We start from the raw sequence: 70,265 nt of genomic DNA, 5'->3' as shown, positions 1-70,265 counted from the left end.
AAACGAATCAACCGGCTGCTCCGCGGCAGTCTATAAACCCATCGAATGTATTCCCACCGATCGGTACCTTCAGTCTCGAATCAACCACGATGGCCGCCCCCACTCAGGGCGTTTTCGGTGGCAATGACGCCATGGGTGTGCTGGGTACCTCTGGTACTACTGGCTCGATCGGGGTGTTCAATGCCAACGCCATCATGAACGTTCCAAATAACATGGGTAACGCGAACAATTCTTACTCCAATGCCCAAAACAGCAACGGCGTTGATACAAGCCAGGGAACGCGCGAGACCGGTATTATTGAAAAATTGCTGGTACGTATTGGTGGTCGCAATCGATTGATTCCAACGCCGATTAGCACAATTTTCACAAGGAATATTTCATTTTTTTCAGCATTCGTACGGGTTTATCCAATGCTGCGAACGACAGGCTCGACTCTTCTTCCACTTTTCGCAATTTGGAGGCAACATCGAACATCTGAAGATTGGCGATCCGGTTGAGTTTGAGATGACGTACGACAGGCGAACCGGAAAACCAATCGCCAGCCAGGTCACGAAAATCGCTCCGGAGGTGGTACTGTCGGAGGAACGCGTGACCGGCACCGTTACGACTGAGTTGAAGAGTGACTCGGCTACACCCGGGAACACTAGCTCTTCCACTTCGAGCGACACAACGACCGGGCGTATTAGCTACGAAAATCGTGGCGAGTGCTTCTTCCTACCCTATACCAAAGATGACGTCGAAGGAAACGTGTCCCTGCGTTCGGGTGATAAAGTTAGCTTTCAGATAGCGACGAATCAAAGGTATGCCATTGTACAGTTGACAAAAGTATGAACGCAACAATGAAATGGGTGCGTTTTTTTCTATTTTATTCACACAGAGGTAACTTGGGAGCATGTCACATTCGCTTGGAAAATCCGGCTCACCCAGTCAAATACCGTGGTGTAGTTTGTTCGATGAAGGACACGTTTGGATTCATCGAACGGGCGGATGTGGTAAAGGAGATCTTCTTCCATTTTTCCGAGGCGGATAACACTATCGAACTTCGTCCTGGTGATGATGTGGAATTTATCATCCAAACCAGAAATGTAAGGCGCTCTCAATACCTCATGCAAAAGTAACATACGTCTACTAATTACGCATTGTCATATTTGCTTTTCAGGGCAAAGAGGTAGCTTGCAATATTGCTCGCTTGCCCCCCGGATCGGTAATATTTGAGGATGTTGACACCACCATCTACAAAGGGCAGGTACTGAAACCATTAGATCGTAATAATCCGACACGTCAGCAAACGAACGATCCGCTGCCAGGACGCATTCGATATCGTGCTGCCGATCATTCGGAGGTAGAAGTGCCATTTGGAGACAAGGACCAGAAAGGCGATTACACGCTTCGCCACGGTGATTGGGTACAGTTTCTGCTAGCTACCGATCGTCGTGATCAGTTGCAACGGGCCACATCGATTTCCCTGCTGGATGAAACATTCCAAGTGAGCGGCGAGAAACGCGAGCAAGGCGTTGTGGCGTCGCTAAAGGAAGGTTTTGGATTTTTACGCTGCGTCGAACGCAATGTTCGGTTGTTTTTCCACTTTACTGAGGTGCTAGACACGGTACGTGCCATTTTCCATGATGTTTTACATCGATCGACTGTTGTAGAAGCTAGATGGATATTTTTATACATCGTTCCTTTTTTAGAGCCGCGAAATTAGCATTGACGACGAGGTAGAATTTACTGTCATACAAGACCCTGGTTCAAGTTTCGCCAACAATCGCCAGAGCGCAATACGAATTAAGCACTTACCCGTTGGGACGGTAAAGTTCGAGACGTTGATTGAGAACAATGTCGAAGGCATTGTGTCAAGAGAGGCACCCAAAAGTCCCATCAAATCACAGGAACGCACCGAGGGTGGAGTTATTACCTACGTTCAAGGGTCTATTAAAAAGACTATTATGTATTTCTTGAAAGATTGTGATAAGCCACCGCGCGTGGGTGATAAAGTCAGATTCAATATTTGTCAGGTAAGCCGTGTCGAGTACCCAATTCACGTAAGCATTTAATATACCCATTTTGGGCTGTTTCTAAACACAGGTGAAACGTAACAAAGAATTGATCGCGACAAACATTGTGGAGATCAGTTCTAATACGCATCAGGCTCAGCAATTGCAACAACTACAACAACAACAACCATTGCAGCAACAACTGCAACAATCTTCTATTTCAATTGATACGCAGCTTTCTTCGATTGCTTCCGTTCAATCTATGCAATCGCCTACAGCAGGACTTAGCAATGGCACCAGAACGAACGGCAATTCCGTTTTGAAATCTAACTACACCAATGGAAATATAAAACCGGGAAAAATTCATCATGGATTCATCGCAGTATTGAAGGTAATATTTATTGGAAAAAGCTTATTTTCTGCTCTCTTTTGATAAACTAACGTCGCAAAAAATATTTCAGGAAAATTTTGGTTTCATCGAAACTGTTGAGCATGATCAGGAAGTGTTTTTCCACTTCAGCAATTTTGTTGGCAATAGCAACTCGCTGGAATTGGGTCAGGAAGTGGAATATACGCTCTCCACTCGTAATGCCATTAATGCGGGCAATTGCATTCCGGCGGAGAATGTAAAAGTGCTACCGAAGGGAACTATTCAGCAGCCGAAAGTTCTTCCGGCAAGCTTCAATGGGTCTGTGTTGCGTCCGTTGCGCTGTATTAATCCAGACCAAGTTGAGTATAGTGGTTTGGTGCAGGTGAAGAACGATAATGGAGACACACTTTCGACCCATGAGTTTGGTATTACTAGTTTGAAAAATCATCGTGATCTTTTGCAAAAAGACGATGTGGTGACATTCAAAATCGACGAACTAAATCGTGCAATGGAGGTATGTTAGCAACATGAAGCACCAAGTACATCAGGTTAATTTGGATGGTGTTGTGTTTCTTTCACAGATTGCTCCCGTTCGAACCAAAAAGCAAGCTAAGGTAGATTCCATCAAGGGGCAGTTTGGATTCTTAGACTTCGAGGTAGATGAAGGGAAAAAACTGTTTTTCCATATGTCTGATGTTCAAGGCAACGCCAATCTCTATCTCGGCGATACGGTAGAGTTTTCAATCGTTACTAACCAGGCAAGTGTATAGTACTCGTACCAGGGGTAGAAAGATTTATCGCTCTTGTTGTTTGTAGATGCACTGGTGATATGTTTATAAATCTTATTATAACATGTGTAAATATTTTTTTGTTTGTTTTTGAACAGCGAAATGGGAAAACTTCTGCGTGCAACGTTGTTAAACTAAATGATGCCAATGGACCACGTCCAGAGCGATTGATTTCTCGTATCAAGTTAAACTCCGTTGACGAAAGCGGACCACGTCTGACTGTCATTCGTGCGCCTAAAGGACCTGATGGTACTAAAGGCTTCCAAGCATCTGCCAGATCTCCTCGTTTGGTTGGTAAGTAGTGCTGCAGAGATATGTTGCAGGCACGAACTCATTCATTAGTTGAATTTTATATCTGAATTACAGGTAAATGTCTGGTGAATGAGTAATAAGTAAAATGAAAAATACAAAATTTGATATTTCTAATACATACTACAGCAATTGCTTCTATTTTATCATTTTATTGAAATTTAAGTCCCATAACAGCTGGAAGCAAATAGAAGCAACATTGTATTGTATTTTTTTAGGTAAAAAATCGAGCCCAAGCGTTTTTTAACTAAACTAATAATTTGATTGAGCGGTTTAAATGAAAACAATATCATCAATTGAAATATTATGGCATGTGATGATGGATCCAAAATCTTGTTTTCTGGTTATTGCTAGCGAAACGAAGCAAAATACTACGCTTATTGTTGCGTTAATCCTTTCGCACTGCCAAAAATGTGTGAATTAAAAACGAGAAAATTAAACATCCAATTGAAATGAATTGTAGAAAAATGTAGATTCAATTTAAGTTACAGCGAAGACTAATTTTAACATTCATACAAAAATACAACAGGATACCTTATTTGAAAACGAATGTGCCCGAAGATTATAATGTATTTACTATATCCTTATCGTCATTGAACTACTGATTAGTTGTTACTTAGCTCCACTGAGCTGAGGAGTACGCGCGTGTTTTGTGTCCGAATTTTATTTCTCATACTATCAGTATGTTACAATATATGAAAAAATTGCATATTGTTTTGTTTTAGAATATCTTGCTCTCACCCGTTCGATGTTGCATAAATTAATCAAATGGCATTAGAAATCTATACTGGCTGTTGCAAAAGTAATTGACCTGAAAAAAATGATGTTTTTACATCAAAAATCTTTCGTTTGTTGGTTTTCAACATGAAATGCATATGATTGAAATTAATTATAATGTATCAAACCGTGTGTCCTATTATATGTTTTTAACACATTTGTAAACTCTTTGTTGTCACGATATCCAATGTTTTCTTTTGTTTCCTATGTCGTAATGTTGTAACAAAAGTTTTTAACACAATTGTAAATCCTTTGTTGTCACGATGGTTAGATTTCGGTTATCAAAAGTTATTGATTGGTTTATGCACTGGTAATACGAGGGGAGTGTAGATATACCAGAACATACGATGAATTGCGTAAAAATCACCAAGCGATGTAAAGCTGTTCGCGCGCATTATTTGACGAACGGTGTATTTAGTGTTGAAATTGTAAGGATAAGCAGCTATTTGAATTCTGATGAGAGACTTGTCACACTAGGAGTCTATTTGATGATTAAGATACAATAATACTACGCAGAAACATCAGTGCATATAGACTTTGTTAGGAATGTACGAAATAGCAAGTATGAATATGATTCATATGATCTAGCTGTTTATCGATAAATTGAGTCTATTCTTTCGTTTCATCGTGTTACTCTATTTACTACTAATACCAAATTATGCGCTCATTATTTGTGTAAGTTTGCTCTCGGTAAACATTCGATGGCGAACGACCCGTTTGCCATTGAGTAAGCAGAGAGTTTGAAACAAGTCGTTTTGTCTCTTCTTATTGAAGATTCCACTATACATCGGTGGAGAACACTACGAAACCTTAAGAATGCTAGAATATTTCATTTGAGTTAATACGAAAATGATTCAATGTTCATGCGAAATGAAAAGGCAACCTCGCTGTTAATTGAGAATTTCCATGTATCATCCAAACGTCTGGGCGAAGGGGGAACACAGGGTATCTAAAAGCAGCAAACGAGATATTGAGTGAACAATTGGAAAAGGCTTTCACAGAATTGTAAAAAAACTTGTATACATGAAACGGAACGAATCGTACTATTCAAATACTTCTTGATTATGTTTAGTAAAATGTGAGTAAAAAGAATCATTCAGTTGAACAATGGCTCGCTTGATTATGTTAACTAGAACAAACGCAAGGAAATCAGCTAAACGAACTGTGCTATGCTCTAAGCCTGATTATGTTTATGTTAGTGAAAGCATTGTAACAAGAAATCGCGTGTAACTGAACAAAACTAACAGAATCGGAAAACATAACTATGTCATGCTTAAGCAGAACAAAAAGGCTTTTGAATGAAACACGTATCCCAACGCATATTTCCTCTGATAAACATGATCTAGTCTTCGCAACAAATTGAAACAATGCAAAAAAAAGTTATTGGCGCGCAAGTGGTCGTAAGAGGTCGTAAAGGTGAACACGTAGAGAAGATAAAACATTAAATGTTGCAGAAATGTTGAAATGGTTTTCATCTGACAAAGAAACATGATATGCTCAGCAATGTAAAAAATGTAACCGTAACCGTTTAAGAAAACAGGAAATTTTGAGCGTCTACACGGAGCGCTTGTGTAAGATGGACCACGACACTACCATTGCCACACTGCGAACGAACAGTAACAAACGATGGCCAGCAGCAATTCGAAAATAAAACTATACAGACACACATACACACACACACACACACACAAAACGATTCATACACAGACATATTCAACTATGCATACACAAATAAAAACATTGGATACCAGCTAAGGTAAACGCTCGTATAGGCTTATATATATTAATTTTTACAAGTCAATAAATGACGCATGCATAGACATAAAGACGTGTGTCAAGCACAGGAAGCATGCAATCTGCATTTCACACGCTGGTCGACAACAAAGACCCAAATAGTAATTGGAAAGAAAATGCCAACAGAAGAACATGCAAAGAATTTAAGTCGTAATCTGTTGTCAGCAACAACGAACAGAACACGGGCGTTCAAAGCTAGAAGCGAAGGTGGGCGCTTGGAAGAAAACGGAACGATCGGGATTCTTGTTGAGAATAGACAAGTATGGGATTATTAAATAAATACGGAAACAAAACAACTATCATTCAATAAATGAAGACGTATTATAAAGGTGGCTTTAAAGTAAAACTTTAAGCTAAACACACACACACAAAACAAGCATAAACTATTATAACAGTTATGAACATTTCGGGATCAAATGAAACGCAGTTGAAGCAGAAGTCAACTTAAACAAACAAAAATGCTTAGTAATGCAATCATGCTGCCATAGCAGAGCAGTGCCCTCATATTACATTTTGTTGGTTTTGTGTTTTCTTTTCCGTTTGGATTATCGCAACGAATCATCTAACTGAGGAGAACATCTAGAACCTATTATATCGTGTATTGCATTGTAACGGCGCGTATTGGGTAGTGTATAATTCGCTTTAGCTCCTGGTGGTCTAAATTGTACCGCAGACCGAGGAGAGTAAATGAAGGATGGAATGAACCGTCATAAACATACCTACCGTCACCATGGTGATTGAACTGATAGAAGACAGAAAAATCAATCAGCATCAAGTAACGCCCGATAGAGTATGTTTGAAGTCAACTACAGGCGGATGGTATCATAGCATTACCCTATAGCATTGGAGTGGTCGATGTAGTCGATTACACGACACCTCACATCGAGCATGACTTGAAGTTGATTCATTTTTCGTTCTTTCGTTGACGGCAAACGGATAGATCCTTCGATCGCTCGGTTGATCGTCACCTTTTCAATGCTAAACAGGCAAAATAAGTAAGGTGAAGAAATAGAGAACGTAAAACGAAGGGCAAACATACGAGAAATATGAAAAAATGAAGATAAAGGAAACATAAAAAAACAGTATCCTATGAACGAGCATAGGCATAATTCCACAAGTGAGCTGAAAAACGAACAAAAAAAACATAAAAAAATGAAAAAGATATAAAAAGATATAAAAACAGTGAAATCAATACAACATTGTAACTGAACAAAGTAAAAACACAAAAATCTGATGTAACCAATAAAAACAAGCAAAGCAAACAAAAGAAAACAACAGCAAAGCAAGCATTACACTAAACATAGATGGTTGCAGTTTGGAAATGTTTATTTTTCTCTGAGCACATATAGAAAACGTATTATAGCTTTATTCAAGCGTAAGTATACGTTGTTTATGGACTTGTAACTGTACTGTTACGCTACATGTCGAACCATCTCAACGGTCATGTGGTAAATTATCATTATCAATTGTAAAAAATGTCTAATAACTGGTAGTTTGATTCAAACCTTTAACTATTACCACTGTCTTCGATTGTGAGCGCATTGTTAACAAACAATCACTGAATTTCGCACAGTGCATCTAGTGGCGTAACCATCTTAAACTACACATATCATTTAAGCTTACTGATAAATCCACATTCGATGAACGAGCTTCCCGTTTCAGGTGTCGGTTTTGTACCGGTTTTGGACATTGCCTTGTCCATGAATCTTGTCGCCGATGCCGCCGATGGCTTTTCGAAGCCAACCTTATCTATTTGGTGTGGAGTATTTATAGTCGTTTGGGATATCGTATTAAAGCTAGCCGTAAGTTGTTAGTTGTGGTCAATTTCCTAACAATTGTTTCCTTTTTCGATGTTCGTTGGGTGTTTCATTTTCAGAATGATTGTTCCTAGTGTTTGCAGTTGATGAAGTTTGGCTGTACTTGATTCTCTCCTGTGACAATTGATTTTGACGTGCCGATTCTATGAACAATAGGTTTGCAAGAAAATTATTAACTCATTGATTAACTGCTGGTGTAACTAAAGTAGTAGAGCGCCTTTTATTTCCGCGTTTGATGACATTCAAATAACGACGCATTCGTAGGGAAATTTGCTGCCTGCCTGGATCTGGTCGGGTTTGGGGCATACTGTAAAGCAACAGATGAGGAAGTGAAGGAATTAAATCGTTGATAAGGATTATCATCAACATCCTTTTCTCTTACATCGATGACAGCGGTTGCCCCAGTATCCTGTTCCTTCGCAACGACATTTGTATTGCGGCATGGCCAAGACCTGCGTACATGTTCCTCCATTCATGCACGGCTGCCGGTTACAGATATCGTTGGTGCGGCCCTGCAATGAGCAAACGAAGATAAACTCAAATCATCATCAACACACTCCTCACAGTAGGCGGTTGCTGCACTCAAACCTTTAGCGCATCCTGACACTCTTTCCGTGTGGCGTAGCGAAACTCCGATTTGCAACCGAACGCACAAGTGCACTGACCATTATCTATCCGGCATCCTTGCTGCGTTTGGTCCAGATCACAGCCCTGCGTCGACCTGATAAGCACCACTGTTGTGAGAGCAGTTGTACCCAGAACAGAAACAGGAAACTGGCCGTTAGACTGATAAGCGAGATAATTGTTCACAGCATGCTGCGACGGGAAGGCTTTCAAGCAGGCAGCACAAGTTGAGCGAGTTGTTCTAAGAACGATCCCGTTTTACAAACGAACCGATTAATGAGCCCATATTACGAGAAGCAGCATATGAATCAAGTGAACAAAGCAAATATTAACATTGATGATTATTGTAGGCTTAATATCTAGCGAGGAATCAACCGATGAGGCGGTTCAATTTTTAAATGGCTTGCATTCTTCGAGTTTAATCGCTCGATAGAATCGTAGCAATTGTATTCGTTGGCCAATTCTACATTTGTTTCAGGCATTCCGGTGCACTATCCGTGCCTGACATAACGTTGTACTGTTAGTTGTTGCAACTGTTTTAAATTTGAACCCTTTCACGATTCATCACAAAACCATTGGCACCTCCACAACACACCAAGAGCATTACCTAGTGCAGTCACGCACAGAAGAGCACCGAAACTTGTAAGATGAAGTTTTATCATCGCTCGCCGTGGCCACTGTTGCCGCTGAGACCAACTCCCGTAAATAGATCACTGTCCACTTTTGAATTTTCCAGGCGATGCTTGCTAGAAAACGTGGCAGGAAATATGAGCTTTCTGTTCCTATAGTGCGGTCAATCTATCCAGCACAGGTGCTTCATTCAACACTCTCCGTTTCGAGTCGATAACGTTCCGTGCGAACTGAGCTGCGGTTGTTGAGCGACTGACCAGGGGGTCAGACCAGAGCATTATTACTAGTTCGTGAGGCTGTTAGTGATGCTGTCGTTGGCACTGGACAGAGTGCATTGGGCTCGGTTTGTGGGTGTGTTTTCTCTTTCCATCACGCCTGAACCATGCGCGGTACGCTTATGAGGGAAAAAGCGAGAAGCCTGCAGGAAGAGCGACAATAAGACGAAAATGACGAAATGGACCGATAAGAGCGCTAGAGCCAGATTGATAAGGGTCTGAAACGTAAATACTAGCTAAGGGGGAACTAGATTGTCCTGTCTTTACTTAAGGCGTGGGAAGTGACAGGCGGATCGCTATGGAACCAAACGCCAAGGCACGATCGCTAGACACGCCACATCGTTGCTTCCGGAATGCTGATAAATCGGCATGCTGCATGGTGTATGTGAGTGCAGCATAAAGAATGGTAGTAGTTACACGGTTCAGCAACGATAAACCGGGAGCGGGAGAAAAAAAAGCAAATGAAAAAAAATCCGAGCGGCTACGGTGCTGATAGCATGCTGCTTAATTTATTGTAAAAAGCCTTTATCAACACTTCTCACTCTGGTAGCATTCACTGCACGTACAAGTTCGGAATCCTTTGTGGTAGTTATATCTTTGGTATATGTTTGACTTGCATAAATAGAATAGCGGCGAGTTATTTATGCTATTAAATGCGCTCGAACGGCTTAAGGCACACCCACTGCTCGTCAAAGTGTTTAACGAATTCTTTGATCGTAAACCAATAGGAGAGAGAATAGCAGCATGCTGGATTGAATTGAATTTCGTACAAATTTTAGCATAAAAATGCGTACAAAGTTTGCGTGTGTTTATCACCTTTCTCATACGGTAGCTTATTTTGGTTGTTTCGGAGCTTTCTGTTAGCTCCCCGTTTGATTAACAGTTCAACCAGCTCCAACTGCCCTTCCATGAATGCGTGATGCAACGCAGTGTTACCATCCGTGTCCTGGGCATCTATTTCCGCACCATAGTCAAGCAGCAGCTCGATAGTTGCCAGTGAATGTCCGTACCATTGCGCAGACCGAAAATGGCAGACAATGGCCAGCAAGGCGTTGCGTCCCCATTGATTTTTAATGTTCGGATTTACGCCTTTTTTAAGCAACCGCTCCACAACATCCAGGTTTTCTTCTTCCATGTACGAAAGCAGTCCATTGAGAGGAGTGTAGTCGTCCTGATCGCGCAGGTCGAAATCTATCTCATATCCGTAATCCAAAAACCAACGTGCACAACTATTGATCGCTCGGTGACACACTTTGCGAAAAAACTCTGCTGCTTCGTCTGGGGTGTGCTTGTAGAGGCTGTCGAACAGCGTTTTCCGTAGCTCGGGATACTCCTCCAGGTGATATCCTGTGCTGCACATGAAAAAGTCGCGATTTTGGCCTCCTAACATCCAGGGCAGGTACTTGTGGGCCATTCCTTCGAACCAATCGAAGTGGGCAATTTTGGGAATCAGTGCCCAGGCGGCACACCGTTGCTTATCGTTTAATGTACTGCCCAGAGCGGTCCCATTGATCAGCTCAAGCTTTGCACCGTTCTGAAGTAGAAATTTAACCGTCGAACAGCACGATGCAAGCGATAAAGGAACACTACCATCGTTGGTGGCTTGGTTCACGTCGTAGCCCCAAGACACCAGTTTGGACAGCACTTTTTCGCTATTATAATGTCCAAATTTACAGCTGTGATGCAGCAGGTTGTATCCGTTGGTGTTGGTGTCGGTTGGACCGACGGGCGTTTTTTCGTACAGCATCTCTAACGCTTCCATACTTCGTACGAGAAAAATAGGCAAATTTCCCATCTCATCTTGACAGTTCATCAGATCGCCATCGTAATCCAGCAGTTTTCTTATTAACAGAGGTTCATTCCATTCTACCGCTTGATGGAGAACATTTCTCTGTTGATCGTCTAATATGTCCTGCAGGTGTTTAGCGTCCGCTGTTAACGTCTCTATTGTCCGTTCAAAATTCTTTGTTAAATCGCTGTACACATCTCTGAAAGCTAAGTGGATGAAAATTAGAAATTAGAAAAACAAAAAAGCTTCAAAAGATCTCTCATCATACTTACATTGCATTTTTTGCACTTTGGTCGCTAACGCAATAGTTTCGTTGATTTTGTGTTGCATCTCTGGAAATGATTCCGCGAGCAGTGCAAAAGGTTTCTGGTACGTACATTTCCCAAACCAAGTTGCACCAAGAGCGAATTCTATCAGTTCGTCTGGGCGTGATCGTAAAAACTCGGTATGGTGTTGCAGTATGAAAGTTAATAAGTTCATGTCTTGTTTGTGCAACGCACCCTGAAGGATTTCAAATGCACCCTTGGTTTCGAAAATTTTCCTCACGGCAGGATTTTCCGCATACAGTTCCTCGACGAACGCCAGCAGATCGTTGTCGAGCAAACGATGCAGTACGTTCATTTCGCGATGCGCATCCAGCCTCAAAATGTCGTGATTAGCTCGAATTTCTTCAAAGCAATAATCAAGCGCTATTTTGCGAGACAGCAGATCGAGCACGTGCAAATTGCCGCCCCATTTGTACGTCAAATCGAGCCGGTATTGCACTACATATTCGGTGACCAAATTCTTTACATTCGGTCGCACGAAGCTCCACGTGGGTATGCAATCGAGCTCTTCGTATTCGTAAGGGAATATCCGGTTGAATGCTTGCGATTCTGTTTCAGAAAATTGTGCCATTCGGTATTTTATCAGTGCCTTCAGCACGTAATCAGCTTGCGCAGGATTATTCTTTTGTAAAACGATATGAAACGCATTTCTTCCCTGGCTATCGCAGACGGTGGGATCGTACCGATTGACGTATTTTGTAAGCAGCAGTTTCATGGTGTCCTGTTTCAGTATGTTACACACCGACAGGAGCGGAATGGCACCATTTTCACCCGTGATCGATAGTTGCGCTCCGTGCGATATTAACAGTGCGATCATTTTCTCGTTACCATACATGCAGGCCGTTTGTAGGTAGGTCATGCAATCCTTTCGCAAGTCGCTTTTATCGAGCGAAAGGACTCCGTTGTTCAGAAGCTGCCGAATGCACGCAAACACCGCGGTGCGTTTCGACTCCGAGCAGACGTCAAGCGCAACGAGCCGATTTCCTTCGGATAACGACCGCAGCAGTACGAAAATTTGAATGTTAAACGGAATAGCTGATGGGCAGGAGCTCGCAACCAGCTGCACTTGTGCACATTCAGCCTCGGAGCAGGCGATCAGGATGGGTCGCTTTTTCCAGCAGTTGATTTCGGGTTTCCATAGGAATCGTTTCTCCATGTGCTCGCGTACGATCGCGACGTCGGACGAGTATTGGTCGAGCAGGAGGCTTACCCCGTGCATTGCGTTGTTTGCGATTGCTGCGTGTAACGGCGTAAGTCCATCGTCGTTTGGGCGATACGGATTGGCACCTTTCTGTAGGCATTTTTTGATCTCCTTTGGCCAATCGTTGGCGGCTGTCCAATGCAAAGGATCTTTTTGAAATTTGTTTTTAGCGAATCTTCGCCTATCCATGACTGGAAAAAGCCTTGCACAACACACTGCTAAAGATTAGCTTTGACAACTGTTTGTCGACGTTCCCCTGGGGGGTGGTTTTATATTGAAACCATTGCATCGTATATCGCAATGGACATACAATTGCACCATCTAATGACACTAACGGACACTAACGGTCTTACCGTGATTCCACACGTACCGGTGAAGCTGCTCATACGCATGCACTTCATTAGGCATAGTGAGATGACTCACGTCAAAAAACGATTCATGGTGAAATGAACGTAGTTATGGTGGTAATCTACTATAAAAGAGCAAGCAAAAAATTCTCAATTTATGTATGCAAGAGAGAAGAGATCGCAAGAGATGCATTTGTTCCTAAAACTCCATCGAAATTTGGCTATATATGTTATTGTTTTGAAAGCTCTGACATGATGGTGCATTCGGTTTGACGTTTACAATTTGTTTACGTTTAAATGCAACGCTGTTTCCCGCAGGGCAGTAGTAGTATTGTTTGCGAGCTGTCAGACGACAAAATTTTCGCTCTACTGCAGCGCTCCTGTGTTGGGTGGATAATTGTGTGGTGACTAAATAAAGAACGATGATTACTTACTAGTTTTATTAGTGGCTGTGACCTAGCACCTTAAGCTAACGAATGTGATAATCGTAAGTAATGGCCGCGAGCTGTGAAAATCGCCTCGTTTAGTGACCACCGTGAACAACTTACGATCGTTCTAGGTTTATCGATTAGTCGCGACAAGGATATACCACACGTCCTTCACCAGAAGCATCACCGAAGGGTAGTCGTTCAACCGTCGCATTCGCTATGCCAAGCACGCTCCTATTCGCAAACAGCAATGAAGGGCGCGTCTACGCGCTCTCCACGACGGGTGCTGCATGGCGCGAGTTTCTCTACCTGGGGCTGGAGTTTAAGAAAATCTGCGTCGTGCCGCACTTCATGTGGGCCATCGGTGGTGACCGGCAGGTGTACGTGCACGTCCACGGCCTCGATGTTCCGATACGCATCAAAGAGGAAGCGTATGAGAACGAACGCTGGCTTCCGATCGAGGGATTCTCTAATCGGCTGCTCCCAACGGATCGCTATCACTTCTCCAACGTGGACGGAACCGTAGACAGAAACATTGAAAAAGTACGCCTCCCGTCGATGGCCTGGCAGTGGGAGGGCGAATGGCAGCTTGATCTCACGCTCGACGGACAACCGCTCGATCACGATGGCTGGACGTATGCGGTCGATTTTCCCGCCACGTACCATCCGCAGAAGAACTGGAAGTCGTGTGTTCGGCGCCGCAAGTGGATCCGTTTTAGGCGTTACTGCGCACTCAACTCATGGTGTGCCGTCGCACCCTTGCACAAGGATCCCACGCAAGAACCCTTCATAGACGTGTCGATCGGTGGAGCCAGCGTACCCGGAGCATCTCCCGGGTTGCTGCTCGTGTGGGCCGTAACGGCACACGGACGGGTAATGTTTCGATCTGGTGTTGGCACAACCGCCCCAGAAGGACTTCGTTGGACGGCCGTAACTACACCATCCGGTTGTGAGGTGTCTCAAATCTCTGTCGGCGCAACAGGACTCGTTTGGGCGGTGCTGTACAACGGCAGAGCGATCGTACGCTCCGGTGTCACGCGGGACACACTCACCGGTAGCAGCTGGTTGGAAGTGAAGCCTCCAGGGACGAATTTGAAAATTTCCCAAGTCGCCGTCGGTACCAATTCCGTGTGGTGCGTCACGAACGACAATCACGTGTGGTTCCGGCGGGGCGTGCACGGTGAAGCATCGGGCGTTAGCGAGGATGCCGCGATCGGAAGTGGCTGGGTGGAGATGGTCGGTAACATTTCGTACGTTTCCGTTGCCGCTAATGATCAAGTGTTCGCCGTGGGTTCGGAGGATCGTGCTCTTTACTTTCGATCCGGTGTGTGCGCTTCCGATCTGACCGGAAAAAAGTGGCGCCTAATACAGCTTCCGATGCAGCTCAGCCGCACGTCGAGCAACTTTTCCTTCTCCAGTCGCCAAAGTGGCAACAGCTCGCCGACCACCACGAAGCACCGCAGCCTAAACAGCCTCTACAAGGAGCGGTTGCAGCAGGAGGCCGGTCTCGCCGGTGCCGGACATTCCGGAGGATCGAACAGCACCGCTGGCATCGAGGAAACGTCCCGTTCAGCACCAACCGCCAACGTAAAGAATCGGCCCGAGCTATGGCACAAACCGGAACTGTCGCCTGACGCGCTAGCGAACCAGCTGGAGCAAGGACCGGGAAAACCCCAGCACGTAGGCAGTCTGGTGGAGTGCAAACTCACGCAGAAGGTATCGCTGGAAAGCGTGGCTGGAACGAGCATGCCCGTTAGCAACGACGTGTACGAGATCTCCGGCAAGCAGCTGAAAAACTCTCGTGCCTGGAGTCCGGTCCGTTCGGTTGGATCCGTCGTAGGGACTGAGGCACACCCCGAGACGGATTCGAGTGTATTCGAAGGTGAGACTTCGCGTGATTCCGGCGTATTCGGCGAATGCGAAGATCACGGTGGCTCACAAAACTGGACCGATTGTGAGGTACTGTGGGTGGGCTGTTCCGCCGGTGCCGTCACGGTTGACCCGTGTATGCTTCCCAGCTGGTTCAACGACAGCTTCTCCCAGCACGCTTCGGAAGAGCTGAGCCAATCGTGGCGGTTGAGGCTTCTCGATGACCTCAAAAAGCGTCTGCCAGCGCGCGATTCGGAAGGGGATACGTTCGCGCACTACGAGAAAGCCATCGAGATGAGCTCGTGGGTAAAATCGGGTGAGGCTCGATGCGCCAAATCGGGCCACCCGTTCGAAGACTGCCTGATCGAGCTGGAGTGGGTGAACAACCAGGGTACGGGACCCGACTCCGGTACGCTGACCGTGCTCAACTCGGACGGTATCACGACGAAAATGCAGTTTTCCCTCTCCGAGATTACGTGCATCATGTGCTGCAGCGAGCCCGGTTCTCCACGGCTTGCCATTCATGCCCCGCGCTTACCGACGGGATCATCGCCATTGAAGCTGCAGTTTAGCGGCGATACGGACCTCGAGGACTGGATCTCCCATCTCACGTCCGTGTGCTGCCAGATAAACGAGGTACAAGGACGTCCGTCGGCACGCTCGGTTTGGATCACGTCCGGCATGGGGGACGTGTTTGTGTTTGACCCGATCAACCTGGAGTCGCAGCAGTGGCACGAAGATGCTAAGAGTTTCCGGCAACAGATCGATCTTAAGGCAGCTGAAACGCCCTACTTAACAGCGCTACATAACGGGTAAGACTGGCTGCTACTATTCACCAAGATCGTTTCTGGCTAACCGGTTTTGTTTGTTCGTTTTTTTTTTTTCTAAAGGATGCTAATCGGTTCGCGGTTGGAAATCTCGGGATTCATTTACGACGACGCCGACCAGGTGCGGTTCGATCTGCAGGGTCACCCGACGGTGCGGATGCGGCACAAGATGGAAACGCAGCGCAACATTCCGCTGCACATAAATCCCCGGTTCAACGAAAATTTGACCGTTTTCAACTCGATGGCTGCGTCCGCGTGGAACGAGGACGAAATCCGTGACCGCATGGTGTCGTTTGCACCGGGTGCGGAGTTTAAACTGGAAGTCTACACCGACACCGACGGGTTTCGGGTGAAGGTTAACGGAAAGGAACACCAAAAGTTCCACTATCGCAACGGGCTCGCACCGGACACGGTGTGCAGTCTGTACAGCAGCGGACGGGTCAAGATCCTACAGATCGTGTACGACAGTCCAAAGATTATTATACCCCTGCGGGACGCATACTGGCGGCAGATCGGAGGCCACATGAAGCGAATCGTATCCTGCAAGACGGGTGTCGTGTGGGGCGTGGGCTACGACAATACGGCTTGGGTGTACACTGGAGGGTGGGGTGGTGCATTCTTGAAGGGTCTGGAAACGAGCAGCCAAGGAATCAACGTGATGACGGATACGCAAAATTATTACATCTACGAGAACCAGCGCTGGAACCCACTGTCTGGGTTTTCGTCCACCGGATTGCCCACCGACCGGCACATGTGGAGCGACGTGACGGGCAAGCATAAACGCAGCAAGGAGCACGCCAAACTGCTGTCCATGCACTGGCAGTGGATTAGCGATTGGATGGTTGACTTCCACAATCCGGGCGGTGTCGATCGGGATGGGTGGCAGTACGCGGTTGACTTTCCCGCTTCGTACCACGCGAAGAAACAGTTTACGGATTATGTTCGACGGCGCAGGTGGTACCGCAAGTGTCGGCTTACGACGAGCGGACCGTGGCAGGAAATTGGAAACACGAAAATCGTGGATGTTTCGCTGCAACCGGACGGCGCGGAGGCGGATTGCACAATCACGGTTTGGGCGATCGCCGCCAACGGGGACGTGTTGTACCGGCGCGGTGTTTCACAATCTCAGCCGGCGGTAAGTTGCGGTAGAATTCAAAATTCGCGAACAAGAACGATGGTGACGTCGTTTTGGTTTTTTTCTCCTCTATTTTAGGGTACCGGCTGGGAGCACGTTCCCTGCGATCAACCGCTAACAAGTATCAGTATTTACGAAAACAAAGTGTGGGTGGTGGGAAAGAATGGCTCCGCATTCCTGCGATGCGGTATTACGGTGGAAACTCCCCTCGGCAGCAAGTGGCAGTTGATTGAACCGCCGGGTGGCGTTAATTTCAAGCAGATTTCGGTCGGCAAAAGTGGCATTTGGGCGCTGGATACGGTCGGGCGGCTTTCGGTGCGCAAGGAAATCAACAGCACGTTCCCGGAGGGCAGCCACTGGCAGCTTATGCCTAATGTGCTGAACGATCCGCCGCACTACGAGGGCAACAGTGGATTCAAGCACGTGTCCGTGGGGGAGCATGTGTTTGCCGTCGCGCAATCGGGCTACGTTTGCAAACGTAGCGGTATTACGGCGTTGAATCCCGCTGGCACAGGATGGATACTTGGAATACAGGTAAACTCGCCAATGCACGACACGATGGCTTCGATGAAAATGTAACACGGGTTTTCTACTTTCTACAGGCCAACTGGAACTGCGTGAATGTGACTGGTTTTTACGATTGAACAAAGTGATAAACGGATAACGGATCTACAGCTAAATAGATGCTATAACTATTCTCATGCTAATCAAGAAACATAATCTCGTTGTAAATGAACGTGTAACCATACGGATTCCCCATGCCCGCTTACTGTTTAAAAATAAATTGGCTTTAGCTTAAATGGATTGTGCCATTTTTTTTCATTCCTCAATGCTTTTCCTTTCAAATTTAAATCAAATTTAGTCAACCGATTTTTTAGCAGTTTTGCGAGCAATTTTTTTGTGTCATCCAAAACATTACTAAAAATTTTGTCCATTGCAAGACACACCGTGGGTGTGTGTACCATCTCCACAATCTCCGCGCACATTTTGACAGCTTCTTCTGTCAGCCTAAAGTTGATTAACAAAGTGCTTGCACATTGCAAAAGTTAAAAAGTTAACTTACGCGAGAAAGGTAATAAAAGTGTGTGTTTTTTTGCTGGCAAATTGGGAAGCATTAAAGCGCAACAACATGGACGCATGGAATTTAGTTCAGTTAACGATTTAAGGGCTCCCGTACTCGCACGTCGCCCCTTGGTTTAGTAATTTGAAACTCGGATCGTGCTTTAGCTTAACCTGGCGTGAGAAAAAGGGCCTGTAATTAGCTCCACATTGTTTTGCTACTTGCAGCATTATCTGACGAAATGCAGTCCGAAGAATCGCCCGCGTCGAAGGATGCTTCTGCATCCGGAAAAGGTCCAGCTGACACCACCACCACACCGAAGGTAGTGCTGACCGAAGACCAGCAGGCAATATTCAACCGTATTGCGAAGAACGAAAACAGCGAACTTCGGTTGTTGCTGTCGCAGTACAAATCCAGCGTAGACTTTGTGGACGAAAACGGCATGACGCCGTTGCAGCATGCCGCCTACAAGGGCAACAAGGAAGTGGTGCAGCTGCTGCTCGACCAGGGCGCGGATGTGAATTCGAGCAAGCACGAGTTCAACTACACAGCGCTGCATTTCGGTGCCCTTTCCGGTTGCGCAGAGGTGTGCCTTAAGCTGCTGTTAGCCGGTGCCGATGCCAAAGCGGTCAATTCCGTCGGTCGGACGCCTGCCCAGATGGGTGCGTTCGTTGCCAACCACGAGGCGGTGGGTACAATTAACAACTTCGTACCGCTAAAAGACGTCGAGTGTTTCACCGTCGACCAGGGACAGAAGGAAGCGCTGCTACCGGTGGTGCTGCTGGAGCCATTCCATAGCTTCATCATGCAGGTGAACATCCATCCGGTGCGGATACTGCTGAACCTGCAAAAGTACGGTTTGCTTGCGCCGGACGTGAAAAATGTGCGCGCCGTCCTATCGGAGCTGATGGAGCGGGAAATGAAGCGTCGTGGGGAGGTGAACGAGGTGATGGCATTCAAATATCACTACCTTGGGTTTGTGACGGGAGAAATCCTGAAGCACCGGGACTATACCATCTCGAGGCGCGATGCGCAACAGGACGTCAAGAGTGACTTCGTGGAGCTGTTCGCCAAGCGCGTGCTCAAGCCAAACAAGGATGGTACGCTCGAGTACCTGGAGGCGCTCGTGCGCGAATGCGTCCGAGAGTTTCCGTTCCGCGAATGCACCATTTTCCGGCAGATGGTAACCCAGCTCGTCAGCAAAGAAAGTGTGGCCCCCGCGCTTGACGTGGTCCGAACGGCGATTAATGGGCAGCGCGGCTTTCAGGATACCATCACATTCTGCAGCTCCTGTGGTGAGGAAAAACCGGACAAAAAGTGCTCCAAGTGCCGGGAGGTGCAGTACTGCGATCGCCAGTGCCAGCGGTTACACTGGTTCACGCACAAAAAGGTCTGCAGCCGGCCGACGGGTGCGACCGGAGAGGTGCCAAGCCCTGCCGCGAAGCCAATCGACTCGACGGAAATTAGCGAGCAGCTCCAGAAGCTTGTCGCAGGCTAAACTGGTGCTGGAAGGACGCAATGGCAAGGGGATGGGCGAAAGGGCCCATTATTAGATGTCTGACAATTTGTGTTAATGTGTCCCCGGAGCCCCGGTGATCCGGTGGAATAGATCGCTATCCATCTTTATCGATGTTGCATGTGAATCGTAACTACAATATCCGTGTTGAGTGTCAATGATGATGTGAATGGGCTGGCTGGTAGGTAGCACGTGCACGAAACAAGCGGCTAATAAACAGGCTAACTGGTACAAGACTAAAACAAGCGATCGAATATTCCGAAAATTTTCACAATCGACGTATGAGGAGAGATATGGCTGCATGCGAACGAATTTCAGAGATAATATCAGAATTTCTACTTCCATTCATGTATGTCGCTGATGCATAATCACAAGCATAATCACGCAGGACTGCTCTAAGCAGGCTAAGGTAATATACTTCTTGATACAGAGCCTTTCAGTACGTTAGTAATGTACTAGATCGGTGGCCAGTTGATCGATGTCATGTACAACAATATGTCTGTTATTGGTTCCGATCGGAATGTGTCCATAAAGCGAAAGATGTTCGTTTCACCGATGAACTTCGTATCAGTTTTACCATTGGAGTATTTAATATACGTCACGTTTCGTGAGTTTTTTGGTGATTTTTGCAACTAAAAACCCCACCACAGAGGGAGAAGCCATAAACAAATCGTGCTCGTAGCTACTTTAATGATGAATTACTTGTTTTAGTGTGGCTTTCAATGACACTGCTGTAGTATTCAATAACATAGCTTAGTGCGTATAGAACTGGCTTAATTCATATGAATGAGGAAGTTGTTGCTGTTGCTCATCGAACTATATTAATCAGTTTGTAGCATGGCTATATTATTGGTAAGTGTGAATAACGTAGTACAATCTACTGAAACACATGCACTTTTCCAACTATTATTGCTACAACAAATTGCAACTTCAAAATTACACATTTAACTTTATTTATAAACATTCGCGATGTTGCCTAATTTTAAAGTTATTTTTCAGTTTCACTTTTTGTTTCCAGTTCTACTTCCTACAAATTATTGAAATTGAACTACAAAATGGACATATGGCCATTAGTTGCCGTTCCTATTTACTACTAAGGTTGAGTGGAGTCAAAACACGGATTAATACAGGAGGGCCCAGGTAGCTGGACTTCTGCATCGCACCGTGTTAAAACCTTAGTAAAGCAGAAGAAGAAGAACTACAAAATCTTCAACTTTGCGTTGTTGTTATTAATCTAAACTAGATTTTCTCTACCAGCTTGGGTAAATAAATGTGCTAGAATTTCTATTTCTTGGATAATTCCTAATAATGTTATCAATTGTTAAAATTTTTTGACTCTAGTGACATGCTTACACTATCCGGTCACGTGTAAATTTCAAGTCAAAAACCCTTACCAAGGCAGGCCCTGACCGTTAACGGTCATCGGGGTCTGGAGTCATCTAAGAAGGGGAAGAAGACATGATTATACTTGCTGTTTAGTAGAAGTTGAAGCGTAGTGAATTTTTCATGTTCTTTGCTGTACATATACTTCAAGGCCTACTAAAACAGCTCTTAGTTTAAATATATAGGTCAAAAATGGACATAATATCAACGCCACTTTTTTCAACACACATGTCCTACAGACGCTTTACATTACAGGAAAGATATCCTCACTTTATAGATAATGCTACATAAAACTCACAAGACTGTCTACAACCAAAGCTTCATAAAGTTTGGCTTTTATAACACAACTTACAAACCTGAAACTTTCTACAGCTATCACACCTGAACGTGATGCCATCGTCGCTGAATGTCTTATCCTCTATAAAGGGAGATTGAGCTACTCACAGTACGTCCCAATAAAAAAAGCAAGATTTGAAATCAAATCTTTGATGCTTTGTGAATCATCCTCTGAGTACGTTTGGTCGTTCACTATTACAATACCCAATACGCAAAACAAAAATAAACGTTTGGGAGCGCAGGTTGTAATGAATGAATGTAATGCCTGATGAAACCGCTTATGATGATGCCATCGTCACGTGATGCCATCGTCGCTGAATGTCTTATCCTCTATAAAGGGAGATTGAGCTACTCACAGTACGTCCCAATAAAAAAAGCAAGATATGAAATCAAATCTTTGATGCTTTGTGAATCATCCTCTGAGTACGTTTGGTCGTTCACTATTACAATACCCAATACGCAAAACAAAAATAAACGTTTGGGAGCGCAGGTTGTAATGAATGAATGTAATGCCTGATGAAACCGCTTATTAAATAAGGGTTATTGCTTAACAGTGGATAATTTTTTATACTTCTTCTAGGATTTTAGAAATTTTATTGCAAAACAAAACTGATCTATTTGAAACTATAAGAATAAATAAGCAAGGATTGCCAGAAAACTTGTATGAAATCTAATTTGCATTCGATTGGATTTAATCCAATAAATTTTAATTAAATATGGCGTAAGCCAGCCTCAACAATGACCAATATTTTCAGCATCACTTCGACTGGTTGGAAGATATTTTATTTACATTTTTAAAAATTATTACCTCAAAAGAAACCAGACCTAGAGTAATACGATAGTGCAAAGTGTGTTGTTTGCGCAAGAGCAAGAGTCAGAATGTAATGTGGGATTTTGCATAGTATGTTTCGAAGATTATGATGTAAGTGAAATTATGTTAGATAGTTTTTATAGAAATAGAATTTGTTGATATTGAAAACAACTATTTCAATCAAAGATTCTTGTACTTTTTCTGATAAACTGATCCAAAAAACATTTATTTTACCATAGAACTTGATTAAAATTAAAATAGCTATATATGTTATTATTTTCAGATCATGATGTTTTATTAAAAACAAAAAAGGGGGTCAATTTTTTTACCCTTTCGTTTAAAATCGGACGACTGTGCAGAAGTTAGACAAACGTCTAGGCTTTAAAGCTCAAACGTGTGAGAAAAACTCTGGCAATCAAGAAAACTCGTTCAGTAAATGTTGTTTGGTTTATTGAAAATCAATTTTCAAAATTTAAGCGTGAAATTAAATTGTGTTTTATGTTTTATGTCACTGCAATCATGTACAATCTATGTACAAGGTACCATGCGTCTCCACAATTATAAAAAAAAGTTTGTACAAAAACCACTTCCATGTGTTAAGCTACAAATATGTGCAGCTTAAAATACCCTAAAATGGTAGTTATAACAGTAAACCAACCTTTCCCCATTTTTTTTAGAGGAACTTTTGTAAAAATGATAAATTTAATAATTCATTACTTAAGTTCAAACCAGCGTTTATTTCTCTGAAAGTTTTTTTTTCTGAAATTATGATTTTTTTAAAAATTTATTATTATTAAAATAAATATTTTACAGCTAAAATTTATTACAGCTAAAGTTAAAGAAGTATGCAAACCATCGTTTCCAAGGTTAACTATTAATGTACATAAATTTCATTGTTTTTTTTTTCACTTTTTCAACATTGCCATAGCATGTTTCAGACATTAATATCGATAAAGCCATGAAGCTTAAGCCTTTTGTTAATCAATTACTTCTTAATAACCGTGTTCCAAAACTTTCTACTATATAAGGGACAAATGGGTCTTATGGTCGCCTTTTCTCTAACGTGCCAACTACTAAGCATCCTCCGTTCCATTTCATGCTTTGTAGCTCCATCATTCAATCTTCACATTTTTTTTCACAAATGCAACCTGACTTCGTTCTAAGCGTTGTGAATTGTATGTACAAACGATGGGTCATTTAGGAAAGGGTGTTCAATGTTGATATTCAACTATTACTTTATGTTGTTTTTTGTCTACTAAAAGGTTCGTTTAACACTGATCAGTTGTTAATGATTCACACGAAACAGTATTTTTGCTTAATATATTGTACTGCAGAGCACTAACCATTGCATGCACATTTAATATGGCGTCGCCTCTTCCTGAAAATAAGAAAAGTTTCCAGAAAACTAGTGTAACACCTTTGGATTTCTCCTAGGACTTTGAAAATCGTAATTCGTTAAAAAAAGCAATCATTTCAGTTATCTCTTTTATTTGCTATTCGACATTTGTGCAATAAACTCAAAAAATTGAAAATCAAAACATTTCTTTACTTGGACGCAAGGTTCACGTTGATCTGTACCAAAGGACTCGCCGAACGACCGTCAGGTTTTTGATCTGGTTTGATCGGTTGATCTCCTTGCTGTGGTTCTGGCCTGTTAATCCTGTCTCCTGGCCGTTTGTCTCCCAACTTTGGCTTTCCACGTTGACTTTCCTCCTTTCCTGGTCGCTTTTGAGCATTATCACGTTTTGGTGGTTGACGTTGTTGTTCCGGTTTTTGTGCGTCGGGTTGCTTTTCGTTAGATTTCTTTGCATTTTCGTCTTCTTTCGGGGCTTCGTCATGCTTTCCTTCCGAATCCTTGCTCGGTATTTCATCCGGAATTTGTTCATGCTTCTCTCGGTCAACTTCCCCATCGATGGCAGGTTTAGCAGAGGTGGCATTTTTGACGTCAACTTCATCTTTCTCTGGCTTGTCGTCATCTGGCGCTTGATCGTCCGAATCAATCCATTCCGGTAGAATGTCTTCTTGGGGTTTCTCCGCTGGTTGATGCTCGCTTGCTTCAGGACGCACGGCAGGACGCACTTTCAGCAGTCTTTCGTACAACTCGAGCAAATACGATTCCGCCAAACGATCTGAATCAAATATCTCTCTGTTATGCCTCAGGATCTCCCTGTTGTTTCCCTCATTTTCGTATGGTTTTGCTAACACAGCTAAGGAGCACGTTAGGGCAATGAGCAGAAAGAGTGCAGCTTTTGCCATTTTTGTTTTGTTGTGTTGGATGGAGGGCACTTCACCTGGCGTTAGATGATGGTTTTTGAAATGTTGAGGCTAACTGACTTGGTTCCGAGAAGATGCTTGGTCTTTTTATATTGAAACGCGAGGCAGTTTGATGTATCGAGATAGTGAATATGCATTTCTTACGTGCGATCAAACAACCGATTCATCCACTTGAACCCGCTGCTGAAGGGAAATTTGATGACGCACTTTCGCGTTTGTTCAAATAAAACAAATAAATAATTGTTAACGATAGTTTGGGATAAGTTTTTTGATCGTAGAATGAGACTTCATCAATCACCAGAATGATAAAATGAAGTTTTATTATCGTAATGACTTTCTCAATATTAAAAAGAAATTCTCCAAATGGTGATTCCAGTTATCGAACGATATTAAGCCATGTGACTGGTGCTGTTGATTTCTTTTTGTGCTTTCGCATATGTTTGCAAAATATTTATCTTGCGTTCCGAAACGTGAGCCAGACATGCGTTCAGTCAGTTTGCTTCGCTAGTTCAAGTACTTGTGAAGTACGCTAGTTCAAATATAAAATTTCGTTCAAATGTTGCATTATCAAAAAGTGGGTTTTTATTGTCTGCTTCAATTATTGGTTTGTTTTGCATTGCTGCTGCTCTGTGGACGGTGAAGTAGCAATGCACCTCTGGAACAGGTCAGGATCCGATGCCTCTAGATAGTAGCACTTCAAGAACTGGAAGAGAGCGATAGAGCATCCGTACCATAACGCTGGTCATTCACAGCACTTACTTGCAGCATAAATCTCGCTTTACCTACACCTGAAGATCAACGCAAAACATCTACTCCCAAGTAGACCACGTTCTGATCGATGGACGACAATTCTCGGTCATCATCTTCATCAAAACTGTCAGGGAGGCAAACGTTGGCTCGGATCAATTCCTACTTATGATTAAGCTAAGTCTAAAACTGGTAGGGGATTTCGCACCAGCACTTGTAGACCAGATGGACTACCAGATGGACAAGTATCATGGCGACGATACTCACAGACTTCCACTGGCGTATGGTGAAACAAAAAACGTGCAAAGCAGTCGTTTATCATGTCAGCTACGTGACGCTTATACAGAAAAATGAGTGTTTCGACGATGAATGTAGATGGGTACTAGCCGTGAAAAATGCAGCACAAAACTGCATGATGGAGCGGGAAACTCCTCAGGTAGAGGAGAATTACAATAAAGCTAAAAATGCAACCTACCCAATTGTTCACGGAGAAGAAACGTTTTCTGAAGGAGTCGGAGGAGCAGCAGATGGAGCGGCTTTATCACACTTAGAAAACTTATAAGTTCTGCAGGATGTTGAACACGGCACATAATGTGTAATAATAATGTGTCGCAAAGCAGAGGGAAGCATTCTGACAAAGAGACGAGATTATGATCTACAGGTGGTAGTGCATAGAGAAGAGATCCAGCTTTGGGAGCAGGTGACAGAATCGACGGAACTTTAGCCTGGGGAAACTATATCTATAGAGCAACTATATCTGTAGAACTATATCTGTAGAGCAACAAATCAGCAAGCAGCGGTGCCCTAGCTACTCAGCTCTTCAAGATGGCCCAGAAGAGGCTTACCATCACCATGCACCAACTGAAATTGTGAAAGTTTGGAAACAAGAACTACTATCAGAGAAGTGGAAGCTGGATTGTGCTGATCATCAATGAAGCTAAAACAAAGTGCCTGTTCGCTCTGGTGGAGCAGAAGCTAAAAGAGATCGGCTGCCACAGATGATGGAGATCGGTGACTATGGATCCAGTTTCCTAGACAGTAACTGCAGCAAAATTTGCTTCATTCCTCGATTTAACGGGCGAGCTTTACGAACTTCCTGAGGACCATCTGTTGCTCGATCCTTAGAGACAGTACGATACACAGTCGGGAATTTCGGTCAGATCAATGTTGAAAATCAAAACTTTTCCTCGAAACCTAAGGTTGCTGATCTCGCGCGCCAATGTGATTTGGATCGACAGAAGAACGACCTTCGGGGTTTATGGCACCAATAGACGTTCCAACCAAAGACAATAAGTTTAAAGGTCGTGAAACGGCTGCAAATCCATTTTTAGAGAAGGACGATTTTAAATACCATTTTGCCTGATTGCCTCAAAGCAAGTACAGCAAGTGAAACATATGTTTAATGTAAATGTTATCCAACAAGTTCTCTATAAAATGCGATACACTTAAAAAATAAATAAATGGGAATTTAAAAAGACATTTAAACGCATCTTGGCTTCATTTGAAAAAAGAAAACTGTTCGGTTTGGCATTTCTTTTTCTCAATTTATGGCATCTCATGAAATATTTCAACGGATAAAACGCTTGAGCATTTAATGAGTAACACATTTATCGTCAAACACGGAAATGACGCGCATTTTCAAATGGAGTGATCAATCAGATCAAAATTTACAACGGTAAATTTTTATGCTTCTCCAAGGATTGCAAAAATTTTATTGTAAAATAAAACAGATCAATTTGAAACTACGAGAATAAATAAGATAGGATTGCCTAAAAACTTGCAACAGCCAAAATTGAAGAAAGTTGAGACTGTTGCCTACCGCAAAGGTAAAATATGTAAACTGAAATGAAAAGATAAGCAAGACAAGACTATGCATTCCACAATATATAGCCATGGTATGGTAGAAGTACCGCGTAATGGTCGCAGTAAAAATGTTCCGGAAATTATTAAAGATTATTATTGTTCAATGGGAAAAGTTTTCAAATGGGAAAAGTTCAATGAGAAAAGAAAACAAACACATTATTTTTTTTTAATTGATATTTTTAAGCTCAAACTTGTAAGAGCGACATTTAAACTCGTTCAGTTAGCGTTGTTTGTTTTATTGAAAATTGAATTTTCAAAATTTGAGCGTAAAATAAATTTTGTTTTATTGATCATGTTTCTTTGCAATCATATTTTAATGCATGTACTACAAAATACCATGCGTCTCCACAATTATTAAAAATATCTGTACATATATATACTAAAAATGTGATAAGCTGCAAATATGTGAAGCTAAAAGTACCTGCTAAAAGTAATGTTAGTTAAAAGAATAAACAAATGTTTCCTGAAATTTTCGAAGAGAAACTATTGAAAACATTTTGTTAATTCATTAAAAAATTTTAAATCAATGATTTTTCCAAAACATTTGTTTTGAAAATAATGATTTTATACTTTTAAAAATGAATTTTCTACAATTAAAAATCAAAAACAATTTCATATTGGTATTTAAAAAGTACGCAAAACATCGTTTCGAATGTAAATTCGTAATGTACAAAAATTTAATCTTTTTTTGCACTTTTTCAAATTTTCCATAGTATATCTCAGAAACTACTAAAGATAGAACCATACAATTTTGGTATTTGCTTGTTAACTATTTCTTAACACCTCGTGTTAAAAAACATACTACTATATAAGAGAAAAATGGGTTAACACTAGAGTGTCGTGGTTTAACTTTCATATTTTGGTTTTTCTGCGATGTGACTTGGTTTCATTTTAAAGGATTTTGCGAATCGTATGTACAAACGTCTGCTCATTTAAAATAGGGTGTTCAATGTTGATATTTAACTGTAACTTCATGTTGTTTTTTTTTTGATAAAAGGTTGGTTTAACACTGATCAATTGTTAATAATAAACACGAAACAGTATTTTTGCTTGATATATTGTACTGCAGAGCACTAACCATTGCATGTAGATTTAATCTGGCGACATGCGACGTCTTCCTGAAAACAAGAAAAGTTTCCAGAAAACTAGCGCACAACTTTTCTATTTATCTAGGCCTTTGAATATTGCAACTTGTTAAAAAAAACTTTTTTTATAGTTTCATTTCAGTTATCTCTTTTATTTTCTATTCAACATTTGTGCAATAAACTCAAAAAATTGAAAGTCAAAACATTTCTTTACTTGGACGCAAGGTTCACGTTGATCTGTACCAAAGGACTCGCCGAACGACCGTCAGGTTTTTGATCCGGTTTGATCGGTTGATCTCCCTGCTGTGGTTCTGGCAATGCTGGCCTGTTAATCCTGTCTCCTGGCCGTTTGTCTCCCAACTTTGGCTTTCCACGTTGACTTTCCTCCTTTCCTGGTCGCTTTTGAGCATTATCACGTTTTGGTGGTTGACGTTGTTCTTCCGGTTTTTGTGCATCGAGTTGCTTTTCGTCAGATTTCTTTGCATTTTCGTCTTCCTTCGGGGCTTCTTCATGCTTTCCTTCCGAATCCTTGCTCGGCATTTCATCCGGAATTTGTTCTTCCTTCTCTCGGTCAACTTCCCCATCGATGGCAGGTTTAGCAGAGGTGGCATTTTTGACGTCAACTTCATCTTTCTCTGGCTTGTCGTCATCTGGCGCTTGATCGTCCGAATCAATCCATTCCGGTAGAATGTGTTCTTGGGGTTTCTCCGCTGGTTGATGCTCGCTTGCTTCAGGACGCTCGGCAGGACGCACTTTCAGCAGTCTTTCGTACAACTCGAGCAAATACGATTCCGCCAAACGATCTGAATCAAATATCTCCCAGTTATGCTTCAGGATCTCTCTGTTGTTTCCCTCATTTTCGTATGGTTTTGCTAACACAGCCAACGAGCACGTTAGGGCAATGAGCAGAAAGAGTGCAGCTTTTGCCATTTTTGTTTTGTTGTGTTGGATGGAGGGCACTTATTACTTTTAGCGTATGCACTTCACCTGGCGTTAGATGATGGTTTTTGAAATGTTGAGGCTAACTGACTTGGTTCCGAGAAGAAGCTTGGTCTTTTTATAGTGAAACGCGAGGCAGTTTGATGTATCGAGATAGTGAATATGCATTTCTTACGTGCGATCAAACAACCGATTCATCCACTTGAACCCGCTGCTGAAGGGAAATTTGATGACGTATTCTCGCGTTTGTTCAAATAAAACAAATAAATAATTGTTAACGATAGTTTGGGATAAGTTTTTTGATCGTAGAATGAGACTTCATCAATCACCAGAATGATAAAATGAAGTTTTATTATCGTAATGACTTTCTCAATATTAAAAAGAAATTCTCCAAAAGGTGATTCCAGTTATCGAACGATATTAAGCCATGTGACTGATGCTGTTGATTTCTTTTTGTGCTTTCGCATATGTTTGCAAAATATTTATCTTGCGTTCCGAAACGTGAGCCAGACATGCGTTCAGTCAGCTTGCTTCGCTAGTTCAAGTACTTGTGAAGTACGCTAGTTCAAATATAAATCAGCTCTGAGACGCTTGTTGCATTATCAAAAAGTGGGTTTTTATTGTCTGCTTCAATTATCGGCTTGTTTTGCATTGCTGCTGCTCTGTGGACGGCGAAGTAGCAATGCACCTCTGGAACAGGTCAGGATCCGATGCCTCTAGATAGTAGCACTTCAAGAACTGGAAGAGAGCGATAGAGCATCCGTACCATAACGCTGGTCATTCACAGCACTTACTTGCAGCATAAATCTCGCTTTACCTACACCTGAAGATCAACGCAAAACATCTACTCCCAAGTAGACCACGTTCTGATCGATGGACGACAATTCTCGGTCATCATCTTCATCAAAACTGTCAGGGAGGCAAACGTTGGCTCGGATCAATTCCTACTTATGATTAAGCTAAGTCTAAAACTGGTAGGGGATTTCGCACCAGCACTTGTAGACCAGATGGACTACCAGATGGACAAGTATCATGGCGACGATACTCACAGACTTCCACTGGCGTATGGTGAAACAAAAAACGTGCAAAGCAGTCGTTTATCATGTCAGCTACGTGACGCTTATACAGAAAAATGAGTGTTTCGACGATGAATGTAGATGGGTACTAGCCGTGAAAAATGCAGCACAAAACTGCATGATGGAGCGGGAAACTCCTCAGGTAGAGGAGAATTACAATAAAGCTAAAAATGCAACCTACCCAATTGTTCACGGAGAAGAAACGTTTTCTGAAGGAGTCGGAGGAGCAGCAGATGGAGCGGCTTTATCACACTTAGAAAACTTATAAGTTCTGCAGGATGTTGAACACGGCACATAATGTGTAATAATAATGTGTCGCAAAGCAGAGGGAAGCATTCTGACAAAGAGACGAGATTATGATCTACAGGTGGTAGTGCATAGAGAAGAGATCCAGCTTTGGGAGCAGGTGACAGAATCGACGGAACTTTAGCCTGGGGAAACTATATCTATAGAGCAACTATATCTGTAGAACTATATCTGTAGAGCAACAAATCAGCAAGCAGCGGTGCCCTAGCTACTCAGCTCTTCAAGATGGCCCAGAAGAGGCTTACCATCACCATGCACCAACTGAAATTGTGAAAGTTTGGAAACAAGAACTACTATCAGAGAAGTGGAAGCTGGATTGTGCTGATCATCAATGAAGCTAAAACAAAGTGCCTGTTCGCTCTGGTGGAGCAGAAGCTAAAAGAGATCGGCTGCCACAGATGATGGAGATCGGTGACTATGGATCCAGTTTCCTAGACAGTAACTGCAGCAAAATTTGCTTCATTCCTCGATTTAACGGGCGAGCTTTACGAACTTCCTGAGGACCATCTGTTGCTCGATCCTTAGAGACAGTACGATACACAGTCGGGAATTTCGGTCAGATCAATGTTGAAAATCAAAACTTTTCCTCGAAACCTAAGGTTGCTGATCTCGCCCAATGTGATTTGGATCGACAGAAGAACGACCTTCGGGGTTTATGCCACCAATAGACGTTCCAACCAAAGACAATAAGTTTAAAGGTCGTGAAACGGCTGCAAATCCATTTTTAGAGAAGGACGATTTTAAATACCATTTTGCCTGATTGCCTCAAAGCAAGTACAGCAAGTGAAACATATGTTTAATGTAAATGTTATCCAACAAGTTCTCTATAAAATGCGATACACTTAAAAAATAAATAAATGGGAATTTAAAAAGACATTTAAACGCATCTTGGCTTCATTTGAAAAAAGAAAACTGTTCGGTTTGGCATTTCTTTTTCTCAATTTATGGCATCTCATGAAATATTTCAACGGATAAAACGCTTGAGCATTTAATGAGTAACACATTTATCGTCAAACACGGAAATGACGCGCATTTTCAAATGGAGTGATCAATCAGATCAAAATTTACAACGGTAAATTTTTATGCTTCTCCAAGGATTGCAAAAATTTTATTGTAAAATAAAACAGATCAATTTGAAACTACGAGAATAAATAAGATAGGATTGCCTAAAAACTTGCAACAGCCAAAATTGAAGAAAGTTGAGACTGTTGCCTACCGCAAAGGTAAAATATGTAAACTGAAATGAAAAGATAAGCAAGACAAGACTATGCATTCCACAATATATAGCCATGGTATGGTAGAAGTACCGCATAATGGTCGCAGTAAAAATGTTCCGGAAATTATTAAAGATTATTATTGTTCAATGGGAAAAGTTTTCAAATGGGAAAAGTTCAATGGGAAAAGAAAACAAACACATTATTTTTTTTTAATTGATATTTTTAAGCTCAAACTTGTAAGAGCGACATTTAAACTCGTTCAGTTAGCGTTGTTTGTTTTATTGAAAATTGAATTTTCAAAATTTGAGCGTAAAATAAATTTTGTTTTATTGATCATGTTTCTTTGCAATCATATTTTAATGCATGTACTACAAAATACCATGCGTCTCCACAATTATTAAAAATATCTGTACATATATATACTAAAAATGTGATAAGCTGCAAATATGTGAAGCTAAAAGTACCTGCTAAAAGTAATGTTAGTTAAAAGAATAAACAAATGTTTCCTGTAATTTTCGAAGAGAAACTATTGAAAACATTTTGTTAATTCATTACTAAATTTTAAATCAATGATTTTTCCAAAACATTTGTTTTCAAAATAATGATTTTATACTTTTAAAAATAAATTTTCTACAATTAAAAATCAAAAACAATTTCATATTGGTATTTAAAAAGTACGCAAAACATCGTTTTGAATGTAAATTCCTAATGTACAGAAATTTAATCTTTTTTTGCACTTTTTCAAATTTACCATAGTATATCTCAGAAACTACTAAAGATAGAACCATACAATTTTGGTATTTGCTTGTTAACTATTTCTTAATACCTCGTGTTAAAAAACATACTACTATATAAGAGAAAAATGGGTTAACACTAGAGTGTCGTGGTTTAACTTTCATATTTTGGTTTTTCTGCGATGTGACTTGGTTTCATTTTAAAGGATTTTGCGAATCGTATGTACAAACGTCTGCTCATTTAAGATAGGGTGTTCAATGTTGATATTTAACTGTAACTTCATGTTGTTTTTTTTTTTTTGATAAAAGGTTGGTTTAACACTGATCAATTGTTAATAATAAACACGAAACAGTATTTTTGCTTGATATATTGTACTGCAGAGCACTAACCATTGCATGTAGATTTAATCTGGCGACATGCGACGTCTTCCTGAAAACAAGAAAAGTTTCCAGAAAACTAGCGCACAACTTTTCTATTTATCTAGGCCTTTGAATATTGCAACTTGTTAAAAAAAACTTTTTTTATAGTTTCATTTCAGTTATCTCTTTTATTTTCTATTCAACATTTGTGCAATAAACTCAAAAAATTGAAAGTCAAAACATTTCTTTACTTGGACGCAAGGTTCACGTTGATCTGTACCAAAGGACTCGCCGAACGACCGTCAGGTTTTTGATCCGGTTTGATCGGTTGATCTCCCTGCTGTGGTTCTGGCAATGCTGGCCTGTTAATCCTGTCTCCTGGCCGTTTGTCTCCCAACTTTGGCTTTCCACGTTGACTTTCCTCCTTTCCTGGTCGCTTTTGAGCATTATCACGTTTTGGTGGTTGACGTTGTTCTTCCGGTTTTTGTGCATCGAGTTGCTTTTCGTCAGATTTCTTTGCATTTTCGTCTTCCTTCGGGGCTTCTTCATGCTTTCCTTCCGAATCCTTGCTCGGCATTTCATCCGGAATTTGTTCTTCCTTCTCTCGGTCAACTTCCCCATCGATGGCAGGTTTAGCAGAGGTAGCATTTTTGACGTCAACTTCATCTTTCTCTGGCTTGTCGTCATCTAGCGCTTGATCGTCCGAATCAATCCATTCCGGTAGAATGTCTTCTTGGGGTTTCTCCGCTGGTTGATGCTCGCTTGCTTCAGGACGCACGGCAGGACGCACTTTCAGCAGTCTTTCGTACAACTCGAGCAAATACGATTCCGCCAAACGATCTGAATCAAATATCTCCCTGTTATGCTTCAGGATCTCCCTATTGTTTCCCTCATTTTCGTATGGTTTTGCTAACACAGCTAAGGAGCACGTTAGGGCAATGAGCAGAAAGAGTGCAGCTTTTGCCATTTTTGTTTTGTCGTGTTGGATGGAGGGCACTTATTACTTTTAGCGTATGCACTTCACCTGGCGTTAGATGATGGTTTTTGAAATGTTGAGGCTAACTGACTTGGTTCCGAGAAGATGCTTGGTCTTTTTATAGTGAAACGCGGGGGAGTTTGATGTATCGAGATAGTGAATATGCATTTCTTACGTGCGTTCAAACAACCGATTCATCCACTTGAACCCGCTGCTGAAGGGAAATTTGATGACGTACTCTCGCGTTTGTTAAAATAAAACAAATAAATAATTGTTAACGATAGTTTGGGATAAGTGTTTTGATCGTAGAATGAGAAAATGAAGTTTTATTATCGTAATGGCTTTCTCAATATATAAAAAAAATCATTCTCCAAATGGTGATTCCAGTTATCGAACGATATTAAGCCATGTGACTGGTGCTGTTGATTTCTTTTTGTGCTTTCGCATATGTTTGCAAAATATTTATCTTGCGTTCCGAAACGTGAGCCAGGCATGCGTTCAGTCAGTTTGCTTCGCTAGTTCAAGTACTTGTGAAGTACGCTAGTTCAAATATAAATCGGTTCTGAGACGCTTGTAGCATTATCAAAAAGTGGGTTTTTATTGTCTGCTTCAATTATCGGCTTGTTTTGCATTGCTGCTGCTCTGTGGACAGCGAAGTAGCAATGCACCTCTGGAACAGGTCAGGATCCGATGCCTCTAGATAGTAGCACTTCAAGAAATGACACTGGAAGGGAGCGATAGAGCATCCGTTCCATAGCGATTGCATGATTTTCCAGAATGGTGGTCATAAGCACGTGTTCGATACAGTGTTCCTGGCGATAGGCGACATGCGAAAACGTGTGATCGGTTGGTGACCGATCAATGAATGGATTCGGCTGACATCCATCGACATAAATTGGAGACCCGAATACTCGAGCTGGACGGGAGAAGGAGTACAAATTAACGATAGGAAGATTCAGCGCTCACCAGCTAAAAAACGACAATGGGCAGCATTTTGCAAAATTGGCCTTCTCAAAACGCATGGGCATCTGCATCACCTACTTCCTGCACAAACTTCGCTGGATATCACCACATACACATACTCCCAAATAGAATACGTTCTGATCGAAGGACGACACTTCTCGGACATCATTGACGTCAAAAGGATGTTGAACAGATCCAGATAACAGCCATGACATCCTGATATGGCAGCGGAATGCAAAATCGAGTGGCATATAAGCCTTAGAGCAGAAGACGAGCTGCCCCCGCCAAACTTTAACGAGGTATCTAATGCTATCTTACAGCTGAAGAGCAACAAATCAGCAGGCAGCAAAGATGGAACCAGATGGTCCTTCCGGCATCATGCACCTACTGATCGTTAAAGCTTGGGAACAAGGATAACTACCGGGGAAGGAGTGTTGTCTTTGGTTGGAGCGTCTTTTTTTGGCATATACCCCGAAGGTCGTTCTTCTGCCAGCCTGAATCACATCGGGCGAGATCAATAGCACTTGGTTTAATATCTTTTCTGATCGAATTTCCCGACTGTGTATCACACTCTCCCTAAGAATAGAGCAAAAGACGGCCTTGAGGAAGCTCTTATATATCCGGGAAGTCCGTTTTGAAATAAGAGGGAATTTAAATCAGATTTGTCTTCTTTGTATTACAATTCATTAACGCAGTGACTCTTTAGAAGTTAAAAAAAACATCTTGGTTTCGTTTTTTTAAAAAACGTTCGGTTTGTTATTCCTTTTTTCTCAATTTATAGCATCTCATGAAATTTTTCAACGGATAAAACGCTTGATCATTTAATGAGCAACACATTCATCGTCAAACACGGAAATGACGCGCATTTTCAAATGGAATGATCGATCAAATAAAATGCCCAAATTAACGTATTTTCCCTAGTACTGGATATTATTTGAGTGTTTTTATTTGCCGGCTTTTTACTTCAATCTGCTGAGCAACATTTTTTTTGGGCCGGGATTTTTTAACAATAGACTTCGGCATGTGCCATGTTAACGAATTACCTACAAATGGCAAAATACGATTGCAATAAACGATTGACACGCAACGAACACATAAGTTTCTTTAAAAAAAAGACAAGTAGGTATCTTTCTATTTCATTCATTTTTTTATTAACGTAGGAACGGCCAGACCATATTATGTTGGTTTCTTACTTGTGACCTTTTCTCAAATTATAACTCTATAACAATTCTAAAACAACAAAAAAACTGAAAAATGGTACACCCGATCGGTTGTCATTTCAAAAGTAACCATTTTATTATTACCGCTATGCCATCCGGAAGGTGTGGGCTAATCATATGTACAGGGACCTTTCCGTGCTGGCGAATAAAAAAAAATCAGACACAAACGAAACTTGGCAATTTACAAATGAGTTTTTTTTAAGTTGACTATTGCTGGTAGACGATGTAACATTTCCGTTTCGATATATTCGTATTCAACACGGTCGATAACTCGCCCGTCCGCAAAAGCCGCAAAAGTACGCTCTATCTATCCACCATGCAACAAATGTCTCGAACCCGGGTGGGGTGCACTTCTAACAAGCGCATGTTCATTTGGTGGTAGACAATGATTTTTATTCTTTTTTTTTCTGTTACTCGATTTTGTTTTTGGTATCCTTACGCCTTACAGTGAACATCAGGATCCGCTCCATTAGTTCGTTCAGTTCGGGTGCAACTTCCTCCGCTAAATCAACACTCCAACACGTAACAGGGTTAAGCGTAAAGAGGGATCCTTCCCCATCAAGGTGAACTTACAAAACAACACCTACAGCACATGCACACATGCTAACACAAACAACTACTCTACGGACATTCGGACATTCGAATGAGAAGGAGGGGATTTTCCGCTATTCGAATAAATAAGACATAAACCACCGCTGGCTCGCCCCCGGCACGCTGGGTATCCCTATGAAATCAGTCCCTTGTCCACACCTGGGTCGAGGCGAGGCGCCCAAATTGTGGCCCAACACTTGTCTAATATGTACAAAAATGGAATGCCCACGAAACGAAACAAAATGGGTTGTAACGAAGTAACATGAACACGTCTACAGCTCCGTCGAGTATTCCTCCGAGTTGATCGAGAACTTTCGCCAGCAGATGTGATCGGCTCCACCGGATGGTGCCGCGTGTCCGTTGCTGATGAAAATGTCCCGATTGTAACCATCGTTTCGGGTTCCTCCGTCCTGGTGGTACGACACACCGGATTGCTGCTTGCCACCGTGCACCGGAACCATCGATCCATTGCCCTGCTGCTGGTGGTGATGATGGTGGTGTGGGTGGTAGTGCCTTGGCAGGTGGTTATGGTTGTGGTGGCCACCCTTGGCAAGCGGATTGCGGACGTTAGCATGGCCCCGAGCGAATGCACCTGCTTCCTCGAAGCTGTTGTCGGAGGACTTCCGCGAGTTTGGCGGAAGCAGATCGGTTTGGCTGCGTTCACTTGGCGTTCGCTTGGCGTGATTCGTTGCCCTGGAGGACTTCCGCGAACTGGCCGAGATACGGGGCGAACAGTCGTCGATGGTGTCCCCGTGGGGTGGTGGCAATGGTGGTGGTGTGTCCATCCCGTACGCTCCGATTCCGAGCACGGTGTGTTGCTGTGAGGTTTGCTGATGTTGCTGATGTTGCTGTTGCTGCTGCTGCTGTTGGGACTGCTGAGGCGAATGTTTGCCATAGTGCGGGTACTTCTCCACGCTCATGTCCTCCTCGATGGCGGAATCACCAAACACGGATCCACTGTAGTTGGGCGAATTGCTGCCCGCCGTCGAGAGGTTCCGATTCGAGGACGCACCGTACTTGTGTGAGTGCGAATACTGGCCCTTCTTGATCGAGTTCGTGTAGTCCTTAGTGCCACGTCGTCGCAGCGTAAAATCACGCTCACCCGTATCCTCACACACCGATTTCCATTGCTTCCAGGCGTGCCGGACAAGCGGATCGGCCGGACCCCAATCCTTGGAGGGTTTCGTCGCACCGTGGATCATGCTGAACACGTTGTAATCCACCTGCTTGCTGATCTCGACACACGCCAGCAGCACAATGACAGTCAAACTGAACACGACCGGCAGCCACTTGGGGAAGTAATCGATCAGCAGATCGTTGTCGTAGTACGTGATCGCCCACCAGCAGAGCAGCGCCATCAGCAGCACCGGGATTAAGCCCCAGATGAACAGCCACGCCTTCAGCACTGGTCGGCCAAGCGAAAACTCTAGATCGGTGTACAGGTTCTTCGATCCGTACACCCAGATGATGAGGATGATCTCGAAGATCATGGCGCACACGGCCAACGCACCGACGATGCGCGTGTCCAGTATGCGCGGGAAGATGTAGTTCGGGCAGAGTAGACCCGCGATCGCAACCACCAACCCGGCCAGACAGACCGTGTAGTTCGGGTGCTTCCGGATCATCCGCGTCGAGGTGTACACGTAGATCGCGATCGAGACAAGCGATGAGATGAAGATCATCGCGTACGAGAGCGCCGGTATGAGCCGCTGGATGGCCGGATCCGATTCCTGCACCGTGATGGCGCGATCGTAGATGACGGTAAGCGTGCTCAGCTCCGGATAGAACGGGTGCGCCTCCGTGAAGGTGTTGTGGAACTGGAACACGTAGAACACGCCCGCGATCGAGGTGACAAGCACGTTGAACAGGATGTACACGAACGAGGTCCTGGTGGGAAGCAAAAGTATGGTGTCACACTTTTTTTTTGGGCCACAAGAGCAGGTTCTTCAACCTAGACGCTGGGAACTCACTTGATCGCGTCACCCTTGTAGAGGAACTTGCCGGTCAGCACCGGTACGGCACCGAAGCCAATGTTCAGCGAGTAGATCACCTGGACGAGCGCGTTAAACCAGACCGTACTGTCGGCGAACGATTCCGGATGGAAGGGCCAAAGTTCGGGGAAGTACTGCTCGTTGATCGATTTCGTCACCTCCCAGCCGGTCTCGAAGACGAGCAGGGCTAGTGCCGCAAACCCGAACAGGTACACCGATCGGCGGTTAATTTTGCCGCTGTGCGTGCTGTGGAAAGCGAAACCGAGAGTGAGCGAGCTGTTGTCAGGCTTGCCAGAAATCCAGGGATACTCACCAGACCATCGAGATGACCCACAGCAGTATCAGGCTCAGCGCTAGCAACCCGAAGTACAGCGAACTTCTCCACACGGGACGGAGAAACGTTAATCTGTGGGTGGCAACAGGGAGAAAAGGGCTCACATAAGAATCGACCATCGAGGGCAACCGGGTAAAATGGTGTCAGACGTGTGCAGTGAATACAAAGTACGCTGCGAGCGGTGGGGCAGAAGAACACTTACTTCAAACATTCCTGTCCACTGCTTTGCTGTACATCGTAGCCATTCTGTAGACATGTCGCGTGAGGCAGCAGCAAGAAGGGAGAGAAAGAAAGTTAATTCACACTTTGAGCAGGGCCGAACGACAAGCGAGCCTCCCGTACTTACGTAGATGGCTTGCGGGTTGATTGTAACTGATTTAGAGCACTCCCGCAATGGCACAGATTTGAAGGCTAGCATACCGATGTAGAGCAACGCAATCACGGATTGCATCGACGTCCATATCGCCGCCAGCCACGAAGCAATACGTCCCACCAGGCTGGCACCTGTCGTGAGAAGCGCACAAAACTGGGGATTATTCTTTCACATTCGAATTGGTGGAGAAGTTGCGCAACTCCACGCGAACAGCCGGACGTTCAACAAACGAAGATGCTAACGCCCAATAAAGACGTTCGAACTTACCCTTTAGGAAGGGAGCTGCACGCCACATGTGAGCCGAACCTTGGCCAAGGAACTGCCCCAGCGAGACCTCGAGCAGAACCACCGGTAGGCCGACTAGAAGGAGCAGGATGACGTACGGTACCAGGAAGGCGGACCCGTGGAGTTGCAGTTCCCGCGGGAACCGGACCACGTTGGCGAAGGTGAGGTTCAGGCAGAGGCATAGTATCACACCGCGAAATATGGATGATCTTGACTGTGGAAGAAAACGGTGGGGCGAAAACAGAACGAAAGACTTCAATGCGCGAACTATGCGAAAAGGCACGAACCCCCGTGTGATGGAAATGTTCGGAAAAAAAGGGGGGCAAAAAACGAAACACGATGTAAAGAATGCTCAGTCCGCATTTTAAACGAAACCCCCCCTCCTAAAGGCGCTAAACGGGGCTCAAAGTTTCTCCCGTTCTCTGCTCAGCCCCAGAACAAACGCTCGTATCGATTGCTCGAGTGCTCGATCCGTGAAGCGTAAACACACCCGACGCGATATTGCTACGTCAGGCGAAGCAATCTACGATTGTCTTTCAATTAACCCTTTCCACGCGTGAAAAGGCAGTTGCTGCTGCTGCGTGCCCCGTTTGTTTGCTAGAATGATGCATTTTTTGTTTGTTTTCGTCTCACTCCCGCACGCATATTGCACGCTGTCGAAAATTAATCAGGCACGCATTTTTCACACGCTTCTTCGAGAGCGCTTACCTTCTTGTAGAAACGAAACTGCTCGTCATCTCGCGTGTAGTAGAGATAATCGAGCAGGTACTTCGCATTGTTGCCATCCATTTTCCTCATTCTGGCTCGGTTTCACCCTTTGGAAGGGAGGGTGAGCTTAATTGGCGCGTTTCTTGGCGCTACAACTGACCACCAGCGCCGTCTTCTTTGTTTCCCAACCACCCCCGCCCCACACAACAACAACAACAAGCGGTGGTTGACTTAAAATCGTAAAACTATTCCCAACATTGGCACATAAATATTTTACACCCCGCGGCTCGCTCACGATCCTCCCACGATGCACACGGTTCGCTTCCGCGCTAATCGTTCAGTTAAGTGTTTTATTTGCGGCCAAAGTTTTGCTTCATGGTACACGGTTTCCGGGTTCCGAATCGACCGCGCGTTACCGTCTTGCTGCCGCACCGATTTTGTTGACACTCTCTACGGGTTTTTGGTTGATTTTTTTCGGGGGGTTTTCTGTTTGTTTTATTTGCTGTCCCAACCAGGGTAGCCTCCCCTATGGGTGGGGGTGTTTTTTTTTCCACTCTTCACATTAACGAATTCACGAACGTGTGTGTGTTTGTTTCTTTTTTTTTTTGATTAAATATTGCTCTATTTATCAACTCGTCGTGGGGGTTCGCGGTTTTTCTTTTTTTTTTCTTGTTGTTGAGACACAAAACACTCAGCGAGAGTCCTTAGTGTGTGAGCGCGTTTTCCACACTTTCCCTCTCGCGCCCAACCGCACACCCATCGCCACTGGCAAGGTACGGCCCATCATCATCTCATTGTGGTTTCCTGTAGCTTCGCTAGACACGATGTTAGCCTGCCTCGTAGCGGATGGATGCTTCACGCCCGTCGGTTACGGGCCTGCCACGAATAGGTCGCCAAGCTGTGTCCCGTAGCTTGACAATGACGAAGAAGGAGCGCATTTCTCCCGGAAACGGCCCGGGGAACGACGACGACGACAACGACGACGCTGATGCTACTGCTGCAAAGGGACCTTTAGTCCCCGATTATGACCATCGGCGCGGGTGCAGGCGATGCATAATTAGCGATTCCGGTCCATAACGAGGGCACCGCGGGGTTTTCTTCTCTTTTCTTGCCCCAAAGCAAGCGCATTTGTGACGGGGTTCCTCAATGGCACTAATCACTTTTTCACACGCCGCTCACAATCATCACACCACTCGGCGTGTGGTTGGGTGTGCCATTGCGAAAACTGCACTATAAACGAAAGGGGGTTTGGTGCAAGCATAACCGATGTTAAAGCGGACGGAAGAAACCATAAACGCATTCCAATCCCCGTGACGATTTTGCCGCACGAAATTGATCTGCACGAATCGATGGACCTGAAGATCCAACTGCAGGTGCAACTGCATTTAGGTGTGTTCGCCTCATCGGACACACACACGGATTCGACGCTGAAGAAGCGGCACAAATTGGTCATTATAAAATCACACCATTTCCCCACGGATCACGGATCTTCGCACAGGAGATAGTTTGTTAGATCATCAGCGGGTCTGTTATAGCAGAGCGCGTGCATTGTTCACTTTTTGGAGAGAGTAAAATTGATGCATCGCGTCAGTGACGTTTAGCGCAGCATCCAAGGAGGCTGTGATGATGGAAAAAAAACCTACAAACAGCCTACTTCTCGTCGCTCCTGTGCTTCCTGTCAGGTCGACTTCCATTAGTGGAGGAACTGATGACAGTGCCATTTGCCAACGCTAACCGCGGTAAAAATGGTGTGCTGTCGACAGCGGGCTTGGAGGAAGCTTTCTCGAAGCATGCCGACCTACTGGAGAAGGCCAGACCAACTTTACTTCATGCATCAGCTGCTGGAGACCCGCGGAGTGCTCCTACTCCCGGGCATTTACAGCATATCGAGATCAAACCCGCCGGTGCATGAAAAATGTTACACCAACGGCAACAAATTGTCGTCGTCGTGGTACTTTTCCTTCCCTCTGGGCTTCTTGAGCCTGCCGTCACACCTGGGAAGTGCTTGAGGAGCTCGAGGAGGTCGAGAGATTTGTTCAAGCGCACCAGGGAAGTGTGGCTGCAAAAGATCGCCCACAACAGGTCGCTCAGCTCGTTTGCCTTTTTTGCTCGATTGATTCGCTTGTTGCAATGCAGAAATAGTAACACACAAAAAAACCCCGAGATCCCGCCAATCGGTGGTTCATGGAAATGAGCTTCCCCCGCCAATCGAAAGCTAATAGCTAGTTTTTTTTCCACCCCAAAAGCTCCTACGCGCTTTCGGTGACACATTGGACGGCTTGGAATATCGCAAAGGCCATCGGCCACACGATTGGGCGTTGAAGGCGGGAACATGTATAGTTCCGCATTAACGAATCTCCCTTCCCGTAAAGAAGCCATCCCCTTTTTCGGGATCGATGTTCTCCCACGTGGTGAGTTTTTATTTCCGTCTTCCATCACCCACGGTCGCGTGGAGGACGCTTTCCATCGAAGAAACGGCGCAGGGAATTGAGTTGTAATAATTGCCTTGCCAAACGTCGAGCACGTGTGGGTGGGTGGGTGGATGTGTGTGTGGACGAGAACTTGAACTTTTAGGCCTTGGGCGTGGGTGCAGTGGCTTTAGAAAGCTCTCCTCGTGAGCGGAGCTCGAAAGGAATGCTACTTTGATCAGTAAACTGGTTCTTCAAACGTTCGATTGACCGGGACACTGGGATTGCGTCATCGCGCACGTCATTGTCGAATGCAATTCCGCTCGTTTTTTGGTTGGTTCGATGCATGAAAGCTCGTTATGTGTCGTGTGTATGTGTGTGGCGCAATTTCTTGCCGAGTGTTCTCAAACCGGAGCATATTTCGCCGTGTGCTATATTTATGAGAACGGCAACTCGCCCGGTATGGGTCACTTTAAACCCAGGCAGTCCAGATTTATTGCACACTGCAGCACGCTCTTGCAACGAACAATAGAGCCTCCACCGGGACGGTAGAAAATAATGCACGCCACCCATTGTCCACTTGTGGCACATAAAACATGCACGAGGTACACCATCGACGGCGGTGGATGGAGAAAACACTCGTCGAGCTTTCCCTGGCCTGGCTGGCGGCAAGCGGCAAAAGGCAGCAGCTCCAGATGCTGTGGTTCATTGACATCCTGTTGTGGCTCGAGAGCGCTCGATAAGACGACTAGCTTGCTGATGGTCTAAAAAATTGCCCAAAAAACTCATACCCCCGATGGGAAAAAGTCACGAGACTCGGCCTCCAAAAAAAAACTAAAAAAAAAAGGTTTCGCATTTGTTCCAGGTGATCGTGCAATAAGCGCAAAACGAGAAAAAAAATGAAAGCCCACAAAAAGGCAATAAAGCAAAACAGCCCCCAATATTCGGGTGGGCTAATTTTAGCCCGTGCCTGCGACAGTCAACCCGAACGCCCAGACGGATAGGCAGACAGACGCGACCAAAAGCGACGAATCGATGAGAATTGTACCAGTTGTTTGTGTCCACTTTCCAGCGGTTGTACCTTAATTTTGAACACGGCACCAAACGCCACCCACCGCACGATGGAAAGTGCACCTTTTTGCCAGCTCAGGCCACCGATCGCACCGTGATCGTGATAGTCGAAAAAAGAACTACAAAAAAAAGGCCGTCCCGAAAAAATATACTCCACCGTAATTAGGAAGAACCACAACTCCCTGGCAGAGGGTGGGTGGGTTTCTTTTTGTTTCCACGCCGCATCATTGAAGAAACGCTCCATCATGAAATGAACGAAGCAGTCGAGAGTTCGAGAAAAAAAAAGCTTCAATAATCGCACCCCGCGACTTTGCTGGCGCAATGAAGGCCTCCCGCACACTTAACGACGCCTCTGAAACACCGCAAAAGAGCGGCGACTTCTTTCAGCAGGCCACCAGCGGCGACGGCGGCGGGAAAATGCATCCCACGCTACCAAACGCAAACGATCGGTCGATCGTCCGGTAAAGTGGGACGATCGCTTCCCGCGCAGCACTCGGGAGAAAAGTTCCTTTTCCTGGCAGGGCAGGATTAATTGACTCGAAAGCGAACAGCTTCCGAACGGAACATTCCATCCGGCTTAATTGCTTCACCCGTAGCTCGTTACGATTTTTGGCACGGAATTTGTTTGTGGCCAAAAGCCGAACCACCACGAGCAAAAAAAAACCCCTCCATGTCAACACCTGTCTGGCCAGTGACTGGGGCTTCGTGTGGGTTTAATTATGTGGTTGGGTTTTTTTTTTTCGGCAAGGCCGTGGCGTGTGCCTTTTGGAGGCTTTCTTTTTAGGCTTCCTTCATGGGAGGCTCCTGTCGTGGGCCCTCGCGAGGTACGAAAGGGTTGATTTTTTTTTGTTCATCCCCCATCGTGGCACACGGGAATGGAATGACGTTTGGGTGGGGTTTTAAACCGCTTCAACAGGTATGTGCACTTGTAAATAAACGTTCCTTGCTTTTTTTGTCTCAATGCACCACACACACACTCTCCCATTATCGAATGCACTTGCACAATTGCACTCGGTGGTGCATTTTTTTTGGTCGCCAACCTCATGCCCGAAAGATCGGCTGACCTTTTGTTGTGTGTTGTTCTTTTTTTGTTTTCATTTTTCCCACTTTTCCCTCGATCACAACAGCTCCTCCATGCGCCATGGTAGAGTGGAAAGTCTCTCTTTTTCACCTCGAAAATAAAATAACAAAACTCGCCCTTGAACCACTTTCGGGGTGGTTTAACTGACCCAAACTTTAGGGCAACCCCTTTGGCGTGGCGTTCGTTACGCGTCACCAAACGTTCCGCGCACGCACGGACGATTCTCACTTTGTTTGCGGTGGCCACGCAAAGGATCACGCGCACACAGACACACACCCGCGCTCAAAAAACCCCAAACAGATCACGCGATGTGGCACCGTCCGGAATAGAGTGTGAACTGAACCATCGAAGGCCGGCACCGGGCCCAAAGCCACGAAACGCGACTCGAGAAGGCTTCCCACCTGCTGTTGGGCTCTTGCAACAAAGAGAGTGAGAGCAAGAGAAAACCCACCACCCAACGGGTGGAAAAGAACACCTTTTTTCCCGCTCGCTCTCTCTCTCTCTCTCTCTCTCTCGCGTGGTGGCGTTTTCTGGGAGGGTTGAGAATACGCGAGCTCAGCATTTTTTTGCCAGCCATCTCCGTGGGTTGGGGTTTGCGTGAAATTCAACGGTTGGAGCACGGGTTAACTTTCGCGCATGGCGACACACGCATTTTGCACGGGAAGGACGCACGATGCAAGATCTGTCGATGCTGACCGTTCGAACAGCCCCAGGTTCACTTGACACTCCAAATTGCCGGGTGCGAAAGCTTACGCACAACGCAGACACGACACATCAATGTCAACGTGCGCTGCGAGGGCAGAAAATCAACAAACTCGAGAAAGGGAAATCGGACCGACCGGGGAAAGAACCTACTTCCCAGGGGCGCAACAAGTGGGTCAGAGGTTTGGATGCGTTTATTGTTGCGCTTTTTTCCTCCCTCGAACCGCTATTTGCGAGTCACGTTTCGCAAGCTTCCGGTTGGTTTGGTTGAGCGAAGGGCGCGCGCTTATGGATTTATCATAATTAGGTGTGTTTATTTCGGCCGGCAAGCGCCACGCGTATGGGGAGAGAGAGAAAGAGAGAGAGCATGAGAGAGAGAGAGAGAGAGAGAGAGAGATTTAATTCCATTTCGCTTTTTGCCGTGGGATTTAGTTAATTGTCAATGAGGAGAAGCACGCGGTAGTCCATTATGTGGCCAATTGCCTGGTTAATGGATGCATTTTATGAATGGTGGTAATAAAACGTTTGCCATTAATAAGCACCAAATATGCACTGGAAGAAGAGCGTTTTTGAGTCTATTTGGGGATGCTTTCTTTAGCCAATCATGTGCTGTAATATATTGTTACTATATTTTTTCTGTTTGTTTTTCTTGGTTTTACTGCTTTCGTGTTGATTTTTACACGATCAAATTCTTATTAATTCTTAGGAAACCCGTTTTACTAAAGCTATGTGAAATGGGCATTACTGCAATATTCAAACAAAGACGTTTATCGTTAAATTTCAATTGCCGTTTGATTAAGCATCTCACTGGAATCTTATGATAGAGACACACATCATAAAAGCAAACATTATTAGAGTGCTCTACGAAAAGCTTACAATAAAAGCTTCCAAAGAATTGATTGATAGAAAATAAAAAAAAATAATTTAAATTATTTTCTGAATTTTTCATCTGAAAGTATTAAGGGACCCTAATTGTCAAACATTTTTCCAAACCCAAATTTAGAAACAGTCTTAGATCGTTGTTATATTTTGTATCACAATACAGGATTTAGAGTACTGCTGTAGGGATTTGTTGTATAATGAGAACCGCAGGGGATTTCAAGCATCAAATGGTCACCTTAGGCATTTAATTAAGTAGTTGTTTAAGTAGCTATTGATCGAAAAGACATTTTTCTATGATTTTATTCGCATTAATGAACACTTTGTGATACCGGCGTTACAACGAAACTGGTTTCATTAGATGGTGTTCAAATATTCTCCACACTTTCGCACAAAAGGCTACGAAAAACCACATTTCTTGGAACATCAAAGGTTCGTTGTCTCAACCAAAACCACCGATGACCAACCGCACGGACACGCGTCTTAGTGCCGGGGAGTAATCAACACGCTCACCCACACACAACACGACCGAAACACTACCATAACGCCTGCCACCCAAGGCCCGTGCCAAGCGGTTTGTCCAACGCATCAAAAAATGAACAATCCGACGCGTCAAGGTGTCTTATTTCACTGCCAGCAGCATCCAATCGTGGTGGGCAGGTCTACAATCCTCTCCGGTGCATTCCTCTCAAACACCTACACCCAAAGTCACCCACACCATGGGACGCAGGAACTGGGGGATGCATTTTGTGCGAGAAAAAAGGGCCCGTGAAGAGAACGAACCGAGGCTTTCCACCCAACGCGTCGCAAGTGCCTGCCTTCGTTCTTTTTTTTGTGCCCTTTTCCGCTTCGATTCGTGAGCTAACAGAACCGTTTGCGTATGCGTGCACTTGCGAATGCCATTTCGATACGGCGCGAGACTTACGTACTTACCACTCGCGCTTCTCGCCCTTGCAAAAGGGTTCTCCGGATTAAAACACACCCAGCCCAGAAAGCCCCGGGAGCCGCCGATAGAGACCAAAGCCGAGACCAAAACGGCTGGAGTAGGCCACACGGCAATTAGCGATCGCGTTGGTAAATCGTGACTTACACCCGGTGCCGGCGTGTGTGGTGCATTGGCAACACGCGCACGAGTCCGTTTTTTCGGGGGCCGCAGAACGACAAGCTTCTTCTTGCCACAGAAGAGCTGTAAAACGGCCTGCAATGCGCCTTGCAGGTGCGAACTGCTGCTAGTGTACAGTGTGCAACATCGCTTGAGGGTTTTAGGATTTCCAAAACACACATTGGCAGTGCAGTGCACCCAAAAACCCACCAACGACGGCCGCTCATCAATTAGTCAATTGAGCTGTTTAACGCTCGATCCAAGCGCTCGATCTCGCATGATAAACATCTCGACGGGATGGTATTTACTAATGGCGGCAGGGTTCGCTTTCTCGAGGGCACATTTTTGTGCCATAAACCCATTAGGTGGTGTGTTTTTCATGTTTCCAGCACCCGAAAAAAAATATTATATCACACCGGCCCCTTCAAGGGGTTTGTCAACGTTCCTTCTGCTCGATTTTGTTGGTGTTTCGTAACGCACTTCCTGCTCCCGCAGTGGACGATTGAAACTGGCGCAGTCGAAAGGGAGCAAGCCGAATTGGAAGAAAAAGCTTTTTTTCTGTAGGGTTGTGGATTGGAGCAAAACAAAACGGAGGAAAAAAATAATCAATCGAATCTTTCGAAACTGGCTGGGCTTTTGGTTGGGCGGCAGAAAAAAAAAACTTTCTCCAATCGGCTTGTTCGCGCGCTGTCCTCGAATAGTTGTGATGAGGAAATTTGTATAATCCACCCATTAGGCGACGCGGCATGAATACGCCGGCATCCCCATGTGGCTCTCGGTTTTTTATTAATTTTTTTTTGTTCGTGTACGAGAGAAAGAGAGAGCTTCGTCGGAACCGGCGTCTGGTGAAGGACACGACCTTTTACTTCCCTTTGAAACAAACGCATCGCGTGCGTCCCGAATCCCACGATCGTTGTTGGCTTTCTGTGACTCTCCATCTCCATTCTCTCTCTCTCTCTCTCTCTCTCTCTCTCTCTCACTCTCACTTCATGGGATGCATTTTCACTGTTACACTGTGTACTTTTGCATGTGGTCTCTGGCGGTTCTTTCACCGCGATTATGAAGTGGAATGGGTCAGGGAACCAACCTGCTGCTGCTGGTACCACAGGACAGGGAGAGATTCTGCTGCCAATCGTGGGCGAAAAAGCTCTTCGGTCGTGTGACAACACACGGGACTCCACAAAGAAGCAGCTTAGCTGACTCTCCCGCCATGGGGTGTGCAGCGTTACAACGAAAGATATCGAGACTTTATGGGACCCTTTTAGGGAACGATCATCCTAAACGATAGAAAGCCAAATGGACAGCAGGAGAAGGAGCTTGCATAACCGGAAGCGAGAATTATGCGCCTACTATAAACGATCGCCCAAACATCGCCGCTTCGATGCATCGATTCCCATTTTCCTGATGGTGAATCTTCGGAGCATTGTTTGCATCACCATTGAACAACCTGGGGCGGACGGGTTGGGTTTCGCGTGTGGGTAAAAGTGAGTGCACGGCTCTTCCTCAGCTTCCTCACACGCGAGCGAACCCAACGCAGGGAGAAAATGCACCCGCGCGAAGATGAGGCAGACGGGGTGGAGAGAGAAGAAAAAAAAATCGAAGCATTAATTTAATTTAGAAAACGGCTCGTTTTCCATCCATTCCGAACAATCGACACTAAGCGATCGTTGCACCGGCGAAGATCAACCCACCCCGATATATGGACTCGTGGTAGCGGAGAAGGAAGGAGGGAGGGAGGGTTTCCTTTTCTTTTTTCACTCCCACCCACCGACATCCGGTTTGGTGCATGCTGATAATGGCGCCGCCGTCAGCCGGGCGGAGATGGAAAATTAATAATGATAGCAAAAAAAGCAAAAACAAAAACAAGATAACGAAGTTGAGAAAGAAAAAAGACAAAACCAAAAGTCCACCCAAAACAAACGGGGCTCGGTCGGTGTTTCACACTTTCGTTCTTTAACGAGGTTTTGCTCAAATGAGTTTGGCAATTTTTCCGCGCACCCTGCAATGGAACCGTGCGGAAAAGTGCAAACAGCCCAAACCAAAGCAAAAAAAAAAACAAGCTCAAGCTGTTTGAGTAACACGCTTCGTCGGGGCTTTCCTTGAACGCGAAACGAAGAAAGAAGCTCCACCACACCTGCATTTGGGTGGCTGGATTGGGACATCCTTGGTGTTGCCCACACCGACGATGTTCGATCGATCGACATCAGCCCCCAATCAGCCGTAACGTGTTGGGGTGGGTGTGTGTTTCAGCATCAAAACCTAAACCTGCCGGAACGGGAGCGATTACGATGGGAGAGAGCTAGGTTGGTTGGTCATTTGTTACACTGGCGCAACATGATCGGTACGTTCGGTGAGAATGCAGGTTAACCGAGATCGAGAGCAGGGGTTTAAGCCTCGCGGAATTCACTCGAAAAAAAGGAAATAACAACAACAAAAACCGTTTTATAAACACAACGCGCGACGTTACGTAAAGTGCCACCGATTTCGGTGAGGATTTCGTCTGATGACGCGAGCGATTCGTGTTTGGGGAGCGCCAGCTCTTAAGTGAAAACACAAATCTTCAGCATCACGGGCGATTTGCATATCCGGGAAAGTTTTGTTTAGCCCCGGCCAGGTAGAATGATGAGGTGGATAAAAGGTGACATGGCGGGATGAAAAGTGAAAAAAAAATGATTACGAATTCCAAACACATTGTGGCGGATGAGGGAGAACGAGATTGATGAAGTTGAAGAGAGCCAGGCTCATCTTCGAGACGTAAAGGTAAATGCAATTAAAATATTTATTCCTGGTGCTAAACTCGTCACCAAATCGTTTATTATTCACCATCCGTAACGGCGCATTCATGTTCAACGCCATTGCTCAATTTGTGCGACGAGTTGTTGCATCGCACGTTTTCTCATTAGCAACAGCCGCATCTCTGGCGGGAAGAGACGTTTAAAGTTCCGAAATTATGCGATTGCGGACAGGCAGCAAAGTTCTCATGCACAGTGTGTAACGTATGGGAGTAATGCTTTTTTTTTGGTCGAACCTTTTTCGTTAACGATTGCGATGCGAGAAATGCAGTTAAAACCACCCCAAAATGCGGCAAACGTTCGCCGGTGAGCGTTAGAATGTTGGAAACTGCCCCAGGGAAAATAAATCCCTCTACCAAACGGTCTGGGACCAAGCGATGCCCATTAAAACGTAATTATCCTGCGTGGTGGTTCCTATTTTTCGCTCCGTTCTTCCCACTCCTGATCTCAATGTCTTTAGCTTCTTTCTTCTTGTCTTTTTTGCTTCTATTTTGCCATTTGTTTGCCCTGTAAGCCCGGGAGGCAAAAATCTGAACGAGCTTCGCGCGAATAAGGCGCGAAAGCCGATGGTACGATAATGAAGCCGGCGTAACTAGAATCATTAAAAACTAGTAGAACATAGCCCCAAGGAGGGCCAGCCGGTCTGCTGAATCTCGACCAAGAATGCAGCCGGTCCCTGCTCGTTGCGGCCTGAAATTACATTGACCCACTTCACCCGTTCGGTGGTTAATTTTTGTGGATCTCCTCACTATCGCTATCGCGCTCTTGCTGCATTCGTTCTTCACGCGCTCGGTTCTGAAAACGGAAGCATGGAATTTCGCATACCAGGCACGGGAGAGGATGCGATTCTGAGCCTCAGTTCCGTTCCGGGCATCGTCAACTATTTTCGCTTTGCCTCGTTCAGCTTTCAACCGGTTCATAGCCCCCCCTTTTTTAGCTGTTGTTAGAGGTTTAGAGCGAGCTTACGGAGCCCACAAATTCCCATGATTCCACACTCTCTCGACGACGCATGGAACGAAAGTTTCTCCGGCCCCTGTCTCTGTCGACAAAGGTCGTGCGCACCTAAACCCCCCGATCGCGTGTCAAATGTTAATTCATTTTTAATCTTATTTATCCCCCAACCCACCCGTGCCATTTAGCCTTTAATCGGTGTGGACATGTGCGTCGTAGCAAGTTGCGTGCCTGTCCCACTTCATTTATACCTTTTTCACTTGATTGCGGGCGGAGAGAAGCAATTGCAGGAACACCCAGTGTGTTTTGTGTGTTAATTTGGTTCCAATCACGACTTTCGACCATTAGCAAACAATGTAAAAAGAATCAAACAGGAGATCTTACACTAACAAATTAAGTTGTCAGCTTTGCTAAAGTTACAGTAAATACTTTCGAAATCGCATCAGAGCTTTAGCAGCATCTGATGCACGGAATAACGAACAAATATGGCGAAAAAAATCCTCAACGAAATGTCCAACGCAACGGAAGTAATCATAACTAGAGATAAAATAAATAAAAATGATGTATAACTCAGATAAAGGAATCCTAATTCAAATTAACGTGCGTATCCAGTTATATGACTGAAATGTCTATTATCCATTACAATTCACAAATGTAAATCGATGAGTTGTGACCGTGAAAGCAATAACATTTTAAATGTATCAAAGCAAAATGCATATACGGCACTGCTCGCAACACATGATGCTCGACATGAATGCATGCTACACGGATTGCATACACGTAGGCGTTTATTTGGATATTAACCCTCAACGTCATGAGCTCAACAAATGCTATTGCAACAACATACAAGGCTTGCACATAACTTACAGTTCGATTTCTTTAAATCATGTAAACTGAAATGTAAAATTATTAATGGTTATTCTTGACTTTGGATTGAAATGATTTACGGTCATTGGAAATCCAAAAAAGTAAATGTTACCGAAAGCTTCACCTACTGAACGCTAGATGGCGCTAGCAGCAACTGAAGTTGAAATTGCGCGCGGAACATTGGCTATAGTTTCTTTTTACAATGATTAGTTTTAGAAGCATCATTTATGGGTTGTAATTTTCCCTTTCTGTCTATAACATCATACTGAAATCTATATCCAGCACACCATAAGAAATGATTGTCTGAAGGATCCAAGCGATAAGCTCGGTTTGCGGCGTAGCGACTCGTACCAATTCCGGGTCGCATGATTTCAGTTCAATCTCAGATCTTCCTTGTTCGCAAAATTAGGTTACATTTACGATGACATTTAACTAGCTGATAACATAAAGCATGCCCTGTAACACTTGCATCATTGACCGGAATGTGACAATTATTCAACACCATCAATGGAGTTCTTTTGTTCCGGGCTGTGAGAGATAGATACGTTTTCAGTTTCTTTTACAAACAACAGCAAACCAGCTTTTGCAACCCAGCTACATTAAGGCACCCATCACCGGTGGCACCGGCTAATGGCATTTTAGTGACCACACAAACGTAAAACAAAAGCGAACGCTTGTTTAGCGCTTCTGTAGACATCTGTATCCACCATCACACGAAAGTGTCACTCTCGTGGCAATTATTTCAGCATATTTCTACCATTGTATTTTCGGCGTCCACCCACCCTAGGGCGGACTCTACTAAGATGAGGTCTTTGCTCATTTGCGGCCCTTTGGAAAACCCCATTTCAAATGATACGCTGAGCAGCCGAAACGATAATTGCTGGCGGTCAAAAAGTCAGGTGAGAAAAGATTATCGATACATGCTTCGAATCATGCTGCTCGCGCGATTTATCGAAAGCTAACGGCAACGTCACAGCGATCGGCAACGGATCGACGGGATGTTGTTTTTAGTTCCGCATGCTGCTGCTGCTGCTGCTGGTGGTGGCTGATTTGCGGCACCCAATTCCTCGATTCCGCATTACGTGGCGCGCTTCTCGGAACAGCCCGAAATTCCAGTTTTCCTCCCAAAACGTCGTGATGTAACGAAACATAAACGCCCTGACCGATGACTCGACGATGCGACCATCGCGAGGAATTTGCGTTTCCCTTTTGGATGGTATCGGTGTGTGTGTGTGTGTGTGCGCGTGTGTATGTTTCCAGTGTTGTTTTGTCTCAGTGTCGTCATCTTCAGCCCGGCTGGGTTTCGATCGTGACTGTATGCCTGATAGCTTCAGGATCACGCGCTTGAAACACGATAAATCATTCACTCCGAACGACCCTTAAATGATGCCGCCATCCCTTTAACGGCATGACGTCACTGCGGCTGTGACTGCGTAGAAGTACGATGGGTTTATTTTTCGTCCTGCTTCAGGGTTGGTTGGGGGCTCAAGGCCAGGACGAAAGACATCACGATGGGCATAAAATGCGGAATGTCTAAGCTCGCTTGGAAGCGCCGTTTGATCGCGCGATCAAAGACACGACCCCACACACTTTATCACATCTTCCAATGCAAATAAACTTAATTGCGCTATATTCTGCGCGCATATAGCGCAAGGTATACAACCGCGCTCTGATTCTCGATTGGAAGCGAAGCGGGTTTAGCTTTATACGCACGCAAAGCTGGCTGGCTGGCTAAAGGCAACAAAAGGCAGACGGGCGCACATAAAGGCCTCCGATAAGTAATTACCTAATTGAAAATAAACCAACCCAACCGGTAATCACCGGCGTCGCCGTCGAAGGGCAACGATAATGAGCCAACGGCCAAACAACCCGTAGGCCGATTTCGGTTGCGTTCTCGTGGCCCGTTTTGTTCTACTGCTGCCCGCCAGTGGTGCTATTTAAACCGCGCTTGGAAAAACATTTATTCGAGGAAAAGTTTCATCGTCAAACAACGGAAACCGGCACTAATAATGGCTTCATAATTTTGCTTTCAACGATGCTTTTCGCTCCGTACCACGCACTCGCTTCATCCATAATGGATGTGTCCTGGCAGGGACGCGCGTCAATAAATGGATACGCCGAAATTCGGGCGCGCGCAAAAAAAAGGATATCGCTCACCTGAAATAGAGTCCGGGCGGGGGATTATTAATTTGTCTAACACGCGCGCGAGATAAACTTTCCATCGCGAACTCGAAACGCGTGGTCTGGAATGCAAACTTAGAACACCGCCCGCCCGTTGGGTATTGAGCCACCGAGAAAGCGGACAATGTTCCAGCGAGCGTTCGAGCGTGGATGGATCTGGTCGTTTTTCCACATTTTTTTTCTTTCGGGAAAGCGCAAAATAAAAAAAAACGGCTCCCATCAGGCTCCCGTGTCTGACGGATAGCCCCGGGGGTTTGGCGAGCTTTTTCCTCGGAGCCGGCACCAAACTAGGGCTGCGGGTGGTTGACTATTGATCCTGGGTTTATGTTTCTCATTTTTTTTGTTATGCGAATATTTTGCAAAAGCCCTAAAGAGAGAGAGAGAGAGTGAGTGAGAGAGAAAACCCCGTTGCTAAGCCGGCAACCTAGCAACGGAGGCTTCGGTATAATTTCACTGGCCTTGCACAAATTACGTGGGCGCTGGTAGAGAATCCTACGAAAGCCTCCAGCATCCCTGGCGGATAGGACGAGTGTGTGTGTGTGTGTTTTTGAAATTGTTCCAAGAAAAATAAACCCGCCGGCACAAGGCAAGCAGCAGCGCATGCATGATGATATGATTTATTTGGACACGCTTCGGAGAGGGCTCAAGGACGAACGAAAAAAAAAGGATAACATCCCCGGGTACATATGCATTAAAACCGCATCGTAGCGAGAAAAGCACTGTTTCATATTTCTCGTTAACCTGTCGGTTTTGCCGGCTGTTTCAATCACAGGCACACAAATATTTAATCAAGCGTAGTTTTCTGCGGAAAAAAAAGCCGCTCATCACGGACCCGGGTCATCATGGCGTAATCATCTAAAAAGCCATCCCACAAAGCCCAACCGTGTGATTCGCTGTAAAGTGTCACTTCGATTCCGTTTCATGTCAAATAAAAAAAAGGCCAACCCAGCCGGCTCGCATGTCCCTCTGGTCTGATTTTGCCGTTTCATCTGGCACATGGCACGTCGAACGAAAGCAAAACAAAGAGAAAAAAAAGAAGGCCGTCCAATTTTTCCATCAATCAAACTAGATCAAATCATAACGGCCGGTCGGTCGGTCGGTCGGTGGTTTTGGGCGATGGCTGTGGGGTGCTTTCTATCGAATGCAAATTGTGCGCATATGCGACCCGCAAAGCCAAAGCCACAACCGCCCGAAAAGCCATAGAAAGTGAGGAAATAGTGATGGGAGAGTGCAACGCAGAAGAAAAAAAAAGAAGCCCAGGCTCACCAGTTTTCCGCCACAACACGCTCGCACCATTTGACACCACCCACCCATCCGGGGGCTGGAAAAACGAGGATAATGAAAACAAACCCACGGAACCCAGGCGAAGTTGGAGTGAAATATGAAACAATTCCAGGGCAATAGCAACAGCAACAGCAACATCAGCAGCAGCAGTATAATGCGCAGCGCAGGGTTGCCTCATACACGCCTCGTAATGGAACCTCCGCCACTCCAACGAGATGACCGCGGCTGGAAGGGGCCACACAGAAGCCTCTTCCTCCTCCTCTATCTCCTCTCTATCTCTCCCAAGTGCAACCGCAAACTCCGGAGGGGTTCTTATTTACGCGCACGCGGTGATACCGGCCATGCGTAAGCGCAAGTAAGTTAACACGCGCGTGAGTGGGCTGGAAAGTGAAATACACATTGGTAATTAGAAAACCACGAGTGTTCCCCAAATGCGGAGGAAAGACCAACATTTTTTGTTTGTTTTTGTGCCAATTTTTTTGTGCTTCTCATTTGCCTCCCGCCCACACACTTGCATGTTGTTGCAGCTGCATCTGGGTGGGATGCGCTATCGATCGTGGCGCACCGAAAATAATGGAACGCAATAATCGCTTTACGCAAGCGAGGCGATTGCGAGTGTAATCAGCCACGAGACGCTCTACTTGAGGTGGTGAGCAGATCTCGTGGAATGAGATTTTGAGACGAGAAAACCAAAAATTCAGCATTCGTCGAAGATCGCGCGTTATTTGCGTGCGTAATCGGGCGCTTGTTTGCAATTGGGTTGGTTGAATTTAAACCAAATACCACCGTACACGATCGATCGAAAGCAAAAAAAAAAAAAAATTACTGCAGCTCGCATCTGTCCCAACAATCGGTCAGTTTGGTTTGGTAATACAATCGACCGGTTGATAGGCGGCTGAGATGAGATGAGAAACAACCCACTCACGCCCGCTCGCCCACGAAAAAGCCTTAGACGTGTTGGGGGATGTAATGATTGCAGCACGAGTTCAACACCTAAGCAATTTAAAGCAGTCGTAAAGCTGCATCATCATTTAAATTATCGCAAGACCCGCCATTGCGGATGACTCATAATTGTCCCGACAATGCGACAATGACGTCACGCCATGTTTTTCCTGTGTTTCCACACCACCACAAACCGGATGCTAACCGAGCGGATGTTCGCTTGCATTAATTGGCTATCTCTCGCGACAGACGAATGCAATTTATTGTCTGCAATCGATCGCAATGTGGGGAAAGAAAGAAGCAAAAAATAAAAAAACAGGCCCACAGGTAAAAATAAGTCACCAGTTCAAGTGGTTGCGATGGGTTTTGTGACGAGCAAGCTCTGGCGGACGGTTGAATTTCCAAACCGTCACCTTAGCCGGGAGGTTCACTGTATTTTTATCTTGTTTGTAGTTCCCTTTTTTTCTCGCAGATAACGCGCAGCATAGCCACGCAACAGCTCGATTGCCTGCGGGGGCAGAGAAGAAGAACGTTTCGATGCGCTGGACGCATCGGAATGGCGAATGGAATGCAAAATGAATTCTTTGTTCGATCGCTCCCTCGTGAGAGAAGAAAGCATGTTGAGCATGGTGTTTGAAGCATCCTAGAGGAGGTGTGCGAGTGATTTTTGCTTCAGCTGCCTTTCCATATCGCTGGTTCCGGTGGTTTATTATTTACGGCATGTTGATTTCTCGCAACTCGCTTTAGAGGACCACCACCACCACCACATTCCATCCCGCTTTTCTCTCGGTCGGTGGTGTGCTACAACGCCTTAATGGATTAAATATTGTAAATCACAATCGATCAAAAGCCAAGGTGCCGTGTAGAACGGCGCGCGAAGAAAACACCCCCTAATTCGTCCAGGAGTGGGGGAAGGTCAATCGATTGCATTAATAGCCACCCTTTCCGGGCGCGAAACCTGGTTCGACACTTTCCACGTTCCGCGAAAGGATGAGATGAGAGGAGAACGTTTTTCCGATTTCACTTTGCGCATTTCTATTTTTCTCCTCAGATTTCCACGCGAGCGGGTGGATTGTGCCCTTTGTGTGTGTGTGTGTGTGTGTGTGTGAGGCGTCCGTCGGCCCGCTTTTCTTTTCCGTGGGGGTGATAATTTCCCCCCCTCGCCCCCAGTGTTTAGGTCAAGTGAGCAATCGAAGACCGGGCCCGGTCGGCTTGGAAGCTTGGTAGCTGGGCAACACACCAAAAAAAAACACCCTCTCACCCACATCCACACCACGAAAAAAAGGCCACCCTCGCCATCTGGCCTAGAATAATGCCGCACCCGTGGGGTGGGTGGGTGGTAGGCTTTTCTTCTGACCACCACCCATCCATCTCGAACGAATGAGAGAGCTCCCATTAATCGCTGGGAATCGGTGAGGAAAGTGGTGATATGAAAATTATCACGAACAAAAAAAAAACGAGGCTAACAAATGGGGGTGGGTTTCTGTTTCATCGTAACCCCTCCCCCTCCCACCTCTCCACCCACAGGAAAATCTCCCACAACCGGTGGTACTCTCCCTTTCGCGTCGGTTCACTTTTGACCGCAGGTTTGAGCGTCATGGGGCGGAAAATTACTGTGCACTGTAAATTGACACCTCCCAAGAGCGCGTTGCGTTGCGACGCGAGTCATTTTTCCACACCGAAGTAGGGTGCGTCGAGTGCGGCATAATGGCTACTGGCGTGGTGTGGCCCCACCAACGGTTTCCATCATAATTCATACACGCGCGCGAGTCACCAAACAAACGCTGTCCGACGCTTCGAGAAGATGCTTGGAAAAGGATGTTTTGTTAAAAAGCGCTTTCCACACAGCGCAACAATCTGCCATCAGTCGTCCGCATCGCGTCCAGTCGACGTGTTCGATTAATTGAGGGTGGGTTTGCTCCCCCCCCGCCCCCCGTCGAGTAAGCCAAATAAGCGCGGCGCATAATTTATGCGAACGCAAATCAGAGCGTGCGAATCAAACCTGCGTGGCCCATCGGTAACCGACACTCGCATTTCTTTTCGATCAGACCTGATTGATCGGTGCGTCAGGCTAAACAAACCAAACCACAAACCGTCCTCGATATTGCTTGCTGAGCAGACGATGTTTCAGGCATCAATTCACATCAGACAGGCCTATTCTTCAGCGAATTCCCTGCCACCTGATGCGATCTGAGCGCATTGGGAGAATTCAACGGGCTGCCTGCTGCTGCCTTCATGGTTTGCGATTGTTGTGCCATAGGGCACGCACCCTTTGTGTGACATAGTTTCTTATCAGCCACGGAGGCACTTTGGACACGTTCTAGGCTCGTTGAGCTGGAACGGTGACTGCATTTTGCCGTTCCGTCGAGAATGCACAATCTCGCGGTGGGATTGTAACGCTTATGTGTCGCAACGTAACACTTTTATACACAAACAGATCGCTTCTAGCGTCTTCAGGTCAATCTGGTAATAGGTGGGTTGGATTTTAAGGATTCGTTGGGACAATATTTGAGACTCGACAGTGTTTGTTCCATGCGATGTGTGGATTCTAGTTGATCTTTATCCACTGTAAGAATTGCGAAAGATCACTAATTAGCATGATTATACTGAATTCAATCGCGATGTCGCAAATTAATTGTCGTAGAAAGCATCTTTCAAGAGCACTAGTGTCGCGGAAATTGTCGCCACACATGAACTTTTCGCTATTATTAACATTCATCTGGACCTGTATTAAATCTTCGAACTGAAGACCTATTTGAGGACATCAACTCGAGGATTGCATATGGGTTTTGATGTCTTCTACGAGCTCTAACCTAATGCTCTGGTCAATCTGCTATGAGCAATATGTCTACACCTTGGACTAATGGTATCATAAGTTTCAAAACAACTTCAGCCCTAATGAGCGCCAGATTGATTAAAAGCATACGAAATAAAGCTTTCGTAAACTGCACACCCACATGCCCGCCCCAAAACCCGATACGCCCTCTAATTCTAACCCACAACGGTCAACCGTTATCACCGATGGCAAAACAATTCATGCGAGGTTTGAAACATTCTTGCCATTTCCGGGGCAACGGACCGTTGCACCTCACCGGTTTTTGGATCCGTTGGGCTTTTAATTGAAGTATATTTATATTCGCCCAGCGTCTCTTAATTGGCATGTATGCAATCGAAGCGAACGCGATTAGTGCAGCTTTTCGGAGCGGGCTGGTTCGGGCGTTGCGTTTACACTCATTAGTATTGAGATTAAACGCTCGCTTTGTAGCGATCTAATTGGGGAAGATCGCCACGTTTCGCCACCCATTGCCATTATCCGTGGTGAGGACACTCTCTTCGATGGACCACCGCGTTCGGCGAAGGAAACGATGGAAAATTGGTTTTATTTTTCACCCCACTCCCCGAAACGGTAATAGGCGCCCGTTACACGTCAATTCTGGGTTGTAAACGTCGCGGAAAAAGAAACCGTGAAACAACGAAACGCGTGTACGGTGATGATGATGAGACGACCGTTACCTCCCGGTGTTGTGTGCCGGATGATTCTCACACAGCTCGCCAAATTCGGCAATGTTCCGAAGCATTCTGCTGCCGGTTGTGATCGAGAACCGGCAAAAGCCGCGGGAAAATGAACCGTCCACCCGTAAAACGCTTCGGCGTAAAGGCTTCGTCGGTTCCGGCATTAATATTTCACCGCAACCGCGTTTCTCGGGCGCAAACTCGCGGAACGGCCAGCATTTCGCTAAAGTTCTATGAATAAAAGATGGTCCAGCACAGGGAGTGTAGATTCGCCCATCGGTAACGGAACCTTTGGCGGCACAAAATGGTCGAAAGCAACCCCAACCGCCACGGGCAGTGTGTCACTTGTGCAGAACACCCGGACAGCGTAACGCATTCATCACAACGCGGACGTCGTTCAAGAACCGTTGCAATGCACCCAAGAACGGACCTCCTCCGACAAGCGTATCAAATCAGCTCAAGCCACGACAGTAGGCTGTGGAGAACGTACACCTACCTGCTTGTTTGACTGATCATCGCTTGCTGCGACGGTGTTGTTGGCGCCGGCTTTGGTGGAGATGAGCTTCACGGTGGAACCGTTCTGGATAACGCTCGAGTCGTTCGGGTTAGCTGAAGGTGACGATAGGTAACGCAGGTCACCGAGCGTTGGAACACCTGCCGTCGTTGTAGGTCCTGCGGCGTGTCCTTCCACGTCGTTGGCATCGCCTGGTGTGACATTTCGTGGCCGATTTCCGGCATGCCGGCGGTTGCTGTTTGTGATGGTGTTGGTTGTGTAATTGTTGAAGGATGCGTTCGTTGTCCAAATTGGGGATGAACCCGTCGTTGCTTGGGTGTAGGAGTGCTTGCGAGTACGCTCGATCGTGTGGTTTGCACCACCGGATGCTGTTGTGGCTGAACCGGGTGGTTTTGTTACTCCATGACCGGCCATCGTCATTGCTTGGGCACTGTTGTTACCTCCGTTGGTGTCTAGTACGTTTTGCATCGATTTTTTACGCTCGGATGTGAACGAGATTGTCCCATCGGAGAAGCGATGAAAGGTGAGATTTTCGTCGGACAGGAAGGACATCGACGTGACGCTGGATATCTGTCGAGAGGAAAGAAAAAGGACGAAAGTGTCAGCGTTGGTTTATTGCGCTCATTTTTTCCCTATGCGAAGGATAGTTTAAATTGATTTGGGGCTGTATTTTGGATGCTTTATTGTGGATTTCAAGAAATTATTTCTCTAACAAAAATGAGGTACTATTTCAGAGAGTAAAATATTACAAATGAATATCCAACGAAATTATTTATCAGCATCCAATGTAAAAGAAAAACATTCGCACCGGTTTGCTCTTAATTCATTCGTTCATTTTCGAAGAGCAAATTTAATTTCAAAGCAATAACACAACACTTTCTAACTGCACGAAGAGGTTGTGGAAGAAATTCCATTTTTCATCGAAAAGGTATTTATGTCCAATTGATCGATTATATGCGCTCGTTCGATGCACACAGTACACGTGGTGTAAGAAAGAAATCCACCACGGATTGGAGCTTTTTGCCCCACAAAAACCCATCCTTGATCAATCATTTCTCGAGATCGAGATCGAGCGTACGCGTTACGGCCCGTGCACGGTGTCGAGCAAGTGTCCTTAATTTTCTGCGGCATTGATCAACGAACAAGACGCTTCCATACGCATCACGCATCATAACAGCGTGGCGTGTGTAAATTACCTGCCCTGTCGGCACATATTAGATTAGGAGCAACACTCTGAGCCTGCAGAACCGAACTTCTCGCGCCCAAAGGAAGCACCGCACGCACGTTCGCTGGCAGTGCGGCAAATCGATCACCTTGCGGAGCCATCCAGGCGGAAGAAAACTCGTTCCGCCGAAGAAGGCCAACAACTCGGTAACACACACACCCGCGTAATAGGATAGTGCAGTTTAAGGGTGCTCTGAATATTCATTGCCTGCGTTTGTGGCCGCTTGCAGGAGAAAAAAACGAAAACACAACCCCGACACGAGTTTTATCCTACTTCCCCAGTTCGAAGCATGGGGTTTTTCCTTCCTTTCCGAGCCCTTCTAGCAAAAGAAAAAGCCCTTTTCCGTGCGAGCTTTCCTCGCTTTTCCGTGTGTGAGGTTGTGTGGGCGCCGACTTCCTCATGCACCTCACGGTCTAGATGCATAAGGCAGAAAGGCAAGAGTGTGCCACTTCGAGTACACTATCATTTTCCGCACACTGCAGATCCTTTCCCGCAGAGCCGGATAGCCGTGGCGTGCAACGTGAGATTCGATGCAAGCAAGAGGAACACCGGTTCTAAGGATTCTACCCGAGCTGCTAAAAGGATGCAACTGGAGTTCGGAACGATCGATCGAGCTTCGGATGCGACACAGACGGAAATTGAATTTTAATTGCCACACGAACTGGGACAGCCTCGTGCAGGGTTTGATCGGTTCTGTACGAGAACTGACCTTTGAGAGAAGAATAAGTTTCTCTGGATAAATCAATGAATGTGCAGCACAATGCATTCCATAATTGGCTCCTCAAACTTGCTCATCTAGAACACGAGCTCACCTTTTGCTCGAGCGAACACACGATACGCTTATCTTTAAGCTGGATAAACTGTTCATGTTCTCAACAAACCATCAGTTCTAGGGCTCCAGCTCAGGGCCGCAGCGGAAGAAACTAATTTTGTTTTCCATTTTCTCGAGCCACAATCATGTAACATCCGTGAAGGAAATTCACTTTCGACCCCACGTGCTGGCATGTGGTCGTTACGCGCGGCCAAAACTGAGCCCATTTCCCCGTTCGTGTGCCCTGCATCGCATGTTTGTTCCTCCCCTTTCAGAAGGAACACGAAACCATCGATCGGAAAAACGAGCCTACTTAGGGTTTGGGCTCAAAAGGGGGAATAGTAGCGAAGGAGAAAAAAAAAAGCATACCACGGCCAGCTGGTAGCTTGCACAAGCAGGGCTTCCGTGTCGTCTACACGTTTGCGTTCTCGTTCAATTGCCTTAAGATGCTTTCTGTTGCCTGTCTGCCGGCCTTCATGACGGGGGAGGGTTGCAAAGGTACACGCGGAAAAGTGAAATCCAAAATCAATATCACGTGGAGCACATCCTAACACGACGGTGAGTCGCTGAACAACGGTGAAAAAAAAAGCACACGATACGACAACAAAAATGCGTGTGAAAAAAAAAAAAACATTGTGCTCAAGCAAAACAACAAAAAAAACAAGGATATCAACAGATCGCTCACATTCCTCCCGGGGCAGGTGTCGCTTCCGGGAACAAGGGCAAGGGACCGGATTTCAAACACAACAAATACGGACACATCCGAGAGCCATCGCAAACACCATCCGGCGGCTCCGCATTCCAAGGGTGTGCAAGGTTTCTGCCCTCCGAAGGACAGTCACCTGACGTGTCGATGTTTTCCCCTCGTGTGCCGGATGAACCGTAACATCGTGTAGGGAAATTTCACTTTTTTTCGAGTGCTTATTTTGCGTGGTTTTTATTTTTTTCTCTCTCTCTCGTCGTTGCTTCTCTGTAGCCATTGTTTGAACGGTCGATTGGTTGTTTGGTTTCAATCGGCATCCAGCGATCCTTAATCCGGCTCGCGAGTGTGCCAGACTGGAAAATGCTCACTTAATCGACCATGCGCACGTGTAATCGGCGTGTACAAATCAAGTCGACAACGGATTTTGCTCGCTCGACCACCCTCGACCACAGGTTGCCATCCTTTGGAAGGTGGACGCGATTGCGAGTGCCTCATCGTGAGGCATTGCACTTGAAAAATAAATCATACGCAGCACGTTTCCCATTCAATCAATTTTTTTGTTGCTTTTGGACATCAGCAATCATGCGGAGCTGATCATGGGTGCAAATTAAGTCGTGAGAAGCACAAAAAAAAAGCCCTCTTATCAAAGCGCTCGATCCAAACGTGATCATCTACGAGTGGATCGGTTTCACCTGCAACACCGATCGATCGAGCAAATGTTCTCGCAAACTGTTCAACTCACCATCCGCATTCATTCGAGTGGCTTTAGTTGGGTGTTTAATTTTTTGTTTGCTGCAATGTTTCTACCGCTTGTAACAGCCGTGTTCGAAATCCAGCTCCTACTGAAAGGCGTTACTAGCCGCGATCGTACCGGTAGAAAGCGAAATGAAGCCATTTCGGAAGCGGCGGTTTAATGAAGCCAGAAACATCCGTCGGTGTTACGAGGTGAAGCGCACAAGCGAACAACATCGGCGAGAGTGATAAGCCTCAGACAGGGTGTGATGGTCCCATTCGCATGCGAGAAGGTTGTTCAACGGCCATTGTTAGTCAATCGCAGGTCTCAGCAGCGTCTCATCGAGATCGTGTTAGCTGCTGCGGTATTCACATGCAACCTAACGCAAAGAAAACTACCCTTCAGAGGCAGGAAAACACAGCTTCATTGCTCCCTTACAATCGTTCAGGATGATGGAATAGGAATGGCTTCCATTTTTTGATCAGAATTTTTCGACCTGTCGCGATGTGATTCGACGAAAAGAACACGAAAGCATCTGTTATTGAGCTTTCCAACATTCCAATCCCACACGATACCATCGGGGAAATGGTACACCATCGGCCCTTCTCGAATTTCCTTCACTAATTGCGCCATTATGACAACCGAAGTCTTATCAACAACAGTACAGCCGCACGAATGTGACCGCCTCAAGTGCGATAGAGAAGGTAAAATGTCAGCTAGGCAGAAAGATAAACGCAATGCACTACACACGGCAAAACATGGCGCGGTAGTTTAATTGAAAAATGATGTTGCAGTGTTGCACGAAAATAGCGAAAGCACAGCGGAGTCGTTTGTCGTTTGGGGTACACACCCCCCAAAAAAAAAAATACGTCGTATACCTTTATGAGCACCTTTCGAGCGAGTCTCAGCCTGCGTCTGCATTTGCGAATGGCGTCGTCAATCGTTGCAGTACGAAATTTGAAATACCACCCCCCAAAACGGGCCACGGGACAACCTCAACAACAATCAAACTCGGGTGGTGACCTTCCCAAGGTGAAGGTGAACGTTGGCATTTGCCGATCCGGTGTATGCATACACAAAGACAGCTCCTGGCTCCGACCCAAGGCCCAAGGGTGGGTGGATAGCACCGGCATGGAAATCATGTCACATCGAACGATCAATACCCGTGCGCGGGGGTTGGGAAAATCCGTGTGCAGTGCCACGCTTCGCCGAAGGGTTGGCGAGTTTTCACCAGAATTTGGACCGACGCTCCCTTGCATAACGCATAACCTTTTTCTTTTTCGCTGGCATAATCAGGCCACCACGGCGCCAGCCCACTTACCGACTGTTTTGGCTGCTTATTTTTCCATTTCATGATTGCCCACTCGTTCGAAGGTCACGCGGGAACTGGAGCCTCCGGTGGATTCGCTCTTGTGAATGTATCCGGCACCGATTGGTGAGGCGCGCGCACCACACACTCTCTCACATCGAATGGGGAATTTAATTTTAAACTTTTACACCACCACCTTCGAGAAGGGGGGGTGGTTTTGTTTCTTTTTTTTTTCCTCCGAGCTGGAAAGAGCAACTGCTTCGAAAAACTTTGTCAAAATTAGCACAATGTTGGGAGAGCTTTGCTGGTAACACTTTTCTGATCACAAATTTACGTACACACACACACACACGCGCAAGGACACACGAAATAATGCCACCTATGCACCCCTATCTCACCGGTCACAAACGATCACAACACTTAGCCCGCACTCACACATCGTTGGTTGCGCAAATAAAAACAACAACTAAAAAAAACCACGGGCGCGATTCCTGGAAAATCGAAGTAGGCATTATTGGGAGCCGTTGGTAAAACTGTCCGTTTGACGCAACAAAACGCCAGCAGGTTTGGTAATAGTTCTTTTTTTTTTGTGGAAGCTTTTCCGTTGACAACGAAGCGAAGCAAAGTCCCACACGAGATCTGTTTTGGGCTTCATTTTGTCTTTGTTTATTTTTTTTTCTTTACACTCCCCCAAAAGCGCCCTCACACCACCCGGTGCGAGTAAAGAAAAGGCCCAAGAGGGATGTTTGGAGGCGATTTTCCGTCGCCTTTGTCTTACGCGGGGAGGTTTCTCTAAACAATAGCAGCACCGGCTGGCACATATATATAAATACGTAAGGTTCAGAACACAGCACAAGCGATGGAAGGAAAGTGGACCGGGGAGGGGGCGGAAACCCTACCCCCCCCCCCACCTCTTTGGCCAGTTCCATTCACAACCCATTGCATGATTAATTCAACGTCTATAAATGCTCACTATAAAAATGTGCCACGAGAAGGTGCGGGAAAACGCTAGGAATGGCACGGCAACAACAACAAAAAAAGGCACACACAAAAAAGGCATTCTCATGCTGCAAGTTGGGAATATGCTCTCCCTTCTTTCGAGGCAACCCGCCAGGGTGTTGGTGCATTAAATTTTTACACTCCCACGGTGAAGCTTTTGGCCGCCATTCGAACGAGAACCATGTCCATCTCGGGCTTTGTGAGCCCTACATCAAACAAAAAAAAAAAGGGTGACATAAAGTAAGACTTCACCTTTAGCTTGGTACCTTGGCAATAAAACAAAAGATTGCCGGTAAATTTGGAACAGAAAATCAATCTTCACACCCAACCGGCTCAAGAACGCTACCGGACCCTGTCAGAGAGAACACATCACATATTGTAAACCGAGTGTTCCTTCGATTTGTACGCCATTTCCTAATTTTCCCAATGCCTTTTTTTTCGTTGTTGTCTCTGTCTCCCTTCTACGCTCCTCTGCCAAAGCCGGTCGAGTGATTCGCTAACATGGCAAAACATCACGTGTGAACATAAAACACAATCGACCCGCGGCTGATGATGTCATAACCCTTCCCGGCGGCTGCCCTTTTACACACCACGGCAACGCACAATAACGCCACGATTGCGCTGCGGATAACTCAATTATGTCGAGATACACGGATGCACTTTGCTTCGGAGGGCTGGGGGCATTGGAAAATAAAAGAAACTGCAAAACCCACACCCACTACCGGTCCAACAACAGGTCGATCAACCAACCCCTCGGGCCATCGGATAAACAATAACGACGAAGATGCACTTGATTGTTTAGCCAAACCAGCGTTCGAGCTGGCCGTTGTGTTCCGTTGTGGATGCGCCTTCCGCGTGGGCTATTATTATAACTATTTTCTCGACTTGTGTTGCAACGCGAAACGAGAGAAAAAAAACAACCGGATGCGGAAGCTAGGACAGGCTCGGGATCGAATGCTGCACCTTTTTTTTCGCCGGTGGCCGGGGGGATGAGAACTGCAAAGAAAGAGTAGAAGAAGAGGAAAAAAAAAACAAAACAAACAGGTAAGTACGGTGCGATGTGGTACGCAAATAACAAAGCAAATATAACAACACCCCAAACCGGAAGCTCGTTTTGCTTTCCGAACCGAACCGAATCGAGAGCTTTGCGAAAAAGGCGAAAATACGGAAAAGCCAAGCGATGGCCGGGGACCCGGCAATTGCAACAACGAAAAAAAACCACCCTGTGGCTCGTAATGAAGAGTTACGGACGAACCTCCTGCTGCTGCTGCAGGGGATGTTGGAGTGTATATTCGTGTGATTAGATTACGCACCCAAAAGGGGGAGCTTTTTTATCGAGCTTTTTTCATGTGTCTCCCCTATAACACAAAAAAGAAATAACAAAAACAGCTAAGAGGGGTGTTGTTGGCTTTTTTTCTTTGCTTTTGCAAACGAAGAAGCAATCCAGGAAACGGTCCACAGGGATCGATGAGCAAAAACAGCGCCTACTGTGTGTGTGGTGGTGTGTTGCTTTACTTACAATCGAACTACATTCAAACGACCGCCGGTGGTGGATTTTGCAGGTGGTGAGCTTTCCTTACGCCTGCGACTAGTGTGTTTCTTTTGTTTTTTTCTCTTCTTCATTCGAAAGGGGAATACGCGCTCAAGTCCAAACGAGGCAAACGGTGCATTGGCGTTGAAGCCAGAATCGGAGACCTAAAACGTGACGTTCGCGTCAACAGGCGTATGTGCGTAACGCTCTATTCAATGTCAACTTCATTTCGCAGGTTTACGGTTGGAATATCTGACGGTAACAAACAAAAAAAAACCCACACCACATGATAGCAACACACCACAGAGACCTGTAGGCCAGAACTTGCATGTACTGCTGTGGTTATAAGGTTTAATGTTTGCCTTCAGGGACCCGCCGTTTATTGTGTCCGTAATGTCCGCAAAGCGTCGAGAAACTATCAGAACGCGATGTTTGGACTTTGTGTCTAATCATCAATCGATTACAAATAAAGCCTTTTTTTAGCCGTTCATCTACTGTTGTTATTCACGCGATGGAAATATAAGCAATTCCGCGGCCATGATCGTGATCATCAACCTTCTGAGTGCTCGATTTGATGCGAGGTGACAACTTACGGAACGAGAACCTCATGATGAGCCAGCGTGAGTTGTAGCTCTCTCTTTCTCTCTCTTTCCTGCTCTCTATCGGCATCGTACGGCAATCGCGGTCATGTATTTTAGCACGCTTCATTTCTACTTCGAGCCTCACGGAAACCGACCGCACGTGGAAACAATGGGCCAGTAAAATGAAATATGGACTCTGCGCGCTTGCAGCAAAAATTACAGAATCACGCACAGCTCCCACCCACCACCAGCCCCACTCAGCCGGGAGGTGATCAGTCGACTCCCCAACCGGAAGCACAACCCACCCACCCTCCTCTCGCGCTCGGTTGGAAATGAAAGCAAAAACCCGCCATCACCCATCGTTCGTGGGTGGGTTTTGGAGAGCTTTTCTGACCAGTGGAGGGGGGAGGATATTCCACCCCTTTGGGTCAGAGCGGTGAAGCTGGGTAAGCGAAACTGGGCGTCGATCGGAAGTGAAAAGGCGATCATTAGCCCAGTGACACTGTGATCTCAATCTCCTCAGTCTTTCTCAGCGCGGAGATATTCGGTGCACTCGACAGCTCCGTGCATCTCCGTTTTCCGGCCTTCCGGTGAGCCAATTCTGGTAGCATCCACTTCAAACGGTCCGATGATGTTCGATCGACAGCTTATCGGACATGCCCCGGATGAGAGACGATTCTACAACACCCAGCGTTGGCCTCGCAACCGGAAACGGCTCGACACGCTACGCTGGAAAAAAAAAGCGCGACGATCAGTTTCACGGCACCTTGCATTGTGCACCTGCTGCCGCACCTGCAAAACCGGAAGATGATCGCCATCGATAAAACTCGTCGAGTGGCACTCACCGACGATCGTGTTGGTGTGTGCAATCGATGGAATGCATTCGCCATTGCCGCCGTGTCCCAGTTGACCTTGCAGGCTTCATTCACGGCCCCTGCCCTGGTCACAAACCAACAGGTGGGGGACAGCAGGTTGTGGATGATTGGCCGATTTCACCTCATACTCAGGGAGGAAGGTTTGATTCCGCGTGCGAGTTGCTCCACGCTGGTGTGAAGTGGGAAATCGTTAGCGTCATTTGCAAAGCGTGCAATCGGCGACAAGTGTGTCAATGAGTGTGCGTGTGCGCGTGCGTGTGTGTGCGTATCGCCTCTAGGACCTGTTTCCCTGTTTTCCTTTCGCTGGCTGGAATCACTTCCCCTTTCGATCCGCGACCCGGTTTTTATTGTTGGTTTGGAAAAAAAACCCAGCCTGCCAGCGATGATGCATATTTACCGACTGGCGTCAGTGGTGTTCCATATTTAATGACAGCACCCAGGAGAGAGAGAGAGAGAGAGAGAGAGAGAGAAAGAGATGCTGCGATTGGGGAGGGGGTGGCGTGTTGTTGCAATTTGCAGGTGCACGCGACACCGAGCAACCGTCAAGGCAACTTTGCCCGTGAGATGATGCCGCTGGGGTTGGGATTATTTCCCAACAACAGAGCATATTGGCAACACGCGCACTTGGGGTGGAGTTGATTTTACTCGAGAATTGACCGCTGTATTGGTGGGGGCGCAAAATGTATGGGAGCTGATCGGTTCCCTTGTTTCCGATAAAAAAGTGGGATCCTTTTTCATCGCATAAGGCTTTGAAGGAGGAAAA

At 45.4% G+C, this 70,265-nt stretch overlaps 7 protein-coding genes across 7 annotated transcripts in view; 3 read left to right on the top strand and 4 right to left on the bottom strand.

Annotated features, from left to right (window-relative positions):
* Positions 1-3,454, top strand: part of LOC128722899 (cold shock domain-containing protein E1) — a 4,219-nt gene extending 765 nt beyond the window's left edge. Inside the window, exons 2-10 of the mRNA XM_053816586.1 lie at positions 1-311; positions 391-800; positions 878-1,085; positions 1,160-1,606; positions 1,692-2,015; positions 2,086-2,385; positions 2,456-2,878; positions 2,946-3,122; positions 3,251-3,454. The exon at positions 1-311 is cut by the window's left edge and continues 57 nt beyond it. Of these exons, the coding sequence (XP_053672561.1) occupies positions 1-311; positions 391-800; positions 878-1,085; positions 1,160-1,606; positions 1,692-2,015; positions 2,086-2,385; positions 2,456-2,878; positions 2,946-3,122; positions 3,251-3,454 (2,804 nt within the window). The remainder of the gene's footprint in view (positions 312-390; positions 801-877; positions 1,086-1,159; positions 1,607-1,691; positions 2,016-2,085; positions 2,386-2,455; positions 2,879-2,945; positions 3,123-3,250) is intronic.
* A 3,885-nt stretch (positions 3,455-7,339) lies between these two features.
* On the bottom strand, positions 7,340-9,320 carry LOC128726961 (notch homolog 2 N-terminal-like protein A). The gene is made up of 4 exons (XM_053820810.1): positions 9,081-9,320; positions 8,438-8,583; positions 8,232-8,361; positions 7,340-8,156 (listed from the first exon to the last, which is right to left on the bottom strand). The coding sequence occupies exons 1-4, from the start codon at positions 9,133-9,135 to the stop codon at positions 8,092-8,094; spliced, it is 396 nt and encodes a 131-aa protein (XP_053676785.1). The 5' UTR covers positions 9,136-9,320; the 3' UTR covers positions 7,340-8,091.
* Positions 9,321-10,153: 833 nt separating this feature from the next.
* On the bottom strand, positions 10,154-12,883 carry LOC128724378 (uncharacterized). Its single transcript, XM_053818103.1, has 2 exons — positions 11,440-12,883; positions 10,154-11,373 (listed from the first exon to the last, which is right to left on the bottom strand). The coding sequence occupies exons 1-2, from the start codon at positions 12,881-12,883 to the stop codon at positions 10,154-10,156; spliced, it is 2,664 nt and encodes an 887-aa protein (XP_053674078.1).
* An 805-nt stretch (positions 12,884-13,688) lies between these two features.
* LOC128723356 (tectonin beta-propeller repeat-containing protein) lies at positions 13,689-18,084 on the top strand. The gene is made up of 4 exons (XM_053817087.1): positions 13,689-16,150; positions 16,229-17,300; positions 17,379-17,834; positions 17,903-18,084. Exons 1-4 carry the CDS (start codon positions 13,689-13,691, stop codon positions 17,942-17,944), a joined length of 4,032 nt encoding a protein of 1,343 aa, XP_053673062.1. The 3' UTR covers positions 17,945-18,084.
* Positions 18,085-18,601: 517 nt separating this feature from the next.
* LOC128725122 (ankyrin repeat and MYND domain-containing protein 2) lies at positions 18,602-20,090 on the top strand. The gene has a single exon (XM_053818842.1). It carries the CDS (start codon positions 18,602-18,604, stop codon positions 19,856-19,858), a length of 1,257 nt encoding a protein of 418 aa, XP_053674817.1. The 3' UTR covers positions 19,859-20,090.
* An 8,495-nt stretch (positions 20,091-28,585) lies between these two features.
* Positions 28,586-29,305, bottom strand: LOC128724377 (uncharacterized). The gene has a single exon (XM_053818102.1). It carries the CDS (start codon positions 29,303-29,305, stop codon positions 28,586-28,588), a length of 720 nt encoding a protein of 239 aa, XP_053674077.1.
* Positions 29,306-36,115: 6,810 nt separating this feature from the next.
* On the bottom strand, positions 36,116-65,561 carry LOC128727017 (sodium- and chloride-dependent neutral and basic amino acid transporter B(0+)). Its single transcript, XM_053820873.1, has 8 exons — positions 65,529-65,561; positions 60,718-61,305; positions 39,723-39,954; positions 39,429-39,586; positions 39,285-39,328; positions 39,062-39,154; positions 38,728-38,994; positions 36,116-38,644 (listed from the first exon to the last, which is right to left on the bottom strand). Exons 1-8 carry the CDS (start codon positions 65,559-65,561, stop codon positions 37,030-37,032), a joined length of 3,030 nt encoding a protein of 1,009 aa, XP_053676848.1. The 3' UTR covers positions 36,116-37,029.
* Between the last annotated feature and the right edge of the window lie 4,704 nt (positions 65,562-70,265).

This window comes from Anopheles nili, chromosome 3 (assembly GCF_943737925.1).
Source record: "Anopheles nili chromosome 3, idAnoNiliSN_F5_01, whole genome shotgun sequence".
NCBI lineage: Eukaryota > Metazoa > Arthropoda > Insecta > Diptera > Culicidae > Anopheles > Anopheles nili.
This window is presented reverse-complemented; position numbering and strand designations above follow the sequence as displayed.

Bases quoted from the DNA above. Each gene is read 5' to 3' on its own strand.
- LOC128726961 (XM_053820810.1), bottom strand. From the start codon at position 9,135: ATGATAAAACTTCATCTTACAAGTTTCGGTGCTCTTCTGTGCGTGACT. The intron at 8,584-9,080 runs GTAATGCTCTTG...CTCTCACAACAG, and splicing joins TCTGTGCGTGACTGCACTAG to TGGTGCTTATCAGGTCGACG. The intron at 8,157-8,231 runs GTAAGAGAAAAG...GTTGCTTTACAG, and splicing joins GGGCAACCGCTGTCATCGAT to TATGCCCCAAACCCGACCAG.
- LOC128724378 (XM_053818103.1), bottom strand. From the start codon at position 12,883: ATGGATAGGCGAAGATTCGCTAAAAACAAATTTCAAAAAGATCCTTTG. The intron at 11,374-11,439 runs GTAAGTATGATG...TCATCCACTTAG, and splicing joins CAAAGTGCAAAAAATGCAAT to CTTTCAGAGATGTGTACAGC.
- LOC128723356 (XM_053817087.1), top strand. From the start codon at position 13,689: ATGCCAAGCACGCTCCTATTCGCAAACAGCAATGAAGGGCGCGTCTAC. The intron at 17,301-17,378 runs GTAAGTTGCGGT...CCTCTATTTTAG, and splicing joins TTTCACAATCTCAGCCGGCG to GGTACCGGCTGGGAGCACGT. The intron at 17,835-17,902 runs GTAAACTCGCCA...TACTTTCTACAG, and splicing joins GATGGATACTTGGAATACAG to GCCAACTGGAACTGCGTGAA.
- LOC128725122 (XM_053818842.1), top strand. From the start codon at position 18,602: ATGCAGTCCGAAGAATCGCCCGCGTCGAAGGATGCTTCTGCATCCGGA.
- LOC128724377 (XM_053818102.1), bottom strand. From the start codon at position 29,305: ATGGCAAAAGCTGCACTCTTTCTGCTCATTGCCCTAACGTGCTCGTTG.
- LOC128727017 (XM_053820873.1), bottom strand. From the start codon at position 65,561: ATGAAATGGAAAAATAAGCAGCCAAAACAGTCG. The intron at 39,955-60,717 runs GTAGGTGTACGT...TTTCTTCCACAG, and splicing joins ATGATCAGTCAAACAAGCAG to TCAAGATCATCCATATTTCG. The intron at 39,155-39,284 runs GTAAGTGTTCTT...TGCCACCCACAG, and splicing joins AGTGGACAGGAATGTTTGAA to ATTAACGTTTCTCCGTCCCG.